The 71795-nt window shown below is 41.1% G+C and overlaps 2 protein-coding genes and 1 long non-coding RNA gene across 5 annotated transcripts in view; 1 reads left to right on the forward strand and 2 right to left on the reverse strand.

Annotated features, from left to right (window-relative positions):
* Window positions 1-1281: 1281 nt before the first annotated feature.
* LOC141370441 (uncharacterized) lies at window positions 1282-8069 on the reverse strand. Its single transcript, XR_012374470.1, has 4 exons — window positions 7939-8069; window positions 5031-5278; window positions 4014-4109; window positions 1282-1387 (listed from the first exon to the last, which is right to left on the reverse strand). It is a non-coding gene; the product is annotated as an uncharacterized lncRNA (long non-coding RNA).
* A 7991-nt stretch (window positions 8070-16060) lies between these two features.
* Window positions 16061-28450, forward strand: SSR3 (signal sequence receptor subunit 3). Its single transcript, XM_025879982.2, has 5 exons — window positions 16061-16276; window positions 17416-17542; window positions 22165-22263; window positions 27015-27146; window positions 28177-28450. Exons 1-5 carry the CDS (start codon window positions 16144-16146, stop codon window positions 28241-28243), a joined length of 558 nt encoding a protein of 185 aa, XP_025735767.1. The 5' UTR covers window positions 16061-16143; the 3' UTR covers window positions 28244-28450.
* A 5209-nt stretch (window positions 28451-33659) lies between these two features.
* Window positions 33660-71795, reverse strand: part of KCNAB1 (potassium voltage-gated channel subfamily A regulatory beta subunit 1) — a 394841-nt gene continuing 356705 nt past the window's right edge. For all 3 annotated transcript variants that reach the window (XM_025879955.2, XM_025879963.2, XM_025879970.2), the window contains exons 9-14: window positions 54358-54443; window positions 53562-53682; window positions 51826-51920; window positions 44090-44210; window positions 39035-39123; window positions 33660-33997 (exon numbers count right to left, since the gene is read on the reverse strand). In XM_025879955.2, the coding sequence (XP_025735740.1) occupies window positions 33908-33997; window positions 39035-39123; window positions 44090-44210; window positions 51826-51920; window positions 53562-53682; window positions 54358-54443 (602 nt within the window). In that variant the 3' untranslated portion in view covers window positions 33660-33907. The remainder of the gene's footprint in view (window positions 33998-39034; window positions 39124-44089; window positions 44211-51825; window positions 51921-53561; window positions 53683-54357; window positions 54444-71795) is intronic.

Below are 71795 nucleotides of genomic sequence, written 5' to 3' on the forward strand. Positions count from 1 at the left end.
TATTCTATTCTCCCCAAAGAATTCACTTGGAATCAACTCAGCAGACCTACTTATTTGTGAGGTGCTGGACTGCGATAAGGAGAATCCACCTCCTCCACAACATGTCAGCTTGTCCCCTCAAGTCATCTATGAATAGTCATAACTCAAGCGGTCCTTATACAGAATATTGAGAGCCTTCCACATACCCATGCATTTTTCTGTTTCTATGGCAATGATCAATAGTCTTCCTTGGAAAAACTGAGGCGTCAGATGGCAGAGAGGGCGTAGAGGGTGCAGGGGCCAGATGACGCTGCTAGAGGCATGAATGAGGGGGTCAGAGAAAGGAGGTAGCAAGTCAAATTCGACAGTGAATGAGGACAGATGGGGGTAGCGGGAGGGATCGTTAAGTTAGACCAGTGTTTCTCAATCCTGCTTGCACAATGGAATCACCTGGCGAGCTCTAAAAACATTCTGACACCTGGGCCCCACCCCTGCCACTTCTGACTTGTTACGAGGTGCAGCCTGGGCACCGTAAAGTTTTTACAGCTCCCCAGGTGATTCTAATGAATTGCCAGTACTGAGAACAATTGGGATAGAGAAATAATGTCTTTTAAAGATGGCAGCAAGTTAAACACCTATACATGCTGAAGAATGGCTCCATAGAAGAGAAGCCACTGACGCCACATAAGGAGGCAGAGATGATGATAATTGACGTCCTGGGAGGGAGGTGAGGATGGAGTCAGCAAGGTGGAAGATGAGCTTAGAAATAAGAAGTACTTCTTTCATTATGGCAGGAGAAAGGGAGAAGCAGAGGGTTGTGGGTGGAGTCAGGGTTGAGGTTCTGCTGGCAGGATGGCAAGGGGGCAGGCTTCTCATAAGCCTGTGTTCTCTGTGAATCAGACGAAAGAGTGGGGGTGGTGAGCTTGGCATTTGGAGGAGAATGGAACGGACTCGGCAATGCTGGGTGCCTAGTTTATTGGAGGAGCTGAACTTACAGTGTCAGCGATATGTCAGGCTGATGGTTCTTAGGAGAACATTAAGAAACGTGGGGCGCCTGGGTGGCTCAGTTATTAAGCGTCTGCCTTCGGCTCGGGTCATGATCCCAGGGTCCTGGGATCGAGCCCCACATCGGGCTCTCTGCTTAGCAGGAAGCCTGCTTCTCCCTCTCCCACTCCCCCTGCTTGTGTTCCCTCTCTCGCTGTGTCTCTCTCTGTCAAATAAATGAATACAATCTTTAAAAAAAAAAAAAAGAACATTAAGAAACATGAAGAGAGTACTTGCCTCAGCATGAGGTTTACATTCTTCATACCATGTTGTTAAAAGGATTCAAAGTTGAGCAGCTCTGGGAAGCACTGGGTGGGGGGCATAGTTGCAAATCAACCAATGAAATCCCTTGTAAAGACATCCTCTAAATCCAAAACAAATCAAACAAAAACTTCCATTGCTATAAAAACAAATCAAACAAAAACTTCCATTGCTATAAAAACATTAACACTAAAGAGACTATTAAATGCATTCTACATATTTTATACATAAATTCTCTATACTTTTATCACTGTTTACTTCCTAAAAATGTTGCAGGATCGCCCTCCCCGTATTTGCAGTGAGATCTTTACAGATGTGTTCCACAGCCTGAGATTCTCCCCATTTCCCACAGTCGTCTAGTCCCACACTCACTGCCTTTCTGGTTTTATAATCGACTGACTCTGTATTTGTGAAGGCGCAATCTGAACATTCTGGGAAGTTGTGAGAAAAAGTTGCAAGGAACGGAGGGATTTCCCAGGAAGTGGGAATGTTAGTGCTAAAACCTGCGTTCCCAGGCAATCGGGAAGGGCTGGTCACTCTGCTGCTCTCTCCCTCACAACAATCCCTGACCCCTTTATTGGTGACAAGTGCTTGCTCTCACATGGCCTGAGAGACTAGCAGAGTGCCAGGCTCAAGGTGGGAAGCCAATATGGTGGAAGGAGACACCAGGACTCATTTGATGACCACAGATTCTTCTGTTAGCTTCCTTCTGCTCCATCTGGCTTCTTACTACGGTGGAGTAGAGCACCCTCAAAGGGTTAACTCCTAAGACTCCTGTCCCTTTTTTCTTTGATACCATTGTTCTTTTGATATATATGTTCTTGACTTCTTTTTTTTTGTCTTGGGGCTAGTGGCCTGAGAAGACTTCCTCCCTTCCCAAACCATATTTTTCTCCTTTCATCTTCAGATAAGATAAACTAAATTAAATACATAACCTTAAATTATCAGGCCAAAGCACTTTTTTGATTAAAGAATTTTAAACAGGACCGCCTGGGTGGCTCAGCCTGTTAAGTGTCTACATTTGGCTCAGGGCATGATCCCAGGATCCTGAGATCGAGTCCCACATCGGGTTCCTTGCTCAGTGGGGAGCCTGCTTCTCCCTCTTCCTGCCATCGCCCCTGCTTGTGCTCTCTCTCTCTCTCTCCCTTTCTGACAAATAAATAAAATCTAAAAAAAAAAAAAAAGAATTTTAAACATCTCAATACAAAAAGGGTGCTTTGCTCTTTAGAAATGGAGACCATCACCTGACCTCTTCTGCCCTTTGACAATAGAAGCCAGGTTTTATCAGGAAGAAACTCTCCTCTTTCTTCTTTATTCTACATTGTACTTTGCTTAGAAGCAATTTTAAAATGATCTTCAGATGAAAAGTCACATTCTTAAGGGAGAACAGAAAACACTTTGTACAACAGGCTGAAGAAATGCGTTTTTCTTTGTAGTAAACCATCCATGTTTGTTGATTTGATGAATAAATGAAGACAAAGGAGACTTTTTAATGATTGAAAGGTTTATCTTTGCAACCCCATTATTTTTTCTACCTTCACTGAAATTTGGCAAGTATGTATATTTTATCACTAGGTGTAAAGCTCTGATCAAGACTATGGAGTGTACCAGGACAAGTAAAGCAAGGCCTTGGCCATAATAATCAGCTATACTCAATTAGGAGAATGTGGTAAGGTGACGAAAGAAAATTACAGAGCAGAGAGAAGATCACAACTTACTCCAGAATACCTTTTCCACAACAACGTGGCGAGTCAATCCAATTATAAAATAGAGAGGTATTAAACATTTGTGTGAAGGCTCAGAGAGGGAAAAAAAAAATGGAGTGAATAAATTCTGCAGATCTTGTAGATTCTCCTGTAGGATCTACAAATTCCTTCCTCTGGAAAATATGGTGACTCATATTTTGGTTGCTTTTGAAAGTTTTTCCTAGGTTTCATGTGGCCCATCCTCTGCGCAGAGTCACATGCAAAAGAAACATGAGTCTGTCTCGGGAAGCCTTGAAGATTCATGCATATCTCTGATGCTGGTGTTTTTAGAGCCAGACCAAATACATGGCACCTTACAGAAAGCATCCCTGAATCCTCCTTGGCCATAGTTCTTTTTTTCTAGAGCTCTGTATTCATGACAGCCCCTAAAAATCTCTGCTACTCACTCTGCTCCGCAGTGGTCCCTCTCCAATGCCTCCTTCCCCGTCTTGCTCTTTCCCAGCTGTACAAACCTGTCAGGACTCCTGCTCCTAATTGCGAGGTCTGCCAGGTTGCTCTATGATGCTGGAGAACTCCATTTATTCTCATTTCTGTAGAGTCCTCTGGGAAGTGTTGTTCACTCTCTCTGACTGATATGGGGAAAAAGACTACGGAACATTTCTGGCCAACAAAATTCTCTACTTTGTTCTACTTGCATTCCTTGGTAGCGAAAATTCTCTCCGGGACAGTTTAGGCAGCTGGGGGCAGATGGGGCTCAAGCCAGAGTGGAAGTGAAATGGAGGTAAGGGGTGAAGGGAGGTTTGTTTTCCCATCAGTCCATCCACTAGTGACAGCTGTGTAAGTCAAAATGTGAACCCCCACATCATCTATGTTAAGATTTGATCTTGCTGACTGGCTACCTAAACAAATCTTGTCTTTGCCCCATGAGGCCAGTGTTACTCATATTCAAATTAGTTCTTGGCTTCCCACCATCCCCATTCTGATGGTGTTGGGCCTTACAGAATGTTGTCATCTCCCCCTCACCTTAAACCTTGATATAGTTGACCCTGGGGCAGTTTGTGTGACTGTACTCATAAGCGTGTGCACATGCTTTGGCCCAGTATCTCCACTTCCAGGACTCTGCCAGAAGAAATAATCAGAGATGCAGATGATTATTTATACCTAATATAGATTTACTTATAATAGTGAAAAAATAGGTACAACCTAAATGCCTACAAATCAAGAAATGGGTAAAATTTTTTGATAAGTTATGTGATGAAATATGTCTCTATCAGGATGTTAATACCGAAGGATATTTAACAACATAAATTGTTTCTAATTTAGCTTTAACTAAAAATCATGAATGAGGGGCTCCTGGGTGGCTCAGTCGGTCAAGTGTCGCCTTCGGCTCAGGTCATGATCCCAGGACCTAGATCGAGCCCGGCATCAGGTTCCCTGCTCAGCGGGAGGTCTGCTTCTCCCTCTCCCACTTCCCCTGCTTGTGTTCCCTCTCTCGCTGTGTCTCTCTCTGTCAAATAAATAAATAAAAATCTTTAAAAAAAAATCATGAATGAAAATTCTACTTGAAATACGATATCAGTTTTGTATGTGCATATATATGTATATATGTGCATGTGTGTTTCTATACAACACACAAATACAACCACCACACACACAATTTGGTTGTCTCTGGGTAGTAGAAATACAGGTATTTATTTATTTATCTTTCTGCATTTTTTTCATGAACGTATATTTATTTTACATCATAAGGGAATAAATACTATTGTAAAATAAATGAAAAACTAAAGTGGTTCTTAGCATAGCAACTGATGAAAAAGGAAGCTGGAAGAATGTAAATGGTTAACAATATGGGAATGGTTAAATAAATGAAGGTATATTCATAGGTCTGGCCCCAGGCTCCACTGATGGCCACACCTCCATCCAGCTCCTGGCTCCTGAATATGTAGGAATGTACCTCAGGCCCCAAAGCACTCCCAGACTGCTCCTCTCTGCCCTCTCCTGATCCGGCTGCCTGTGATGATGTGACCATTGACCTCTTACCTGCTTGGACGTGACTGCTGGCATTTCTTCTTTGTTTGGAGAACCCTACTTCTCCTGCCCTGCATTTCAGCGGAACCGGCCCTCCCGCACTCCATCAGGTGTGGTCCTCAGATACCAACTTTGCCAATCAGTGACTCTATCCCCCGGGGCCGCGGCGGCTGGTTCAGCGGAGACAACCAGAATCCCTGCTGATCATGTTCTTCAGAAGCCACCAGGAAAACTGCTATCTCCTCCTTTGGGATCAAGATCTGTAAAGATAAGCCAGAGAGTCTTATGACCAGCTTTCTTTCAAGAAAATCCCCAGATTGTCACTATTGGAAAGAATGATACCAACACATGAATAGAGAGGAGAGATAACTAATAAATTAAGTCCTAAGTACATTGTTTGAGCCTCTGGATGCAGCAGTGACGGAAATTGTTTTTGTTTTTCTCAGCTAATAAATTTCTCCCTTTCCTCCCTCCCTTCCTACTTCCCTGCTTATCTCTCTTTAAAAACAAATTTTTTTTTCTGTTGTTCATTTTTTTTTTCTTGAACTTGTTTGAGAAAGGGCTCTGTCACTTGTGACTGAAGAGTTCTGACTCAGTTACCCTACCTTGGATTTGACGACTGGCTTTTGGAAGCAACCACTTGCCTTTTGGATGCCAAGCAAGTTGGGACTCTTTCTAGAGAAACTCTTAGATGGCCTGGCTTTACATAGAACTTTCCTCTCTATTTCTGGATATTTTCTGTCCTTAGTGGCTGGAAATTTCTTTCCTCCCTACCAGTAAGAGAGTGAGATCAGATATATATCATTTAATATTTTAAAAGCACTAAAAATTGTTTTGAAAGCATTGTTAATGGCATGGAAAGATTCTTGTAATATATGACTTCAATTATTTCAAGTATGTAATAGCTAGTCACAGAAAAATACTGGAAGGAAATGTATCAAAATATTAACTCAGTGATTATATCGGAGCAGTAAGATTATAGGTGATTTATACATTATATTTTCTAATTTTATAAATGGATATGCAATTTATTTTGAGATTAGAAAATAACAGGAGTGATTAAAATAAATACATAAATTATAATATATTCATCCAAAGGACTATTTTGTAGTCATTAGAAAGAATATTTTGAAAACATTTCAGTGACATTGAAAAATGCTCATAATAGAACAGTTAGAAAGGTGGACAAAACTGTATATAGCCCTGATCTCAACAATTTTAATTATAGTAAATTAAATTATTTTGATTATAATTAATTATTAATCATTAATTTAATTATATTAAATTTTATATTATAATTATATTAAAAGATTTTATGAATTCTAAAAATTTTTTTTACATTTTAAAAGATTTTTATTTTCAAATAATCTCGACAACTAATGTGGCGCTCAGATTTACAACCCTGAGTTCAAGAGTCGAATGATCAGACTGATCCAGTCAGGTGCCCTTCAACTATTTCAATTCTAGATGTGTAAATAGATGCATAGGAAATGACTGAAGAAATCGCTTCAACATATTAATAGTTGTTATCTCTGAGTTTTGAAATCATGGTTTTTGGTTTCTTCTCTGACTTTTAGAATCAGAATTCTTTTATAATTATACTAAAATAGGGATGCCTGGCTGGCTCAGTCAGGAGAGCATGCAGCTCTTGATATTCAGGGTCATGAGTGCAAGCCCCATGTTGGGTGTAGAGATTACTAAAAAAAAAAAAAAAAATTAAAAATAAAAACTTTAAAAAATTCCAATAAAACAGTAGAAGTTTACTCTGGTGGAGAAGAGGTTTGAGAAGTCACCTAACTCTTCCTCACTCCTGCCCCTTTGATATTGGAAGCTCTAGACCTTTCCTCCTTTTCCCAGATCAAGAGCTGAAGTCCCCCGTCTTTGCTGAAGGAAGTAGTGAATGGGAGTCAATTTCTTTTCTGGGCAGAAACTGAGGCCCTGTAAACTTCACGGAGATGATTCTGTCTACATACAGCCAAGTTTCCCCTGCTTTATCTCCCAATTTAGCTATAAAACAAACACACACACACACACACACACACACACACACACACACACGTTTATTTACCAGCAATTAAAGCAGAATTTCTCAGAAAGGAAGGAGCTAAATCTGGGCATGTAGCAAAAGAAAAAATAATATTTACATAACGTATCTCAAATGCAAACCACGTTTTACATTGTGCTAAGTACTTTTTGTACATTTTCTCATTTAATCTTTTCAAAATCCCTGTGGAAAAAAAAATACCATCACTTCCCCCTGATTAATAGATCAACCAAACAGAATCTTAGAGAACTTTGAAATAACTTTACCAGTTCACACAGTCAAGAAGTGGTAGAAGTAGAATTTGAAGCAAGGCAATCGTCCTCTAGGGCCTATGCTGTTAACCAATATATATATGGCAAATTGTGGTAATATACACCATGATTTTTGTATTAACTCTAATGCTTGCTTAGTTGAGAATTGGTGAAGCCCTTGCAAAGGGTGGTTAGGGAGAAGTTTCCGTTCTTTTTCTGTGTTCATTATTAGCTGATTCTGTACCATTTCTCGATGTTCATCTGTGGAAGATTCATAGCTGATATACAGCAGAATGAAGATTCCTTTGGATCCAGGATTTTAAAAATAATTATAGGAAAAACTCAACTCATCTGTAATTGATTAGCACTGAGACTTTAAATACAGTGTTAAGCAGTTATGTGTGTAGTTTTAGATATTTCTGCTCCTCCCAGCTACTGTATAGATTTGTGTAGGCAAAGAAGACAAGAAAGAATATTCTTTACTGTGCTCTCTGTAGAGCTCTAGACACATTTTCTAGTCTCCCCTCACTTTGTTCTGTGTTGCTGGGATATGGAGCAGTTTAAGGATCACCTCAAGTTTTTTGTTTGTTTTTGGTTGGGGAGCAACATTTAATTTAAGACTTACCTGAATAAGTGATCTCCCTTTTGCCAAAATTGTTGCTAGTGTGGTGCTATATTTGAGGGCTCTGATTGGCATTACCATGGTTCTACCTTTGACTTTTTCATATCCATATAAGTGGGAAACCTCTTCCAAGAAGCAGGAAGAAGCAGTGGAGTCAGTGCAGAGCCAAAGAAGCAGCTGTCAGAGAAGTTGGGGAAACAGGGGTCGGGGGAGAAGCAGGGACTCCTCCAGTTGCCTGGAGACTAGAGAAGGGGAATGTTCTAGAGGTTCTAGATGTATCCAATGGTGCTAAATGTTGAAGGCAGGTTAGTTGGTTAAAAACTAAGGAGGGGAGCCTGGGTGGCTCAGTCGCTAAGCATCCAACTCTTGGTTTCAGCTCAGGTCGTGATTTCAGGGTGGTGAGATCGAGCCCCGAGTTGGGCACCATGCTGGGTGTGGAGCCAGCTTAAGATTCTCGCTCTTCCTCTCCCTCTGCCCCTCCCCCTGCTCACATGCATGTTCTCTCATTCTCTCAAATAAATAAAATCTAAAAAACAAACAAAACAACAACAACAACAACTTAAGGAGGGGTGCCTAGATGGCTCAGTAGGTTAAGCGTCTGCCTTCAGCTCAGGTCATGATCCCAGGGTCCTGGGATCGAGCCCCACATCGGGCTCCTTGCTCAGTGGGGAGTCTGCTTCTCCCTCTCTCTCTGCTCCTCCCCCCAGTCATGTGCTCGCTCTCTCTCTCTCTCTCTCTCCCTCTCTCTCAAATAAATAAAATCTTAAAAAAAAAACACAACTAAGGAAAGAATGTTGGCTTGGGCAATAGAGTAGGCCGTTTCTGGAGAAAATTCAGAAGAGATGTGGAAGTAGAATTCAGGCTGCAATGTGGCTAGGAATGAGTGGGAAGTAAGGACCTGAATGACTCCAAGCAGACTTCTTCTTTGGCAGTGAAGGGCAGGTGGGAAGTTTAAGAATGTAATGGAGTTGAGGCAAAGTGTGCATGCACATGTGTGTGCAGGAAAGGAGACAGTTGGGCAGGTTTATAAGTTGAGCAGGAAGCAACACAACGAGAGAAGAGAGGAGGGAAGAATAACTATCCTTATTGAGAGCTGGCTCTGTTCCAGGCACAGTGCTAGGTGATGGGACCTATGAATGTGCCTTCATATTATTTGTTTCATTTAATACACACAGCAACATTGGGAGGAAAGTGAGTTTCAGAGAAAGTGAGTAATTTGCCCAAGATCACACAGCTATTATTTTGGCAGATGAAACAGACAGATCTTTCTGACTCAAAAGACACATAAGTTCTATTCATGAAAGAGGGAAAAGAGGAAAGGATATTTAGTGCAGAGAGGTCATAGAAGAGGTAGCTGGAGTTGGAATAAAAAACATGGGTTAGTAAGACAGAGGGTTACATTTACCCCAGAGGCAAAGGAAGATGGAATCACAAAATACTGTAAAAGGAATGAGAACTTAATTTCATTTTATTTCCTGGGTAAAAATAGCTTAGGTAGCTGGCATATGTATTCAGCTAGGTTCCTAGGACATCATTGATGATTCCCTTAAGCTTATAGTGACAGAGGCATATCTCCTTTTTCATGCCCTTATTGTGTCTGGTTTTGGTCATCCCACAAATGATCTCAAATAGTATCCTGTGCCCTTGCATGACTGAATACTCCTATAGCTCTTTCTTTACCTGGAATTCCCTTCTTTATCTATTTATGAGTATGGAAATGGACACTACTACTTAATTGGCAAACCATATGAAATAAATACTGAGATTGAATGAATTCCAGTCGAGGATTTGGTCTTTCAATTTTTATCTACTAGATTGTTGTTAGATTACATTGGCTGGGGCCTGTGAAATACAAGAATTTTTAAATAAAGACTCCTAAAAGATGAGCAACAAATTACAGCTGAGCTTTTATTTCATCTAAACCATTCTAGTTGAAATTCGTGACCTACTTTATCTCATGTTCTGTTGTCATAGTGCTTAGGTTAAATGTGTAACTAAAGAAAATTGATTTCCAGTGCAAATCTTAATTTTTATTGTGCCCTGCAGTGCTGTATGGATGATGTATGTATGAGAAGTCTCACATTTAGAAGATTCCAGGGGGAGTTTTGAGAGTCAAAGTATTATGGCCTCTATCTGTGGATATTAAGATAATATATTTTCTGTAGATGTGTATCATTTAAAAAAAATAAGTGACTCTATGAATATCCTTAGGCACAAAAGAAACAGGATTTTCTGCTTCAGAAGCAGTCTCCAATTTACATGGGTCAATCAGTATTTGCTAAAAAGGAAAACAGTATTTGTCTTGGAAATTATAAACCTCAAGCTCAAAGACAAATGAGACAAAAACATTTTCCCTCAAATGTTTTAATGCCTCGTTTGATTTAAAAATCTATTCTACAGTAAAGTGAGCATTTAGAGTTCTCAGGACCTTATCTTTGTTGAAAAAAATAATAATAACCCAGCTGGCAAACGTCTGTCAATGGCAGGGTATGTATTTGGTGGGTGGGAGAAGAGGCCTGGCCAAGCCTATGGGGCCAACATTCCCTAGCACTCTCTGTAAATTGGCACATTTCTTTCTGAATGGTGAGGCTTTTTTCATTACACCTGTGATACCAGAATTTCCTAAGTGTTGAGAGCAATAAAAGTGTCTTTTGTTATGTTAATGACTTTTGGAAAGCTGCTAGGTAAACCAAGAATGGGGGCTGCTTGCCAGGGGAACCAATCATGATTAGAGGGTTAGACCTTTTAGTCCCACCCCCGTGACCTCCGAGAGGGGAGAGGGGCTGGAAGTTGAATCAATCACCAGTGGCCAATGATTTAATCAATCAAGCTTCTGTAATGGAGCCTGCATAAAAATCCAAAAGGAGGGGGTTTGAAAAGCTTCCAAGTTGGTGAACCGGAACACTTCCGTGTGCCAGCCCCAAAGTCCATGGGGACTGAAGCTCCTGTGTTCAGGATCTTGCCCTAGGTATCTCTTCATCGCTTTCCTTTGTATCCTTTACTATCCTTTGTAATAAACCCGTAATCTAGTGAGTATACTGGTTTCCTGAGTTCTGTGAGCTGCTCTGGCAAATTAATCAAACCTGAGGAGGGAGTCAGGAAAGCCTCCAATTTATAGCTGGTTTGGCATCTGAAGTGGGAGCAGTCTCGTGGGGCTGAGCCCTTAACCTGGGGGATCTGACACACTAGCTCCAGGTAGGTAGTGTCAGAACTGAGTTCAGGTTGTGGAACACCTTGGGCAGGGTCGGAGGAAAACTGAGTTAATTGCTTGGTGGTGTGGAAAAACACACACTGCAACACCTTGAACATTTTTTCCTATATTGAATACATTCAAGTCTCCATAAATCTGGGAATTTATGGGGCAGATTAAACCCCATATTGTGTTTGGCTTACATAATTCACTTATTGCAGTTCTAAAAGGAAAAGCAAAACTATTTCCTTCTACTCTCAACACTTCCGACACCAACGTGTGGGTTTTCCACCCTAAGCTATTCTCTAATTTTCAGTGGACACCAACGGGGTGTCCCAGAGTTTCACTCAATGCTTAGACCTCACAGGTTCAGGGTTCAGTCCCACAAGACTAAAGCCCACATCAGATGCTAATCTCTAATCCCAAATTGTCATCGGTGCTTCTGACGAACTGGCTAAAATCGAGGTTTTCCACAACCCCCTCCTCTGGTTTGATAATTTGTGGGAACAGCTCCCAGAATCAGGAAAGTGCTTTACTTAAGACTAGCCACTGGTGATTCAGTCTCCAGCCCCTCTCTACTCTCTTCTCCCCAGAGGTGGTGGTGGAGTGGGGTTGAAGTTCCAACCCTCTCTAATCCTGAGGTTGGTTCCTAGTGGAACAAGCCCCCCATCCTCCAAGAGCCAGATCATTAACATAAACTCAGGTGTGCTTGACAGGGGCTTATAAAAAAAAAAAAAGATTCTCCTCTCATTCCTATCACTCAGGCAATTCCAAGGATTTTAGGAGTTCTGTGTCAGGAAGCTGGGCAGAGACCGAGTATGTATTTTTTATTATGTCACAGGTTACTTGTCTGGATCATGTATGCATTTGATTTTGTTCCTTTTGCCTTAAACATTTTGGGGGCAAGAGGTGATAAATTGCTAAGTTATGTTGAACACAATTATTCATCTTTTTCATTTGTATGTAAAATGTTTATATTTATTTCCCTCTATTTCTAACTTGTTTTGTTTTCATTTTTGAAGTGTTTTTGCTTCATTGCAGGTGTTGTTCAGGCTTAGAGGGAAATGAGAAAGCCTTGAGGCCCTTTGAGCATCTAATTTCCCTTTAATTTATGGCTGCTGGTGAGTTATGGTTTATGGTTTCCACCTCTTAGTTGGCTGTTTCTGTGCACCTCCAACAACTGTTTCTTTCTGACATCTTATTTTCACACTCTTTGAGACAGACTCCACTGTGAGAGCCCAGGCTTGCTCACTGAGGTTTGCCTATGGGTTTGGTGCAGGATCCTAGCTGTGCAAGGTTGTGCCCGCCAGAGCTGCAGTGTGGCAACTGGCACACAAGAAACTACCCTCGGCTGTTTGCTCAAAATAGGGCTTCCGGGGCAGGCACTTAGATCTTGAGACTCTGCTGGTACAGAGGGGACCAGAACCCATGTGCAGTTAAGAGCTCACATCCTAGAGTCCGATTGCCTAGGTTCATAACTTGACTCCTCCAATTACTGGTTGTGGGATTGTAGGTGAGCTGCTTTACTAATCTGTGCCTCTGTTTCTTCATCTGAGAAATAGGGATAATAACACATATCTCATAGTGTTGCTGTAAGAATTAAATTAGATGATATATCAAGAGCCTAGCATAGACCTGGATGTATAACAAAGACTCAATAAACTTTGGTTATTATAATCATAATTATGATTGTTATTTGGATATTTCCAAGGCTCTAGCACAGTACCTTTCACATAGTAGCTTCTCAATAAATCTCAGCCGAATGAAGAGATGAACCAATGAATTAATCACATACCAGTGCCTGAAATATGTAGTTTGGCTGAGAAAATCATCTCTCAGATGGGACTTTAAAATATTATACCTAGAAACTAATAGAAGTGTTTAATCTCTTTCAAAAATCATTTCCATAGTGAGATTTGCATTTCAAATGGACTTTGTATAACGAAGAGCTTTTCCTCTCCCCTGCTACCCAAGAGTAGTCCATGATGATTCATTTGTTATTTTTCTTTTCTTTACTTTTTAAAGATTTTATTTATTTGAGAGAGAGAGACCAAGCACAAGCTGGGGGAGGGGCAGAGGGAGAGGGAAGAGCAGACTCCCAGCTGAGCAGGGAGCTCATTGGGGGACTCCATCCCAGGACCCTGGGATCATAACCTGCGCTGAAGGCAGACACTTATCCGGCTAAGCCACCCAGATGCCCTCATCTGTTATTTTTCATAGGGTCCCAGTAAAAAGCTGTGTTTGTCTTTACTGGCTAGGCAATTTGCAGTGTGTGTCACAAGAAAGGTGTATTAATTTTTAACCTGTTGGATTTTCTTCCACAAAGCCATCAGCAGTGGATGAGAGAAATTTGTTATCCTTGTCCCTGCCAGTAATAAATATTATTTCTTTAAATCTCCCCTCCCCCCTTTTTTTCCCCAATCTAGGTATGAAGTGATGGAAATGTTAAGCCTTAAATTCACAGATCAGAATCAAGCTGGGATGGACTCAAGTCCATCTGGTTCCTTCACAGAGTTGAACTATATTGAAATAGCCAAAATATATTGCAGTCTTTGCATAGAATCTATTGCCTACCCTTCCTTCTGTTTTCTCAGCACACCTTTTACCCTGCTTGTCTAATGTTCCGTGGCCACATATGCCACATATAGATGATCCTTAGATTCTGTGATTCTTCAAAAGGAACTAGATTGCATTTGGTATAAGAAAACACTGTTCTAGTATTTCTGGTGTGCTATCTTCATGTCTTCATTGTTACCATCACCAAAAAACCTCTGTTGTTAACATCATTGGTTACATATTTCTTTATCTTACCCTATAAAAAATTAAATTCCTACTATTTTAGATTCTCTTCTGTTTATCTTTAATGTCTTTTTTTTTTTAAGATTTTATTTATTTGACAGAGAGAGACAGACACAGCGAGAGAGGGGACACAAGCAGGGGGAGTGGGAGAGGGAGAAGCAGGCTTCCCGCTGACGAGGGAGCTCCATGCAGGGCTCCATGCAGGGCTCCATCCCAGGACCCTGGGATCATGACCTGAGCCGAAGGCAGACGCTTAACGACTGAACCACCCAAGTGCCCCTACCTTTATTTTTAGTTTTTATTCTTGGTTTGCAAAGCTACCTCCTTTGATCATTTCGATTTTAATGTTTTTATAATCTACACTCAACATTTCAAACTTTTATCTTTGCTATTTTGTTTAAACACTTTTCTCAGGTATAATTCTTTCATCATTGTTCCTTATTTTTAACTATCTCGATTTTTGTCCCTTTTGATCTTACAGTTTTCTGATTTTATCTTTTTATATCCTTGGTTTGTAAAGAGTAAACAAGAAATCTAGGTATAAAGACAGATCCAAAAGGTTTTGCTGATGAATTGGTCACAGATGGAGAGGGAAAGAAAGGCATTAGTGTTGACAACTAGCATTGTGGTCTGAACAAATGGGTAAAAAATGGTGTGATCTACCATAGAAAAAACTGAGAGGGGAGTATGTTGGAAGAGAAAGTAAGAGTTTCTTCTCTCTCACCACCATTGCATAATAAAAGAGCATTGTACCATTTTAAAAGGACGTATTGCAGATATTTTTAAATGAATACTTAAGTTTCTGGAAAAGAATCACTAGTCTATTCTTTCTCATTTTGCTGTTATTGATAAAGACTTCTGGCATTTATATGAAAGACATATTTCAGGAACACTATATAGAGAATAGACTGAAAAGTTGTGGACAGAAAGCTCCATTAGAATGGAAACACTGGAAGTCAATTGCAATTTGGATGAAAATTTTTTTAAGATTTTATTTATTTATTTGAGAGAGAGAGAGCACATGAGAGGGGATAGGGTCAGAGGGAGAAGCAGACTCCCTGCCGAGCAGGGAGCCCCATGCAGTACTCGATCCTGGGACTCCAGGATCATGACCTAAGTCGAAGGCAGTCGCTTAACCAACTGAGCCACCCAGGCGCCCTGCAATTTGGATGAAATTAAGATGAAAACTCTACTAATCTGTTGATAGGGAAGCTGAAGTTTGGAGAAGTTTGCCTGATGCCAGTAATGTAGATGAAAGAAGTTTTTGTTATGAATGAAGTGGTTGAGTATTTTTTTTTTTAAGAAAAAGTGATAATGCAATGAGTTAAGAATTATATATACTTGTTTTAATAGGCATATTGAATTTTCTGAGCTTCTGAGGGCTGTCTAGCCCACATGTTCTTTTTACTTAGTATTATGCTTTTTTAGCATGGCTGTGGAGTCCACATTACTCTAAAGATTGAGTTGAAATAAAGTAATTGTGATTTGTAAATGTATTAGACTCATGTTAAATATTCATCAATTAGACCAGAGCTCCTTAAAAGCCAAAGTGCCTTCGTTTTCTTGAAAAGGTAGACTGTTATTTTGTTGAAAACAGTCAACGCCCTGTACACTAGCACGGCTGGGCTCTCGCCCTCAGGGTTTTCATCTACAAAATGGGGACAACGATGCACATCTCAAAGGATTTCGAGGATATTTAATGCGATAATGGATGTGTAAAGAAGAAAGGACTTTACACGGGCTTGTTTAGCTACACTTTTCTTCACTTCCTCCTCAGATGCCCCAGTGCTGGGTACACGCAGAGGATATTAATCGTACTCTCGTTGAATGACCGACTGAATGACTCGAGCCCAGAACAGCTTCCTATTTTGGAATGCCAACGACTTGGAAAGCGTGATGGCACCTGTGAAGTGGAATGTCAATAAAGTTTTCTTTATTAAAAAAAAAAAAAGCATCCACGAAAGTACAAATCCCCGCCTTCTTGAAGCCCACTAGCCAAGGGGCTGGCCAGGAACCCGGAAGTGTGGCCGGTTTGCCGAATCACGCCGGGAAACGTACATAGCGGGGGCCAATCCTGGGCAAGCTTGCTCCCGCGCCGCGCCGAGTCCCGCCTCCGCGCGTAGAGCTGACGGGTCATTACTGGATACGGCGGCCGCGGGGGTAGTACCAGCGGCGTTTAGCTAGCTCGGCCTTGTCCAGGCTCGAGGCTCCGCTCCATCATGGCTCCCAAAGGCGGCTCCAAGCAGCAGTCCGAAGAGGATTTGCTTCTGCAGGATTTCAGCCGCAACCTCTCGGCCAAGTCCTCCGCGCTCTTCTTCGGGAATGCCTTCATCGTGTCCGCCATCCCCATCTGTGAGCGCCGGGAGCAGGCTGGCCGCGGAGGACGCCGGCGGGCCGAGCTGGGCGGGGACGTGGCAGGGCCCGGCCGACTGGCGGGAGTTAGCGCTGGGGCCGTCGGCCCGCGGCTGTCCCCAACTCGTTCTGAGCACGGGGATAGCACCTCGCTTCTGTGGGCTTCATTGTGCTCAACGGGAATAGTGGTGGGCGGCATCACGGGAAACTCACTTGTGGCCCCACTCCGAGAGATTGTGATTTCCTAGTTCTGGGATGGCGGCTCCTAATCTGCAAACAATCGGGTTAAGATTTTGTGCTAACACTCATGCATATGTAATCTGCTGGGTTTTTACCCACAATTGTTTGCCATTACCAGCTTTAAAACTTTATCGTTTACTTATTTTGGAAAAACTAATGAATTAGGCCAGAGTCCAATTCCCATTAACCCTCGAACTGAATTAGAAGTGTAGCTTTAGGTGAAGCACTTCACACTGCTGAACATTGTTTTCCTAATTTGATGAGAGAGGTTGCACCGGTGCCAAGAGCCGGCGCTCTCACTTGTTTAAACTCTTCAATGATATTAGGATAATTCTAGAATTCTCATTTGGATGGAGGAACTTTGCAGACTTGAGCAAAGTTGTTATAGCTCAGGTTTCCTGAATTTGAATCTCCTGCCTCACACTGCTGGCACGTTTGTTGGGCAGTTAAGTCGAGATTCATTTTCTTTTGGCCTTTTAAAACCTCACTGGCCGTTGATTTCAGATAGCCACGTCAGCATGTAAACTATGGCTTGGGACTGCACATGGCTGTGCAACAGCCTGTACTTAGCTTACTAGTACCCTGATGAATGAAACTTGAAGTCTGAACTGATTTTTTTGGCGGGGTGGGGGGATTCAGAGTTTATTGTCATTTTAGAAGAAGCAGAAATCTTATCTGGACTAGTAATGGGAAGTTTCTGTTTTTCAAGTTTTCTGAGCTGGGGAAGTTTGAGACTGTAACTTTATCACTTCTGAAGATCCTCTTATAATGTGTTAGATTTTCTAACCTGGACTGTATTTTATAGGCTTAGCTACAATTAATTGATCATGCCTTTGTAACTGGGTGGTAATGTTTTGTTCCTTTTGGTATCCTCCTCTCCCCCTTCTATCTTAATTCAGGGTTATATTGGCGAATATGGCATATGGATCTTATTCAGTCTGCTGTTCTCTACAGTGTGATGACCCTAGTAAGCACTTACTTGGTAGCCTTTGCATACAAAAATGTGAAATTTGTTCTCAAACACAAGTAAGTATATTTCTCAAGCAAAGTATGTATTACATGTTACACTTTTATATAGAAGGATGTCTTAAAGACCATTTGTGTGTCTTGTTTTCAATAAGTATCAGTTTGATCTGTATACGTATATAGGCGTATTAATGCTATAAAGAATTATTAACTAAGTGAAGCAGAGACAGTGCTTCTGACACTTATAGAAGTAGGTTTTGAGGGTGAAATTAGAACAGTTGAGCACTAGCCTTTATCATGGGGTTTATCAGAAAAACAAACCACCAAGTAAATTAACATAGCTGAAGCCAAATGAAATTCTTCCTGGAAAGAACAGTTCTGGTTCTCCATGTACTATTCTCGGACATGAAATAAGTAGTCTTTTTTTTTTTTTAACTGACATTTTTAATGCTAATTACATTTTTTTATAAGTGTGTAAAAATGTAAAAGATTTTTGTATTTCCTCTAAGGTTACAGATTATATAAATCCTTTCTAAGTTTGTTGTTTCTGTGTTAGGCTCTGTGTGGTGACAGGGAATAGAAACATGTTGAGATGAAGGGCACCTGGGTGGTGCAGTTGGTTAGGTGGCCAACTCTGGGTTTTGGCTCAGGTCACAGTCTCAGGATCCTGTGAGCCCGTGTCAGGCTCCACATTCAGTTGGAGTCCACTGGGGTATTTTCTCCCTTTGTCCCTTCCCCCGCTCGCATGTGCTCGCTCTCTCTCAAATACATAGATCTTTAAAAGAAGAAACATGGTGAGATGATCTTAGCTAACAGGGATTTATTGAAGACCAGAAATGGCCTCAGTGGCTGAAAGTGGCCTCAGCATCTTCTCTGCTGTTGTCTTGGACTCTTCAGAGCTCAGGTTTGTGTGGACTGCCTTTCTGCTAGACCAGCAGAATGATCTTTATCGTCTTTCTGCTTGGCAGCCCTCTTCACCAACTGCCATTCCGGTTTCGGCCTGTCTTGGACTTTCCTGTTCTGGGCTAGCTTTCTTGTGAGGTGTGGCCACCTGTGGATAGTGAAGACCTCAGATGTGGGCACCTTGTACGACCCATCCTTTGTGATATCCTCGGAACTCACTCCCTTTGAGACTTGGACGTTTTTTGACTTTTCTGCATATTATTTTTCGTTAACCTTTTTGGAATTAAAATTACGGTTTTTTACCTTCTCATTTCTACTCTAGGCTTCTTGAGGGCCACTGCCATGTCTTTTGTCCCTCACAACAGTTAACGGTACATTTAGTTATTTCAGTTACTTACTGACTTGATTTAATAGGTTCTCTCAGAGTGGAATTGTTTTTTTTTAAATCTTAGTTTTGATTTAATATTAAATACTGCCACTCATCGAAGCTTCTACATATTTACAAGGTGTGTTAAAGCTCAAAGACTCAGGAAGATGCAAGAGTATGGGTAGGTGTTCATAGAGGGAAGTTGGCTTATGTGGTGACAGTCTGGATTCCAGTCCCAGCTCTGCTTTGCTTAAATATATAGCTTTGGGCACACGTTTCATCTTTTTAGACGTCACATTTCTGAGCTGTAAAGTGGGGATACTAATGGTACCTCATAGATGGTGAGGATTAAATAAGATAATATGGGTGACATGTTAAGCATAGTGTCTGGCACATAATGTTTATGTGCAGTGTTGGAGACACTGGGGGTGAGAGAACCCGTAAGAATTTTTTTAAGGTTGCACGACTTTTAAAAAATGTTTTTCTTTAAGAAATTAAATAGATGGGGGTGCCTGGATGGCTCACTTTGTTAAGTAACTGCCTTCAGCTCAGGTCATGGTCCCAGAGTCCTGGGATCAGTCCAGCAACGGGCTCCCGGTTCAGCGGGGAACGTGCTTCTCCCTCTGACCCTCTCCCCTCTCATGGTGTTTCTCTCTCTCTCAAATAAATAACTACAATCTTAAAAAGAGAGAGAAATTAAATAGATGGTATTTTTCTTTTTTCTGGAAAGTTTCTGAAAAACGTTAAAAAAATAATAGAAGATAAACAGCTGATTTTGTGGGTTATCTTATTTGGCTGAGTGCTGGGCCACTGGAGTAACCTTTGTCTTGTTTTAGAGCATTCAGCACTGAGACTTACTTAAGAGCCCTAAGAGGGTAGGACTTGTTAAGTTGTAATAAACCTGACAGGTTGTTATGGGTCTGTTAGGTGAAGATAGAATTTTAGATCTAGAAGAGAAATTAACTAGTTAATCTGGTTTGGTCTCTTCAGGAAGATTTGTCCTGTGAACAGATGATTGACTATTTGTCTTAAAGATACTTGGAGATAGCCAACTCTTTTAAAAATAGTTTGTTCCTCTGTCCTACCATTCTGACGGGCTGTGGGGGTGTGTGTATATATGTATATTTTTTCCCCTCTGTTCAGCTCAGAAATGTTTCTGCTATAAACCACATTCTTTTCTTATCAGCTGGCCTTTCTTAGAAAAAAGTGGTCTTATACTAAGTTCAAGAAACCTTTGAGTGCCTGGTCTGCTAGAGAGGTTCAGAAATAAGAGTCTCTGCCCTTAAGAACAGAACTTTTACATAATAAAATGAATCAAAGTTGGATCTTTGGGAATTTGTGTTTAATTTGCATCCCAGAAGCTCTTGTGGTTAAAGAAAGGTTGAAAACTACTGACTTGAATGATCTTGGGCTTTCTTTTCAGGAATCTATCCTGATTTCTCCACACCTTTCCTTGGTACGCTGACCAAAACTAAATACAGCATAGTAATGAGGGATTAATTAATTGAACATAGAGTGAACAGATTTCCACGTTCCATATTTTGTTGCTTTTAATATATCTCAACATTGTGTTGAACATTTTCATAGTGGGACTGTGTAGATAATTGCTAGATTTTGCTTATATCTGTTATTTTTCTTCTATAATGGCTAACCAGTCTCTTCTCCTATATTATGAAAAATACACCATGTTGAATTTAAATGTCATGAACTTTGGGAGGCTTTTTATATTTTGTCGTAGGTTAAATTTTATCCTCTCTTTCACTAGCAATCTCATCTGATAAAATTCACCTTATAGATTTTCTGATGAATATACATTTTTTTTTTTTTTTTATTTGATCACTGAAGATTCTGATCTGGTATCTTGAATAACACTTTTAGTTTTTCTGGCTGATTCCATACAGTGGTTCATTTAGTTAAAAGTGGTACGGTTGATCCCTGACCTGTGGTATTATTTATTTTTAGTGAAATTGTTCTTTGAGTGGGGTTAAAGTATTACTTTAATATGTTACAGCTGTTAATTCCCTTTTTATTTTTATTTTATTTTTTTGATTCTGCTTTAATTTTTTTTAAACATTTTATTTAAATTCAATTAACATATAGTGTATTATTGGTTTCAGAGGTACAGGCCTGTGATTCATCAGTCTTATACCCAGTGCTCATTACATCACATGCCCTCCCCAATGTCTATCACCCAGCCACCCCATCCCTTGTCCCCCTCCCCTCCAGCAGCCCTCAGTTTGTTTCCTGTGATTAAGAGTCTTATGGTTTGTCTCCCTCAATGGTTTCGTCTTACTTTATTTTTTTCTCTCTTCCCGTATGATTCTGTTTTGTTTCTTAAATTCCACATATCAGTGAGATCATATGAAACTTGTCTTTCTCTGATTGACTTATTTCATTTAGCATAATACCCTCTAGTTCCATCTACGTCATTGCAAATGGCAAGATTTCATTTTTTTTTTTTTTTGATGGCTGCGTAACATTCCATTGTGTATATATAGACACACCACACCTTTATCCATTTATCTGTTGATGGACATCTGGGCTCTTTCCATAGTTTGGCTGTTGTGGACATTGCTGCTGTAAACATTGGGGGGTGCTCCCCTTAGGATCACTACATTTGTTTCTATGGGGTAAATACCCAGTAGTGCAATTGCTGGGTTGTAGGGTAGCTCTGTTTTCAACTTTTTGAGGAACCTCCATACTGTTTTCCAGAGTGGCTGCACCAGCTTGCATTCCCACCAACAGTGTAGGAGGGTTCCCCTTTCTCCGCATCCTTGCCAACAATTCCCTTTTTTTAAAATAAAGATTTATTTACCAGAGAGAGCGTGTGCACGCGTGTGCAAGCAGGGGGAGCGGCAGGCAGAGGGAGAAGCAGGCTGCCCACTGAGGAAGGAGCCTGATGCGGGACTCGATCCCAGAACCCTGGGATCATAACCTGAGCCGAAGGCAGATGCTTAACCGACTGAGCCAACCAGGTGTCCCTCCCCTTTTGTTTTTTAAGTCTAGTTTACTTTTATTTACTGGAATTGAGATCCTATATCATTTGCCAATGCCTTATCAAATTTATTTATAGAAACAACTAGGCTAAAACAAAATGGAGTTAAAATGATTTATAACTAAGCTGTGCTAAAAGCATTTGACTTTTTTCCATATTAAATACCTAAAACTTTGGAAGATTACCCCTTTTAAGCAGAAGTCAAAGCTTATAACTAATAAACTCCATCTTGGAAGTTCTTGAACTCTCTTTTGGCTATTACAGTATAATAAACTTGGAATTTTCTGTCAAGATTATTTCTTGAAATGTAAAGTATCATATAGTTGCCAATACAAAATATGAGTACAGAGTGTTTCAGATAGTGTGATATTCATTCATGGAGCATGTGGAAACTTTTTTTTTCTTTTTTTTCCCCAGAGTAGCACAGAAGAGGGAGGATGCTGTTTCCAAAGAAGTGACTCGAAAACTTTCTGAAGCTGATAACAGAAAGATGTCTCGAAAGGAAAAGGATGAAAGGTTGGACTTCTAAAGTGTTAGTGATAATCAAAAAACGCAATACTTTGTAGAAAATTAAGTTTTTGGTTTCTGCCTGGAGAATGTGAATAATGGAATTGCCTGAGGTTAAATGTTGATATTGTAGAAGACATAGTAATGGGAATAACAGTCACACTGGCATTTTGAGTTTTTACCACCACCAGATGCTTTTCTTTGTGTTACACACAGTTCATTTATTTGTTTCTTTAAAGAGCTCTCTGAGGTAGGGCTAATATTTCCAGTTTACATCTGAAGAAACTGAGGTACAGAAAGCTTGGGTAACTTGCCCAAGGGCATCGATTCCTGGGCGTTGGTCAATCCACAATAAGAACTCGGGCAGTATGGCTCGAGAACTTGTCCTCCTTAAATGCTGTCCTGGAGTTAGGAGTCTGCAGAACTTTATCCAGTGCTGGCTCTGCCACTTGATAGCTGTGCAGCCTTGAGCATATCACCTCACCCCTCTGCGTCTGAAGAGTTTATATTGTGTTGGTGTTAGCATTTTTAGGTGGTGGTATTTCCATTCCGGAGCTTCCCTAAGGACAGCCAGTTCTTGGTTATCTGTGTCGGTTGGGAAAAAGAAAACAACTTGGTTTCTCTCCTGTTGCCCAAATCTGTACCACATTTGTTAGCCCTTACCCCTCAATTTTTCCTGCCAGATGCTCTTAGAAGGCTTAATAGTCTAATATCTGAGTAGCAGAAGTCTCTGAATGATTGAATAAACCCGTGCCTTAGAGTTGTTATGTGGGTTTAATACAGTCACGAGTTGAGGTTGTTTTCATAGATCTTAAGTTTTAGTATCTACAAAGTGCTTTGTGAAATGGAATTTTTAACCCACTTTGCCTCCAGAAAGACTTTGTGGAGACTTGCCATATTAAAGTGCATATGAAATAAAGCAGTACAATTTTGAAAGATCAGAAACCTTTAAAAGTAAGAAAAGCTGGGTGAACAAGAACTCAGAGTTAGTTACAGCAGTTGAGCATTGAACTTAACTGAGCTTCCAAGTGTCAGGGGAAGCATCTGAGGTCACACACTTTCATTGTCTGATGAGAAGCAGCATGTAAGTCCTTCTGAAAAGAAACTTTCCTGGCACTGAATCTTGGAAGGACTTTATCAAGTGGATCCTTATTTAAGGGACACTGAGTAACTTAATAAACAATGTCTTCTGCAGTGGTTTTGAAAAGGCACTAAAACATTATAGAAATGGTGATCTCCTGTGGATCCTTTATAAAAACTGAAGGATACAATATTTTTTTAAGATTTTATTTTTTTAAGTAATCTCTGCACCTAGTGTGGGGCTTGAACTCACCACCCAGAGATCAAGAGTTGCATGCTCTACCGACTGAGCCAGCCAGGTGTTTCCTGAAGGGTACAATATTAAAATAGTGACAGTGAAGGCAGCTTTAATGAGGTCTGGTTGCATAGCTTCCTGATTGTAAATTTTTGCATGGTGATAGAGATAGGGAATCTAGGACATTTTTTTAAAAAAATCTTTTTACTGGGCGCCTGGGTAGCTCAGTCGTTAAGCATCTGCCTTCGGCTCAGGTCATGATCCCAGGGGCCTGGGATCGAGCCTCGCATCGGGCTCCCCACTCTGCGGGAAGCCTGCTTCTCCCTCTTCCACTCCCCCTGCTTGTGTCTCTCTCTGTCAAATAAAATCTTAAAAAAAAAAAAATCTTTTTACTAAATTATAGTATTTATTAGAAAAGTGGTTCTTAAATTGGAGTGTACATCACAGTTACACAGTTTCAAAATGCTTGTTACAGCTCTGTAGGTTTTAGGTGATGAATTGTAGCAGAGATGGCAAATGGGTCTCCTCTGCCCACTGCAGACTTGCCTGATTTGGTCTGGCACATGTTCTTGATTCTGGGATATGTCTCAGGATTTTTCTCAGCATGGTATTCAGGTAGTCGCTACTACTGGATCAGAGTTGGAATTGGAAATGAAATGTCTTTGCCATTGGCTGAATCAGTATTTCAAAGGAGAATGAAGTGTAGGTTTTGTGAATACATAAAATGTAGAGTGTCAGAAGATGATAAAATTTCTCTTCTTGTCATCAGAAGTTTGTGCTGTTAATATTTCACAAAAACCACACTGGATAAAGTTGTATCCGGGTGTATACTCATGATCGACTCAACTGGGATTAAGACTCTCATTAAGATCTAGTGTTTACAAAAAAAAAAAAATCTAGTATTTTTCTCCCTCAAAAGAGTTGCTTCAAGAGATTTAAGAAAAGGCTTATCAACACCTCTTTGCCTAGATACATATGTCTCAAAGCTCCCACCTACAATCATTTGGAATATGTGCCCCATGCGACTTTGAAACTGCTTTGCCCTCCATTCAGGGTTGGAAATTAGCTGAGGAAAATCAGAGAGTCATTAATATTTATCCCAGGGTGTGAGTGTTATTTCTTCTTGACTTACCAATGGTCTGTCATTTAGTATTAATGTGATTATAACAGTTCTTGAGTTTGGTCTCAGTCTTTACCCTGTAGGAAATGCTCCTTGGAAAAATGACTCCTTGGGCGTGCTCTCCCAAACTAGATTTCTTACCAGTGAAGCTTTGGCAGAACTATTGCTGATGAGGGCATTTGGGGATCTTCATTTTTTTCTAAATGAACCAGGATATGGTTGGGCTAGAGAAAATTCTGAAAGCTGTCCAAGATAGTCCTGTGTATACATTGATGTAACACTTGGTCATATTGGGAGCTGGGGTCACCTAAAGGATTGAGCCACTTTTTTCATCACAACTGTTTTGAGTTAGGGAGAAGTGCTCCTATGGAGGTGGGATAATCTAAGCAACCATAATGGAGGCATGCTAATAGCCTGTTTAAGGAACCTGTCTCCACTGGATCTTGTACCAGTGTCTTAAAAACAGAGACACTTAGTTCTGAATGTTTTCTAGCATTGAACCATGTTGGGGCTATGCATCTTTTTTGAGATGGTGTTTTCTTTGATCAGTGTTAAACTGGTATAATGTATTTTTTTCATTTCCTCCAATTCCAAGTCACATGTTTTCTAAATTTACATTTAAACTTCTCTTACATCAGGAGCTGTTTTATAGTTGATGGCTGCATTTAATATAGTATCTTTTACTTCTCCCAAACTTACAGTAAATAGAAGTTTTATTAAGTTGATGGTATCCATAGAATCAAGGACCTATGGCATTTATATTAGAGAACACAAACTTCTTTTTTTTTTTTTTAAAGATTTTTTTTTTTTTTTTTTTTATTTATTTGAGAGAGAGAGAATGAGAGATAGAGAGCACGAGAGGGAAGAGGGTCAGAGGGAGAAGCAGACTCCCCGCTGAGCAGGGAGCCTGATGCGGGACTCGATCCCAGGACTCCAGGATCATGACCTGAGCTGAAGGCAGTCGCTTAACCAACTGAGCCACCCAGGCGCCCAAGAGAACACAAACTTCTTGTGATGAAGTTAAGTTCATTTCATTTAGCTCCTTTACAGTCAAGCTTGTTGACTTTGGATTAAAACATGTGGTGAATAAAATGTAGCAGTTGCCAATGACATTAGCCATAGTGCTGTCCTTAGGATTGGTGGAGGGGATCATCTGGCCTCAGGGTAGTGTATCTTTGGGGAGGACAAAGCATCAGTGGTTATGGCTTTCAACCTTTTTGATAATCTACAGTAAAGTACTTCACCTTTCGACCAAATACACTCAAACATGCACACATGCAAATGTTTCCCAAAACAATAATTATCCTGCTGTGGGTGATACACTTGATATTTTTCTTTTCTTTTTTTAAGATTTTGTTTGTTTGTCAGAGAGAGCGCAAGCGCGTAAGCAGGGGGAGCGCCAGGCAGAGGAAGAAGCAGACTCCCCACCGAGCCAGCCGGGAGCCCAATGTGGGGCTCGATCCTAGGACCCTGGGATCACGACCTGAGCCACCCAGGCATCCTCAATATTTTTCTATTTAAAAAAAATGCTGGTCTCATTCCACTCAGTTACTTTCCCTGAGTGTTGAATCTACCCAATTGATTTCACGTCCCGCTAGTGGGTCACAACCTACTCTTTTAAAAACTGCCTTACGAAGTTAATTAATCAAATGGAATAAAAAAGGCTACCTTATTCACAGGCACCCTGGAACTTCCTGCTGCCCGTGTGAAGAGGTAAAAGGCTGATAAAGTTTTAGTTAATAAAACATAATGAGTAAAATGGATTAAATAAAAAGTAAATGGGTTTTACAGAAGTTAAAAAATCCTCCTAATGTTGAAGCACATTTTTTGTTTGAATTATGTAAAGGTGGCTAAAGATAGTTGCAGACAAGTCTGCTTCTGTGAGCCACGGCTAGGTTTTGTTTTTGGGATTGTCTTCAGGTGTAATATTGAAGGCTGAGATCTGGAGGCTGTTGAGAGCCTCAAGCCAGCAAACAGCCAGGAAAGCTTCATGTGAATACTGATCATGGAGTTTGTTTTAGGTGAGGGCCTAGAGAACGATGTCTCTTTAGGCTGCTGATGAAGCCAAGCCAATTGCAATTAATCTGTCCCTTCCTCCAAAGCCCTGACTGCCTGGGAAAAAAGGTAATATACTGAGCAGCTATTTTTATCAATAGAGTAAAATATCTTTTTCAGCAGGAAAAAAGGGCACAGTGCTGATTAAATTTAATGTTAAAAACACATTCTGTCCAGAATACATAAGGAAAAACCTTATAGTGGACTAGAGCCATGTGGTATTTAAAATATTTTAATACATATTTATAAACTTGATCAATTTGTCTACAGAATCTTGTGGAAGAAGAACGAAGTTGCTGATTATGAAGCTACAACATTTTCCATCTTCTATAACAACACCCTATTCCTGGTCTTGGTCATTGTTGCTTCCTTCTTTATATTGAAGAACTTCAACCCTACAGTGTATCCTTTTAAAGGTTGATTAGCATTTTTCAAAGTCTAGAATCAAGAGTTTGTTTTGGTTTTTGATTTATCCCAGGTATTTTACTGTGAAGAAAACTGCCCGGGGAATCAGTTCACTAAATAGCACTGTGACCTCAGGCAAGTTTCTGGACATTTTAAATAAGGGCTTTGGGTTTGACTTAACGTTCTTTGAAGTTTATAAATTATAACTTCATGATAAATAACAAGTATTACAAAGCACTCTTACATATATGATCCTGTATATCTTCCTATTTAAAAATAAGTTCTGAGGATCAAAAGCAGCTTGCCTTCTTTGATAGCTCCTGGCATAAGCCCATGTGTCTGCTTTGGAATTGGGTGGATAGCCAGTGTAGTTAAATAGGCACATTTCATAATGTCTTAACAGTGTTTCAAGCTGCTCTTAAATTGAGCTTTTGGGCAAGAATCAGTCTTCTCTTTTTAGGTAATTTTAATTAAAGGTGTTAGGGATGTGCAGCCATACATTTAAGTGGAGATTTTATGTAATAAAATAGCAGACTCCTCCAACTTGTGTCTTCTGGGAATACTAGAGTGGTTTGTCCAAAACAGTCCCATTCTGAGGCTGAGAGTAGCTGTGAACTTTCAGAGCCTCCTTTTACAGGCCAACTGTAGCCAAAACACTGATGGACAGGGGAGACTTACTTTTCCTTTGCTCTTGGCTGGAGGCAGGGAAGCTAAGTTTCTTCTTCCTGTTCATAATCTTGATTAGCTCTTCTCTTTTAGGTTAAATGGAATTCAGATGTCTTCTTTATGATCATGTGTTCTAGGTTTCTGTCTCAAGTGTTTTTAAAATTGGAACACATTTCCTGTGAATGCTCTTCATTCTTCATAGCCTTCTGTCTTGTTAATTGCATTTGCAGACGATGGGACTGCACATCATTGTCATTTTACAGTGTCAGACAGGAAACTGCATTCCAAAGAGATGGGCTCTTTTTATTTTGTTGAACTACTTTTGGGCTTTTAATTTTTCCTTAACATTAAATTTTTACAGGAACTATATTTTATCCATAAGTGCTTCATCAGGCCTCATTGCCCTCCTGTCTACTGGCTCCAAGTAGACCGTGCCGGCTTTGCCCCCTGGCTTTGTATCTACGGGTGGCCTGTGGTATATGGAAACGCAGCAGGGTGGTCAGGGTGAGAGACACACAAGATGTTTTTATAGTCTTCAGTTGGAGGGTTTGAAAAACCCAACAAAATGTAATTCAGTATTTGTTTATTGGCTCTTTTTTGACAGATTGTTGAAATTAAATGAATTGAAAGGGAAACTCAGAGTGCCAGGACATTTTTTAAAAGGTAAAAAGTGTCTTGCAATGTGCTTAAATCACAAGAGGAGAAAATAACTTGTTTCCTTGATCTGTCAGAGGTCACAGTAACCTGGACTGAGCTGTTATTGTTAAAATAGTAGCAAGAAGTTAATAGGTGGTTCTTTGTGTTCTAACCACAATATTACAACTTCTGTGAACCATAAATATCAGAATGAAGAATCCTTTTCCCCCTGGGGATTGAACAGAAGCCTCATGTTTACAAATCTCTGAATTTGTGATTTGAAATAACTCAGAGTTAAAAACAAGGTCTCCAATTTGGGGCAGAGAAACTTGTGGAAAATTTTTTTTTTGTTTTCTTTTCTTTTCTTTTTTTTTTTTTTAACAGAAGAGAGGCAGCCAGGGTAATAACCTAAAATTAGTGGCCAGGCATCTGAGAGTTGTCCCGTGGGGTTAAAGCACATACTGTTCAGCTATATAGCCCTGCCTTGGGCGGCCAGGGAGGTCAGCTCAACCCTACCATGTTGGTTTGACCTGACTTGGAGACTGGAATCATTGTTTTCCTTGCCTAGGGTCTCACATCACTAGAGGAATATTCAGGAGAGAACCTCCTTCCTGAATATTGATGTGTAAGAGATCAGAGTAATGTTTATGATCTTAGTTCCAGAATTCTAAGAACTCGCCGAGGAATTGCAGTGGTTTTAGTGCTTGTACAGCATTTAGTGCAGCCTTTTTTCATCAGGACTTTCATAAATTTTGACCTTTTTTTTTTTTTTTAAGATTTTATTTGTTTGAGAGAGCACAGGTGGAAGGGGCAGAGGGAGAGAGAATTTCACACAGACTTGGCGCTCAGTGCAGGGCCTGACGTGGGACTCGATCCCAGGACCCTGAAATCATGACCTTCGCTGAAGGCAGATGCTTAAGCTCCTGAGCCACCCAGGCGCCCCAAATTTGACCCATAAGTTCCCATTGATTGTGAACAAAATTTCTTCATATTAACCTCTTCAGCCCCTAGGGTTCAGCCAAGAACATTGTCTTGCATTTCTTAATCAATGTGTGCAGAGATAATTATCATTTTTTGGTGCATGCCGTGATTTGAAAAAGTTTGGGAAGCTTTTTAGCTTGTATTATTTAAAGGGTTATGGAATAATAGATGATACAGGCTCATATTCCTATTAGCTTTTGACCACATCCAGTAATTTTCTACAAAGAGTACTTCAAAAGAAATATCCTATTCCTAATTCCTAATCTTAACTTTAGTTTCCACTTCCAAATTTAATGTGAATGTTGTAAATAATATTTGCTGTTTTGTTTATAACGTTGTAGAAAGGTGTTCATCAGGAGTTTATCTTCTATGGGCATGCCCAAGAACTTGGAAACCGGGGCAAGAGCACATTTGCATAGTGGTTTAGTGTCTTCAATTTAGGATTGTATTTACTCATTGTTTCTGGAGTTTGCAATTTACTTTTCTTTGGTGCATTATTGTCCATGTGCTATCATTGGATAATAATGAATGAGGAAGTCACAAGAAGAGTCACTGCAAAATATGTAATACGTAAGAGGTTTTTCTTACTGTGTTAACTTTTTTTTGTAGATAAATAACTAGTCATTAGTTTGGTGGCATGGAGTTTGTGTACCAAATGCATTTACTTATTTGACAAACCATCAGGATTTGTTTGTTGCCAGAGCTGGGCCCCGTGTTTTCTGTTTTTTGGGGTTTTTTTTTAATTGTTGGTGGAAAAAAAAAAAAAAAAAAGGCCACTAGATGGCAGTGCCTGTGTTGAAGGGGGTGGGGCAGTTGCCACCGTTCTTAACAATACACGTACCTGCGATGGAGTGGTGAAAAAGGGGCATCAGCTTAATATTCTTCATAGAATGTGCCTTGAATTCATAAACTGAATAATTTGTAGAAAAGCAAATAAGCAAAATTTTGATTTTGGTCCTGAATTTTACCTAGAGCACTTTTTGGTTCTGATAATGGTTTCTAACTTTCTATACTGTCGAATTTCTGTGCATAAGTTTGTAAGGCATATACTCAGTTTTCATACTCAATTTACTATACCAGTACTTGGGAATTACAGAACTTTTCCCCCAGAACTCTCCCCATCATCGAAAATGGCTATGTGGCACATGGAATTATGATGTGCTGCATCTGGTTTAGTTAGTAAAAACCTGTTGCAGAATTTATATCTTAAAAAGACCCCATATCCAACACCAGTAAAATAAAAAGGGGATCTTTAAAAGTGATTAAATACCCCCCCCCGTGGTAAGTAGAGGCTTAAAGTGTTGGCTCATTTCACATTTTCCTGTTTTTAGTTTCTCATTTACAACTTCATAAAAATCTTAGATTGAAATTATTCTTAGTAAAAATCTATTGGTTGTCCTATTTGGTAAATTATTCTAACTTGGAAAGAATAACTTACAACAAGGTTTGAAGTTCACTGAAATATGGAGGTTGGATTCCTACTCAAAAATCTTGTGAAAGGTCTTATTAAGTATGATTAAACTTTGTTTTTTAAAATTTATATTTTTCCTAGATATCTTTATGAGAGCCATGTGAATAAGCACATCATCTTTATTACAGTATTTGCCATTACCATTTAAATTTCCCACGCATGTAAATGCACATTTTTGTAGTTACCGATCAGATGTCTGTAGCAGTGATGGGCGTAATATGGTTATGTGACAGAGCAGCGTGTCAGGCCTCTTTGCCAACATGTGCCTGCTCTGCTGTCCGGCCCACCCAACTTCTGGGTTTTCAGTATGTGTGCCAGTCACGGCTGTTTCTGCAGCCATAAAGGATACAGAGACATAGCACTGATCTACAGATCCATCTGTTTGGGCTCTAGGGGATTAGATCCCACCTCTTTGGACTCCCAGGTAGGGTAATGAATTGAAGATTAGGAGGATTTTTTGAGTGGTTGGTTTAGATTTTCATGGATGTGGTTAGAGACTCACTTCTCATTGGCTTTCATGAGTTTTCAGGACATCTCTTTTCTGACCTTCACCTCTTAACCAATTCTGAATTTGAATTCTTAACCCAAGCTTTTTTAACTTAAAAATTTACCTACAGAATTCATAAAATGCATCCTTAAAACACTGGTCTGGAACACTGAATACTTGGGTTTTAGGCCTGGTCTCCTCACTTGCCGAGGAATGGTGGCCCTGGCTAAGGTGAAGCTGTGACGTCTGCTGACAAATGGTATACTATTGATGATGAGTTCTTCAAGTGGGAAGCCAGGCACACAGCATCTAGTTTGCATTTCCACTGGCCGAGATTACAGTATGTGGATGACTGCTAACCAGGTTACCCTTCGGAATGGTATGCTCTCTGCTATGAAATTCTTTCCAGAAAAGAATATGGGAGTACGTGGAAATTTTTCTAAAGGATATAACTGACATTTCTAATCTAATATGTTTACCGTGGCAGATGATCTGTTAAAAAAGTAGTTCCCATGGGTAAGCAATAATGTTTTTCATTTGGTTTTAATTTGCAGGTGTTTTTAAATGAGTTTGAGAAGCTTTAGCCTTAGTGCATGCAGGGTATTTCTAAAACCCAATGAGAGAGATCTTTAGTAGTTAATCATTTTCTTCATTAATAAGAGAAAAAAGTTTGGATTGTTACTGAAATCTTTTGATACTGTGTTTCTGTTGGGTATCATTCAGTGCTGCTTACTTGCCAACATAATTTTTATTCAGATGATTCTTACTGCCTATTTTATGGAGGTGGATATATATATATATTCCCTTATAATGAAAGATCAGATAAAAACCTTTAATTGAGATTAAATGCACAAAATGCTTTTATTACTCTAAGCAAATAAGTTAAATCGCAGTTCCAATTAGACAACTTCAGCTCATTTACGCATACAGTAGTTCACTGGTTTAATACACAATGAACAACTGAAGGATGATCCATCATTAACCTGTTACCCCTGGGCAAAAAAACCCAAACTGTTTCCTTATTAGAATACAGGTAGTAGTAACAAAAAAGAAAATTTATTGGTATTTCACACTAACAATTTAAGATTTAGAATTTAGTCATGAAATACGTATTTGGAAATGGTGGCAGAAAATAGCATTTTAAGCTGATGGTCTATTCTTTAAATCTCAAAGTGATTTTGGTATTTTGTACATGCTCAGGTATCCAAATAGAGAAATAGGACCCCCCCCGCCACCAAGTTTTCCCTCCTTACAGGTACACACAATATATTGTTAAAAGTTTTTTTCAAGTGGAATATTCATGAGGGTAGGTAACCAGTCAGTAGTGGCAAGGTTAGCCCTCAGCTTCTGTGTGCAACAGGGCTAGGTCCCTTTGATCCATGCAGAGAGCTCTCATGCATTTAGTTTAGTGCATATAATGTGGTTATAGAATCAGGAAATTTTTTAACATTTGCTTTTTACTAGGCAAGTTAATTCACCCAGCATAAGCTGAACAGTGACAGCATTTTTCACAAAGTCCATGATTCACTTTCATGTTAACTCCTCAAAAACAAGCATCCTATTGTAAAGTCCCAGTGTTAATTAAACAGTAAACATTTGCCTTTATGGGTATTTTACAGGTTGACTTACAAAACTGAGCATGTGTATATTTATTTTTAAAGCTCAAATATTTAAACTTGCAGAAGCTGTGCCTACAAGCAGTCAAAAGTATAAAGCAGGTTTTAATAAAATGAAGTCAAAAATGAACACTTCAATTGTAGCTATATTACATTTTATTCAAGGCCTAAGCTTCCATAGCAGTGTAATCCCCCCTTTCATAAATTAGGCATAATGTTTCAAGTTAACGATTGGGTGTTCATCCTTTCACCATCTCAATGTGTGAATGGACATAGTGTTAATAGAATCCTAATAGATACCTCAGGTAAATTATAATACAGGCCATTCTTGGGGCCAAGCAACAGTGAATATTTTTAAAAGGTAATGAAAGCAAATACCTTGGAATTTTAGTTTTGTTGAATGACCAGTGAAACAACTCTAGCTAACCTCAATGTGGAAATAGAAACAAACAATGTGAAGTTGTTTCTGCTTATTCTCCCACGACTTCTGAGTGACCGTAGCCTACTCTTTCTGATGCAATCCACATTGCATCTGTGGATTTTATGCATTTTGGGAAAAATACATCTGTACAGCCTTCTTTAAGTTACTAAATGCCTGAAGGTAATTGTCCTCCCCTCATACACTTCCTGTGGCATAAGCATGAGGTGTACAGAGCAATGCAAGAATAGTTGACTCCAGTCCAAGATAAGAAAATAGAATGGATTTCCTTGGTTGTGAGTTTTCAGATGTGCTTGTAATTCAGGTGCACAGTGGTAGCGACAGCAGATACCTCAGAATCCGGGAATACTAGAGGTTGAGCAGCAGGCTGCTAAGTGACTCAAAAGACTGGCTAGTGACGCCATTCTGTACCAGTAGAGACCGCAGTTTGAACCGTGCACGTCCCGTGGCTCATGCACTGCCTTATGATCGGTAGTCCTTTTTGCTGTAGGGCTTGTTTCGCAATATGTTATCAATCTCATTTACCACATGTGATGTCATCTTTGGGAGAACCTGATGAGCAGAAGTACAGAGGGTATGGTTAGTACTTGATCATTTGTTCATTGTATAATATTAAGCAGAGTCGTCTAGACTTGTATACATTTATAAACCACAACTAGATGTAAGCCCCCACCTAGACTATAAGCTCCTTGAGGTCAGGGACCTTGTTTTTTTCACCACTGCATCTACTGTGATAAGAGTGCTTGGCTCATAGTTGGTGCTTAGAAATATTGCTGAACTGAATAAAGGCATAATGTATAAATGAAGGCTCATAGAAATACAGTGAGTCACATAATTTCAGATTTTCTAATGGCCACATAAAAGTGAAAAGAAACATGAAAGTAATGTTTTTACTCCATTTATCTAAAACATTTCAACATGTCAGTGTAGAAAATTAAAATGCCCTACATATTTTAAGTACTAAGTCTTTCAAATCCAGTACATTTAACACTTAGAGCACATCTCCATTCTGATAACCTGGTTTCATGCACCAAAAGGCCATTTGTGGCTAGAGGCTAGGGTTGTGGACAGCATAGGTCTAGAGACTAAGGAGAGATTCTCTGCCCCTGGTGGTCACAACCCTGGCAAAGGATGGCCAGGGGTTAACAGGCATCCCTCGTAGCTGGACTGGCTTGGAAAACTGAGCAGTCTGAGATGGAGGGAAGAAAGTATAGAGGGTGGTGATGGTAGGAATTAGGGGGAAAGGGAAGTTGGGGTCATCAGCATGGAAGGCCTCGAATGCCACTCTTTGGAGTTGGGACTTGATTCTTGGCAGCGGGGAACCTCTCAGGACTTCTGAGCTAGGAGCAACCCCGTCAGACACCTGGAGGTAGCTTGGAGGAGATGGAAAGGGAACCCAGATGTTAGACATTTCTTGCTGCTGGAGCCAGAGATGATAAAAGCAGTAACTAGTTAGTGGCAGTGGAGTAGAAAAGGAGAGTGGATGGGAGAGAGAGAGAGACTTTGGAGGCTGAGGAGGATTTCAAGACTGAAGGACTGGAAGGATGGAGATGTTGATCGTTGAGCCTGGAACCACAGGAGTGTGGAGTACGAGAGGTTTTTGAAGTAGGTGTTGAGATGAAGGTCCCTGGGGGATATCCGTGTCGGCACGGCCTGTAGGGAGCCGGGTGGAGCTGTGGATTGGTGCCGGCAGGAGGGCTGGAGTGGAGGGTTTGTGAATTGCTTGCCACAGACATGCCTGCCCAGTGAAGCCTTGGGAGAGGACGAGCTCACCCAAGGCTAGAATTTATCCTGAGAAGGGACCACATTACACCATAAGGCAAGGGACAAAGGCAGGCTTCTTCCCAGGAATAGACTGACCCTGTGTGGAGCCTGTGGCAAAAGACAACGATGGTGGCCGGTTTTGAGGTTTCAGGCTTGCCCTTCCTCTGCTGCTGTCATGTTGGCCCGGGTGACCTAGTCTCCACTCAAATGCTAGTCTCAAAAGCCTGAGGGTTTGGCAGAATAGTAGAGCTATTCTGCCTGAGAAACTAGTTCTGGGTAACGGTTTCCTATCCGGAGCTAAAGGGGGGAGTTTAATTTCCCACCAGCTTAGGAGTCTCAGAATTGAAATATGTTCTTTAAAATGAGACTGCAACAAAGAGACCCAAATCTAGAAAGTAGATTTGTGGGAAGTTTTGTCTAAAATATAGTGGGTTAGCCGTGTGAGGAGAAAAAATTCTTCATTCATTACGCCAGAGTAAATTTCAGATAGATTTAAACATTAAAAAAAGAAACCATAAAACTACTTGAATAAAACATGAAAAATGTATATATAGTGTTGTAAGACTTAAATTTTTAAGAAGCCATACATCCAGAATTTTATGTGAAGTCGCCCAATTTTTTAATGCTGGCAACTGTTGTAAAACATTTTCATCCGCTACAGATTACACAAACATCCCACAGGCTACCAGTTTGGCAACCCTGCTGTTATACTGACTGGAATAATTGGTGGACTGAGGACACCAGGGAAGGAGTGGTAAGGGAAGATGAGCCCTGGATGTGAGAAGGGCCTGACTACTGAGAAGCCTGGATTTCTCTGAGCAGGTGATGGGGAGCCTCAGGAGCGGGAGAGAATTGCTTCGGTCTACTTTTTAGGTTTTTTAGGGTGGGGACCTGTTCAGGTGATGGCAGGCTGCCTGCAGCTGTGGTTTCTCCTCTCCAGTCTCTCCCACTTAACTGAGGCTCTGATTTCTATGTCCCTCCAATTTATGCATGTCTTAGGCATGTTCCATCCGTTGGAGCAGCTGACCCTTTGAAATTTCCTTTCTTTGACAACTGTTGGCACTGCACACTTTATCCTGCATCCAATCCCACCACTGCTGGGTGCCCCTGGCTGCCTAGTCACAACTTGCCTAGGGTGGAATTTTCAGTGCTGGGCTGGCCGGAGGTAGGAGTGGAAAGGGGGAGGGGATGATAAAGCCTCCAAGGTAGCAGCCTCCCAGCTTGGGTAATGGTCCCTTTTCCCTTGACTGTTGGAGCATCTCTTCCCCCCCTCCTGCTATCAGCCTGAGTCTTGCTAGGGGGCAAATGCTTTAGGAAGATGACAGACTCAGAGTTTTCCTCTGAAATATATCTTTTTTTTTTTTTAATTTTTAAAAAATTTTTAGTTTAATTATTTTAAATCTTTTGCTACCTGGAATACTCCCCCAGCCATGGAATTACTTTTTTTTTTTTTTAAACCATTCCCAGGTAGTAGTAACTCCTCCTGGGCTGGCAGTGGTCACTCTGTTAGCATGATAGGAATCCCAGTTTCTCCCTCTTGGCTAAGCCACCAGCAAGTCATGGTGTCTGTGTCCAAAGCCTGTGGAATCCATCCACTTCACCACCACAGCTACCATCCTCGCTAGCCCCAGCCATCTCCTGTCACTTGGGCAACTGCCTTTGCCTTTCTTCATTCCACTTTCTACCCAGCAGCCAGCACCATCTTTAAAAGTTCAAATAACAGCATGTCCCTCTTAAAATGCTCCCAAGGATTTGTGGCATGTACAAGACTGACCTGTTCAGCATCCTGTGAAATCTGTCTCCTGCCTGCATCCACTTCCATGCACCCACTACCCCTTGTGGTCACGACACGTTGGCCACATTAGCCTTGGGCTGGTGGTTTCTGGAAAAAGCCAAGTTCCTTCCCCTCTCCAGGCCTCTGCACTGTTCCCCACTGTGCCTGGAATGCTCATGCTTGGGTGTTGCACATTTCTCCTCTTCCCTGAGCTTTACAATATGCATATCCCAGAGAGGCCTGGGGGCAAAAACATCACCTAAAGTAGGCCCACCCCCTTCTCAATTAGTCTCTACCACAGAACCTTCTTCAGTTCCTTAATAGTCCTCACATTTTGAAATTATTTCATGTTTATTATGTGCCTCTCCCACTGGAATGTAAACTCCTTGAAGCTCGGACAGTATCGTTCTTGTTTTCCTATGGTGTCTCCAGTGCCTCGTATGTAGTAGGCTCTCAAAGATGTGAATGAACTAAGAGACAGATTTCTGAATTCACTCTCAGCCAGCCTGTGAGCTCGTGAGGGCAGAGGCCTGTTTTTTTCTCAGTACTCTGCCTAGCGTGGTGCCAAACGTCTAATACATAAGAACTATGAATGGAATTGAAATCATTGGATATTCCATTGTGTACAGACTGTATGTACCTCTGTTTCCTCCATGGTCATTCCTCCTTGTCTTTTCCCAGAGCATAAGTGAAAATAAGGTAGGGGTGGTTTTCATAAGAGGGAGCATTCCCCATGCAGGGATGGAAGCCCACAGAATCCAGGAGGAGTTGGGGGCCTGCAAGGGGTTCTTTGTGGCAGGGGCAGAGGTGATTACCCTGCTGCAGAGCCCTAAGAAAGTGATGGTGGGAGGGAGGGAGGGAGGTTGGCACCATTTATATCCCAGCATATCCTGGGCTATTTGCCAAAAGGGTTTTAAACATTTTAAAAAGTTTAATGACGTTTGTTCCCACGTCCATGTGTTTCCTTTTGGGAGGGTTCACAGGGCTTGCTTCAGGGACAGATGGGCGGGGGAGACGTTCTATTCCCCAGGGAGCAATAGGAAAATACACATTCATACCGGTTTTGGTAGGTGGTGGCTGTGGCAAGAGTAGTGGGCAGGCTCCTTCTCAGGACCCTCAGGCTGAGAGTGGGACAGGCTCAGGACTGAGGTGTGGCCGTCGGGGGTAGGGGATGGTCACAGTAGCTGCCAGCCCCCACCCTCTCCACAGATGGAACTCCCAGGAACATCTCAATCCCACTTCCCCTCTCACTGCCCTTACGGGCTCCCCGGAGTACAGCTGCAGGCTCCTACCAGTTCCTGTCCGTGCGGAGGAAAGAGTGGGTGGTTAGTCCTGAATTGGCAGCTAGGGAAGATGTGATCCTGGAAGTCCAAAATAGAATTTTGAGCCTAGTTCTTCTTTCAAATGCGGGAAACATTCATTCCACAGGTATTTGATGGCTGACTAAGGGATATGTAGTATGCTGGGGACTGGAAAAGCAGTGGAGATGTGAGAAAGACACAGGTCTCTGACCTCAGGGAGCTTCCTGTCCAGCAGGGGAGACGGGTAATTCTACCACACGATCATAAATGCTGTGATGGAAGGGGAGGAAGACAGGATGCTGTGGGAGCAGAAGAGCGGTTGGCACGATGTAGGTTGGCAAATATTCGGGGAAAGAACTAATGAATAAATGATGTACATATATTGTCCTGTGGTTATTACATTTCAAGCAGGTTTTTATGGTAAGGCCTGGGAACCCCGTTGCCCAGTGTCACATTGCTTGGGTCTTGGAATGCACTGTCCTACAACCCATCCTGAAGAATGAGCTTTGAGAATATTGCCTCTTCAGAAGAGGACACCCCTGGATCCATGTACACTAAAGGTTCTGTTCCTTCTTGTGCCTTTGCCCCCTGCACCCCCGTCCTCTCCACCCCCCATCTAGGAACAGGTAGTCTTTGGGAAACTGTGACACAGTGAAGGACAGAGGTGGAGAGAGATGGGACGTTCCCTGGGGACATCTTCTGAGGACCATGATACCCCTGGAGTTTGGTGGGAACGGCTGTAGTACTTGCCTGAATGGCACCGAGGTTTTCAATGAGTTGTTCGGGAGTAGAGGACCCCAGGAGCACGGAACTCACACCCTCATTTCTCAGGCACCATGCTGGGAAGAAAGAACACATGTTCAGGATGTCAAAACAATTCTGCTTATTGAGTAGCTCCTGAACACCACCTGTAACCACCACTGTTGCAACCGAAACTTAGTAACTTTTGGCGGGGAGGATAAACAATGCTTCCTAGACCTCAGCCTCAACCCCTATCCTGCAGAGGGTTTAGTAGAATCTATGCATTTGAGTTGAGAGGGCTTAGGGCTCACACGCTTTCTGCATGAGGACTTGCCTCAACAGCTGGGGTATCCAGTCGAGCTGTCCACCCCAGGACCTCATTCTTGCTCCTGAAAACACCTGACCCTGCTCCCTGGCAGACGTCTGCATTCCTGTTTCCATCTTGGCCCACAGTCTCCTGTCTTTCTCCATCTTATTCATGCTCTTTTTCCTCATCTGTTACATAGAGTCCTGTAGACCCTGGGTATCTTGTTCTTTGATTCTATCCACCTGTCAAACTCAGGATTTCCCTTTCTTCCTAGTCTAAGATTGAACCTGCCAGCCTTCAACCCTTTACTCCTTTCCTTCTGCCTCTCTAGCAACCTCCACCCTTAAACCCTCTATCCAGCCCGTCCCCTCACTCTTGGCAGATGACCTGGCTTCCTACCGTCTGTAGAAAATTAAGTCCATCAGGTGGTATATTACTCAATAACCCATAAGCACACATCCACACCCTCCAGTTTCAGAAGATGATGTGTCTGGTTTCTGTTCAAGGGCAAAGTCTGCCCTGGATTGAATTCCTGTTGCCTTTTCTTGGACTTGATTGATCATTGTTTCTCACTTTCTCTCCTGAATTTTAAATTTCTTACCACCTCCTTTATCAAATTTGTCCCATTCTAAAATTAGCTTAGCTAACTTCTAAACTTCTAAAAGGCTAGTTTAGACCCCTTTGCCCTCTAGTCCCCTTCTTACCGTGCCAGAAGCCAAGTTCCTTAGGAACCTCCTTGTGATTACAGTAGATGTCTGCAACTAGAGGTTTCTGTAGACACCCAGATGCAGTGTCTGCTGGACACCCTGCTAGGTGTCCCACGGGCACTGCACACGGCTTGCTGCTTACTACTAAGCCTGTCTTTCTTGTGTTCCTAGTCTCATTTTGGGGCCATCACCCAGCAACTTGGCCTTCTAATCCCCAAACCAGGTTGTTAGCCTTAGGAACTGTCCTTTTTCTGAGCCTGCATTCCCTTTTAATTGCCACATCTAGTTGATTATTCCTCCTAAATATTTCTGTGATCCAGCATGCATCAGAATCACCTGGAGGGCTCGAGAAACGATGACAGGGTGCCACCCCTGAGTTTCTCACTGAGAAGGGCTAGAGCGGGGCCTGGGGGATCTGCATGTCAAGCAAGTGTCCAGGTGCTGCTAATGCTGCTGATCCAGGGACCATGCTTTTTCTGAAAACAACTTTGTTGGGGTAAAATTTCCCCATTTAATCATTCAGTGATTTTTCATAAGTTATCAAATGTGCATCCATCACCATTTACAGTTAATCCCATTTCTAACCCCCAGTCCCAGGAAACCACTCATCTACTTTGTACCCCTATAAATTTTACTACTTCTGGACATTGAATTTAAATGGAATCCTATAACCTGGATCCTTTGTGTCTGACTTCTTTCATTCAGCATGATGTTGGTAAGGTTCACCCATGTTAATAGCATTTATTAGTAGATATTTCTGTTATTGCTGGATAGCATTCTGTCATGTGGATGTGGCCCACACTTGGAGAATCACTGCTCTGGTTCCACTTGCCCACTGTCCTCATTCAGGACCTCACTGTCTTTCTCCTGCAAAGCTGGTTTTCCCACCTCTTGACTGGATTTCCCCTTCTCCCCCATAATCTGTCACAGGAGTGAGAAGAACAGCACTTCTCCCAGGTACAAATCTGATCATGTCATGCCTGGTTAAAAGTTCTTCCAACATGTATCTCACATAATCATTGTCTTATAAGATGAAGCTCTCATTTCTCATCCTGGCAAACTTACTAGAAAGCCTGCCTCTCCAACTTCGTGTCTTCTCCCTGCCTTGAACTTTGGGCTTCAGCAGCACTGAACTGTTGGTAAATCCTTTCCATCCCCAAACATCATGCTGTTTTTCTCCTCAAGTCCTATGTTCAAGTGTACCCTTGGCCTGGAATGTCCCTCTGCCTCAGTAATCCCTCCTCGGTCATTTGAGACGACTCATGGATACTGCTTTCTCCCAAAGCCCTTCTCTGAATCCCAGGCTGAGTTGGGAGCCTCTACACTTCACTTAACTTCCATAATCCTCTGTGTCCTCCTCAGTTATTTTATTACAACACTGTATTAAAGTTATCTATTTTATTTTCTTGGCTTGCCCACCAGGCTGTGAGATAGGAGTTATTTGCACTTGGATGCTCAGCACCCAGCCCAGTACCTGCACATAGTAGGTGCTTATTACATGTTTGTTGGATAAACACAGGTGTGAATGATTGATGGGTGTCCCCAAGTATTCCTTCTGCCCCGTTTGCTCAGGCCCTGCAACAGATCCTCTTAAGCTGTTACCATGCTCTGGCCTTTTGAGGCAATCACTAAATCTTTCCACATGGGCAAAATAATACTCCATATAGGCAAAACGCCAACTGACCCAGGACTTTTTTTTTTTTTTTTCCTGGCTGCATTGTTTCCTGCTTTGCACTTAGAGAACTCTTTTGGCTCTGGTGTTAAGTATTGAGGTCAAAGCGGGACACTGGGAAAATTATTGCCCATAAACTACCTGATGTCAGCAACAGCCAGTTTTCTCCATGGGCTGTAGGGCATAGGAGAACCCACTGGGCAGAACTGGCCAGCGTGATAACACAGGCAGATGATTCTAGCTTCTAAGCAAGTGTCAGCAACAGCCCTGTCCAGAAAGCCTAGAAGCAAAGTGTGAAGGCTGGCTTTCACACACAGTGCAGGTGTGTGACATGGGAGTCAGCCCACACTTGGGTTCAAGCCGTTTGTTTCCTGCCGAAGGATCCTCCCTCCCCCTACTTCCTTCTAGCAGATCAAAGGTAATATGCCTGGAAATAATTTCCCTCTTGGTTTGAGAGTTCTGCGCTTAAAAGCGAAACTACTTGTTCATAAAGAAAAAAATGACAGGCAAGCAAGACGTTTGGGGGCACAGAGGGAGGAAAGGGAGAATCAAAGCATGTTTTAACTTAGACTGTAACGAGTCTTTCATGTATATCTAACATCCAGTGAAAGTTTAAATCTGGTCAGGATTTTCTCTTGAGAAGGACACTTCTTCTCTTTCAGAGCTAAATTCAAAACTCACTGTCATGTTACCACCTAAAACCGTATTTAGAACCAACCGTATTTCAAGAAGAGATGTTTCCCTGCCTGTCACGCTGACCACACACCATGGCTAGGAATGGATGGAGTTGTAGGTCTGAGGTGTCTCATTCTTGCAAACAGCTTACTGAACTTACTGAACACTTACTCTTTGTTTTTATATATATATATATATATATATATATATATATATATATATATATATATATAGTTTCCCTTTACTCAACAAATTTATAAGATCTGTGTTATATACTTTATAGATGAGAAAATCGGTAGGTTAAATAACTTGCTTATGGTCAAATGGCCAATACTTTTTACTGTGCTTGTTAATAACAAGCTATAGGGATGCTAATAGTCACATTTTTCTTTGACTTTTTTTTTGGGGGGGGAAGGACTAAAACAAGTCCTGGATATATGTATCTGGGTAGATAATATTCCTCACCCTCTCCCCAACTACCTCCCGTTTCTGTCTCCAGCTGCAGCCATTCCCTGCCTTCCAACCACAGAAGGGTCTGGCATCTAACAATTATTTGTCACATTGTTTTGTTTTCATAGAACTTGAGTTTTTTATCTCATTTCACTGTATTGAATTAGCCCCAATTCCTGCTGTTTCTTAACCCTTGGGATTTTTTTCTAGAATCTACACCCATTTTACTCTTTTCTCATAGCTACCCCATGCATTTTTTTTTTTTTTGTAACTTTCAGTTTCTTCATTTGTGAGGTGGAGATAATGATCACAAATACTCCCTTAACATCTGTAAGGTAGGGCGAGTGATAGCATACAGCTCAAGGGATTGTTCTGATGCTTAAGGAAACGAGACCGTGAGCGTAAAGTGCTACTGTGGAGCAAGGGAGCCGAAAGTCTACAGGCTTTTCTGTTAGGTACCTAGCCTCTAAGCTATCTGTGACTTCTGGAGATGTGAATTGAGATGTACTGTAGGTATAAAATACATTCTGGATTTTGAAGACTTAATACGAAAAAAATGTAAAATATCTCAATAACTTTTTATAGTCATTATGTGTTAAAATGATAATGTTTGGGCCATTACTGGGTTAAATAAAATCCGTCATTAAAATTGAGTTCACCTATTTTCTTTTTTTTAGTATGGCCACTAGAAAATTTAAATATGTGGTTCACATTCTGTTTCTATTGGACAGCACTGGTACATGTGGTTTTTAGCCATACGAGTGACCATGATGGTTCCTCAACTCCACAGTGTTAGAAGAGCACTTTTCATGGCCCCTCAGGAAGTTGCAGAGTGAAGCTGCTCCTCTAGGATAGGCTTCCATGGGGTAGTAGCCTTGGGCCCCTGGTGCCCCCAGCCCTGCATCTGGCCTCTCACCAGCCCCACCTTAGCTTCCACAGGGAGGGAAAATTAAGCCAGAAGAAATGGATGTCACTACACAATTGAGGGCCGCTCACCCCTGACACCATGAGGATGTGTGTGTTTTCACTTACCCTCATTTAAACGGTGTTCTAAGGGATAGAGGAAGGAAATAAATGTTTTAACATGTAGAAAATTCTAGGGAACTTTGAAAACTTTGTTTTAGATAATATTAACCAGGAGCTTATGCTTCAAAGATCAGTCTGCCCTTACACTAGATACTTTATCATGATAGGCACGTGAAAACTATTTTCTGTGATCTAGCAAAGCCTCCCCTCGCTGGTAATTTTCTTACCAACAGCTAGCTGAGGTAGTGTGCATCCCAGACGCTCAGCAATTGGGGAAAGGTCTTTTAGTTTGTTTTGCTGTTTTCGGCCTTCTTCACTTACAATTCTTTCCTTCAGCCACTGGTAGCACTAGGGAGAAGAAGAGCATTTAAATGTTAATGGTAAGGGGTAAGGGTTTGAGGCAAAGATTGTTAAATCAGTAAAATAGGCCCTCGTGGTGAATTCCTGCATCTTCTTCCCTAACCCTTATGTTTTGTGGTGACCAGATGCCTGTGCTTTTAGGCAAAGAAGTGTTCCCCATGGTCTCACTCCTTGTTTATTGGTTCAAGACAGATTGATTTTGACTAATAGTCACCATTCAAATCCATCAACATGTATGAAAGTTATTAAAATCCTGACATACAGTCAATTATATATAGTCTGCTAAGTGGAGGAAATGACGTTTCTTATTGCAATAGCCCAATTTTAGACTGTAGCAAAAAAAATTTTTTTGACATTTCACCAAGGTCTGTTACGTTTCCTTTTTGTCAAGAAAGCTGGGTGCCAAGCTTTCTGTTCAAAGAAAGCCATTATCTTAACATTCTTTTATAATTATCTTTCTCCCTCTTGCCTTCTATTTACTGCTAGTCTCCTATATTTTTTTTTTTTTTTTTAAGATTTTATTAGAGGATGCACGAGCTGGGTGAGGGGCAGGGGGAGAAACAGACTCCTTGCCGAGCAGGGAGCCCAATGTGGGGCTCAATCCCAGGACCCTGGGATCATGACCTGAGCCAAAGGCAGCCGCTTAACCAATTGAGCCACCCAGGTGTCCCGCCAGTCTCCTATTCTTACAGCACGGTTTTCTTTTTAAGGTTTTATTTATTTGATAGAGAACGAGCACAAGTAGGCAGAGCGACAGGCAGAGGGAGAGGGAGAAGCAGGCTCCCTGCAGAGCAGGGAGCCCGCTGCGATCCCAGGGCTCTGGGATCATGACCTGAGCCGAAGGCAGATGCTTAACCCACTGAGCCACCCAGGCGCCCCACAGCAGGGCTTTCTTATGGGCTCTCTCAGCTCCTTAAAGCAGATAAGCATAACTAATAGGTACACAAGTACATTTTTAAAATTTTAAAGTTGATAAAGACTATCCCAAAAGTGTATTTTTTGTATAGCGATTGAAACTTTAAAAGGTAAGGAAACTCAGAATGGGAAACTTGTGTAAAACCTCTAAGAGACTGATTGGTAGCCTATAAAGTGAGCTAACTTCCTAAATAGAAGGAGACAAATCTTTTAGAACTTCACAATGCCTTGCTTCCCCGAAGGTTCTGCTCTTACTAAGAAATGAGGGACGGTAGGATGTTCTCTACAAAACACTAAGCAGCAACATCCAAAAGTAACAAATATTCTAAGAATGTGTTTTAGTGAAAATAATAGAAACCATCCTCCCGTGTGGCAATGTGGACTTTATCCGTTGTGTTTGCGAAGTAATTGTCACCACAGACTACCTTCCCAAAGGCAGCAATCATCACAGACACCCCACCCACATGATTTCAATAAGGCTGCTTTTGTTTTTTAAGTACTTTTTTCTTCATTCTAAGACAGTATTTCCAAAGAAAAAGGGTAACCACATTACATTTTATTATGATTTTTGAAATGATTTTGCAGATGTGAAAAAGAGGGCAAGCTGCCCCGGTTCTGTTTGCTGTCTAGATCTCAAAGGCTTATGGTCTGGTTCCTCACTTGAGAGTTTGCTTAGGGAGATGGCCAAGAGTCTTCCCAGCCTCAGCTCTGGGAAACCTCAGCTTCTTCCACGAGGAGAGGTACCCTGGAGCACCTTTCCAGAGACGACAGCTGGTTAGCTAGAGGTGGTGAGTTGGGCCTTGTGACAATAAACACTGCCATCAGGGCCCAGGAGCCTTCCCTGACCAGACCTGTGTGCTGGGTCAGAGAGCCCCTGAACTTACTTCCCCTGTCCTCAGTGGAGAAACATTACCAGCCCTCACTTTAGTTTCATAACACCTTTCAGGAGACCAGTAGCCCTGAGTGTTCTTCAAAGGAAAAAATAAAAGGGTTAAAAACCAATCACCGAATGATTGCTTTTTATTGTAACTAGGAGCGTTCCTGAAGTTTCAATATATACTACACACATAAGGAATGGTTGTTTTATCACTTATAGAACTCCATTTTTGAAACCTTATGTGGAGTGCATTTGTACTCTTAGGGTCGAGTTACAAATTTGTGTGTATGTGTGTGCACATTTACACACACGTACACACACAACAAACAGACTTCTAAAAGTAACAAACATCAAACATTCATTTATTGAGTCACTCTCCCTGCACTCAACACTATAAATCTTGTTGCTTTAATCATTGGAAAACAAGCAGGCTAGGATTTATAAAAAGTAGACACATAGTAGTTATACTGCTTTTCCTCATACAAAAGGAAACAAAAGTGTTTTTGGAAATAAATAGCTTTAACTGCTTTGCAAGTGGGAAAATGTTAACATAGAGAGGAGATGAGGCTTAATTAAAATATAAATATGGAAGCGAACCAGTGTTTTTTGTGTAAGATGATTGGTGGTGGGTGTGGTTGTGTGCGACAATACACCCAGCTTGTTGACTGGGCAGTCCTCCACGAGTCAGCTGATCTTTTTTCCTTCCAACCCGATTATACTGCTTACCCCATTGCTGCAGTGATTTGGTCACGTGTTGATCTAACTAAATGGAGGAGGGCAGGGACGGGCTTCTTGTTCATCTCAACATCTCCGGTCCTGACACAGTGCTTGCCACAGAGGAGGGGCTCCACCAGTATGACCGTGAGGGAGGAATCTGAGCAACCAGGGCTCCACAGGATAAAAGATAGATCTTTTCAATGTTTCCGATGAGCAAAGACACCCCCTCTTTATTCCAGTACAACTTTGTGGATAGTCCTGTGTGACTCCTCAGTGCTTGTGGTTTCCACACTGTTTCCTAATTCACCCCTTCACATGTCTAACAAGTCCCCCAAGTTACCCCTTGAAGGTGGGGACTGTCGCCTTCTTCCCTGGATCCTCAGCACTCAACACAGAGCCCAGCACTGACTAGATACTCAATAAGTATTTGCCAAAGAAAAGAGCTTTTCTGCACAGATTAGGGAGCTATTGTTTTTATACAGAAGTCACAAAATTCTCTAAATTTTCCTAAAGCCTATTTATTTGCCATCTCCCAATGCTATAACCATTGTACAGGTAATGCTGGGGATAGGAGCGGTCTGCAGGACTGGCCCTGAAGCCTCCAGTTGGCTGTTTGCTGCTAATGGATTGAAACTCAGGCAGCACCTATAAAGCCATGGACAGAATAAGTCACATTTCATCTCTGGACTTTGTCTTGGACTGCTTTAGCATCCAAGATCACTATTATAATTTAAACGTCAACATCTTTGGCTCAAAAGAGCAGCACAGTCTTTTGATATTGAGGTTGAGATCTTTAAACTGTTGAAGCTAAAAAATTTCCTTCTGAAACTACACTGTGATGTGCTGTACTTTTAGTTGCTTAATGTGAACACCTGGAGTACTCGAACTGCCACTCTTCCCCCACCTTGATTCACCTAAGTTTGCATTGTCCTGTTTTCATTTGACAGAGGGGGTACATATTTTTATGATTTTTCTATAAGGCATTTTACTAGCAACAGGAAAGAGCTGCCCGTAAATTTTATTGCACTTTTCATTTCTATTTAAAAGGTCTATTTAAAAGCCACACACCTGGTCCGTTGATCAGACTTTGTTGATCTTCCCTTATGGCTCATTTCACCCATTCAACAAACATTTATTGAGTACCTGTCATGTGCCAGGCTCTGTGATGAGCTACCTGAGTTTCAGTGTCCGAGACATTCACAAATCACTGGTAGCTTGAGGAGTGTTTTGTAGTTGGGGTGCCTCCCTCAATGACTGCCTCAGAAGCCGTGTTTGTACCTTATGGAAAATGCCTCTCCTGGTGGTGCATGACAGGAGCTGGTCATAGCACTTTACTGTTTGAGTCACTGTCATTGGTCTTACAAGTTGGCACATGACCCAAGTTTGGCCAGTGTTCCCTGGACTGAAGTCATAAGGAAAGACAGCTCTCTATTCTCTCACATTACATGTCTGTAAGGATGTAAACCTGAAAAGCAGTTTTCCCACTCCTGACCTCATGGAGAGGACCGGTTTGCAGTAGAAGACAACGTCCACATTGAGAGAGAAATAGAGGAGATGGAGAGAGTCCTGACAATGTACAAGCCTATGGTTGGAGTCAACCCTGAGACCATCTCCATTCCATCCTTTCCAGCGAGTATTTATATGTTCCCCTTCTTTGATTAAATTAGTTGAATTAAATTCTTTCACTTGCAACGGGAGAATTCTAAGACTCTGTAAGAAGTGTTAATGGAATAATAGAGGAAGATGCAAATAATCCAGTTTTATAAAGTGAGGACAGGCTTCATAGAGGTGAAGATAGCCAAGCTTTGTCTTTAGTGATGAGGAGGGCTTCCATCACAAGATGAAAAGGGCATTTCTGGGAGGCAAAGGAAAGTACAGTGCTTTTAGATGAACAATACAGTGACATGGGGAAAGACAAGAATGGAAAAGTGGGCACAACTTATATCCCAAGGGTATTTCCTTGAATGCTTTTCTGTGGGTTTTGGGTTTTGTCCTATAAGCAATGACTGGGAAGTGAATAACAGATTTTAAGCAGGGTTATGATATGGTCAGATTAGTCTTTCAGAAAGATAATTCGCAGTGATGGGTAGTTGACAAAAGGGGAAAAAAATTAGGGAATGCAGACAGGAGGTTACTTGCAGCAAAACAGGGAAGAAATGATGATGGTCTGAACTGAACAAGGGCTGTGCAGGGATGGGCCACAGAGAGTCAGGAAGTGGCCTGGAGGAGTGGGGGCCCCACTAGACAAGAGTGAGGGAGGAGAGGAGGCAGTCTGACATAACCCTTGGCTTCTGACTGGGATGGCCAGATGGAGGGTGGAGGAACGGTTAACCAAGAAGGAACGGTAAGTTCTGGGGGGTGATGATAGATTCCACTAGGCATGACTAATGCCCACGGGAGATGTCTAATAGACACGTGAAGTAGTACTGTACAGCTGAGCAGTGAAGAGGTGGTGACAAAAGATTTTAGAAGTCACTGTTAGAGCAGCAGACCAGATGCAGCCTTCCAGAAAACCCCCAGGTTGTGTTACTTTCTAAAAGACCTCCACCCAGATAGGTATTTTTCACACTGCCTTGTCTTTCAAATACAAGTTCAGTACTTACAACAGCCTGAAATGTCAGTGTCTATTTTATTGGTATAACTTAGAATAGCTAATGTGAAACACCAGCCATTTATTCTGTTTGGGGTGGGGGGAGGTAAAAGCTGCTAACTTATTTATCTTCTTGCTTAGCTTTCAATCTTTAATTTTTTTTTTTTTTTTGCTTCACTCTATTCAAGTTTCCCCCTTTTTTTAAAAGCAATTTTATTTTTCATTTTAAGTTGACTCCATGCCCAATATGGGGCTCGAACTCACGACTTCTGAGACCAAGAGCTGCATCCTCTACTAACTGAGCCAGCCAGGTGCCCCATAAGTGGCATTTCTAAGTACACATATATTAGAATGGAAAAGACTCAGGCTAATGATTTAGGAAGGCTTGAGAGTCTGTGGAGCTGTAAAGAAGCTGCTTTGTGATCAGAAAGAGGCCTTTAACCTGTTGAGAGCCCTTCATGTTTATTGTTAAGGATGTTTCAATAGATGTTGACTTTATCAAAGTCAACAATAGAAATATTTTTCTGAGTTGCTTTTGGACTTAGCCACCTTCAAGTATTTTGTATCTCCTTGTTTTATTATTATTATTTACTTTCTCTCTTTGTTAATGCATTTGTGAAGTTTTTTTTTTTTTTAGCCGTTTGTAAGCTTTTTCCAAATAGTGATGGAGGTCAGCTAATCTTACACTCCAAATACAGTACAGCTACTTCTTCCTCCATTAGAAACCTGGGTGTGCAAGGAGACAAAAATGTCTTGGGGGAGATAAACAGAGCCAGGAAACCTGAGTTCTAGTATAAACTCTATTATGAGTTTATGCTCTTGGATTATTATCTGACCTCTTTGTGCTCAGTTTCTACATCTGGAAAGGTTTACCCTCTTATAAGGGTAGTCAGTACTCAGCATATGTGGAAGTACTTTGAGTTTTTTTAAAAACATCTCTGAACGGGCGCCTGGGTGGCTCAGTTAAGTGTCTGCCTTCAGCTCAGGTCATGATCCTGGGGTCCTAGGATTGAGCCCTGCATGAGGCTCCCTCCTCAGCGGGGACTCTGCTTCTCCCTCTTCCGCGGTGTGCTTGTGCTTGCATGCGCATGCGCACTCTCTCCCCGGCTCAAAATCTTAAAAATAGTCTCTGAAAGAATGTAAGGCAACATGCTTAGCTACACCTGATTAAGAGTCATCTGTATGCATTTATCTTTGTGTGGATTAAAGGAGATGAATAAAAATGCTTAGCAATGCTTGGCACATAGTAGATGCTCAGTAAAATCGCAGTTTTTAGTGCTTCCCTTTCTTCTTCATTCTCTTTTTGCCTTTCTCCGTTCATACCTTCTTCCCTAAGATGCTTTTAGTTTTTCCTTTCTAACTTATTTAAACTTGGTTCAGAACAATGCACAGTTTTCAGAAGCAAGACCACAATTAATATTCTAGGATACTTATATTTTGTGATAATGCCAAGCTAGAAATAGGCATGTCACCATGCTTTAGGAGATATTTATATTATTTTAGAGAACAAACTAATAGGTCAACTGTAACAAACAGAAAGAGTGGGAGACCTAGAGCCTCGAGAAGGTTCTGATTAGTGAAGCACACAGTTGTCCCAGCAAGTTGATTACAGGGTTGGTGGTTTGGGCCTAACTTGGGTTGTCCTCCCGCTAACTTTGTGCTGATGTGATAGAAGCAAGAGGCTGTGTCAAACTTCTACTTCTTAGGGGTGTCTGCCATGTCTGAATTTTAAAAATGCCAATATTCTCTCTCCCTTGACATTACCATTTGTGATTCTAATGTTATTACACATTGTCTCAAGTTTTTAAAAACAGGTTGTTAATGAGGGTTGTTTGGAGTACTCTCCAATAAATTAATCATCAAGATGTTCTGAATGGAAGTTATTTTATGTCAGTGTTGTCAAATATCTTTATGCTTCAGAGAAGAATTTAAACTGTAAGACTACGTGGCCAGTTGATCTCTGTGAAAAACACCAGCCTTGAGCCGGAGTGCAGGCTTGCCTGGCTATGTATCTTGCTTCCTGAACCCTCCCTCTTACCCAACACCCCCACACAGTAAACAACATCAATCCACCTTGAGCCCTACTCAGCTACAGTTGGTTTGCCCCAATTGTTTTGTCAAGAAAAGTAAAAATAGATCCTCTTATAAAGAAAAGGGATTTTACATTTCATCAATTTCCAAGGAGGGATGAAATGCCTTCTTTAACATAAGAATAAATAACAGTAGGGATTTGAGCCCTATAAAACTAACCAGGGCACTGGGCATTTCCCCCCATTCCCCAGAGGAGGAGAATTTTCTGTGTTGACATTATGGATGCCTGACTGACTGCTCCGGCCTGGACCAGAGGTCTCCTGGTGGCTTAGGGGAGCCTGCCTGAGGACACTGGCCAAGGCCGCGCTCTGCCTGAGCCAGGAAGCACAGGCTGCTTCGGAGCTGTCCTGTTCAGTCTTCTTCCGTCCCTCTCTCCCATCCCCAGATGCTTTTCTAGAAGTGAGGGAAAATACCTTCAGTGAGGCCCTAGAACTCTCAGGCACTCCATTTCCATATTTTCCTGAGATGATTCCACAGGCAAGTGGAGACCATGTCATTGCTCCAACTCCTACAGAAGAAAAAAACAGAGTAAGTTGCTTGTGCAAAGGGAGAGCAAAAGTGTGGGAGTGTTTAAAACAGGACTTGGTTAGTTACAGGAAAAGTTAGTCAGATAAGTAAGTTAATACCAGCAGATGTCTCTCCATTAATATTTATTTATTTAATTAAAAAAAAACTATTTGAGAGAGAGAGATCACTAGTGGTGGGGAAGGGCAGAGGGAGAAGCAAGCTCCCCGCTAGCAGGGACCCTGCTCCATCCCAGGACCCTGAGATCATGACCCCAGCCGAAGACAGACGCTTAACCGACTAAGCCACCCAGATGCCCCTAAAATTGAGTTATTTATAGGTTGTGCTTCATTTTTATAAATCAGTTGAACAGGTACTGTCAGTTATACGGAGCGGGCCTTGTTTTCAAGCCAAACAAGCCTAAAAACGTGGCTCATTCTTAATTTGCTGATGTCCAAAATGGATGTTTCTTTTTATACTCAGAGACAAACACTGACTTGCACAGGCGAATGCTTCAGTGTTTCACTTGTCCCCTGAGTGCCTATATAGAGCCTGGTCCATAGCGGCACTATGCCTTCCGCAGAGTAAACACATAGCTAGTGCCAGCAATTATGAGGGTTATTGCTGTTGACTTTTGTAATCTTTTTTCTCCTTACCCAGCATTTTCCTGCTCTATTTCTTAGGAACCTCGGTTTTTTAGGAAGAAAGTTATCTCTGGACACTGTTGTGATACATGAGGCTGAAAATGTGGCTTATTCATTTTTTTTTTTTAAAGTATACAATGTTTTCTTTCTTTTTTTTTTTTTTTTAGAATTTATTTATTTATTAGAGAGAGAGAGAGAATGAGAGATAGAGAGCACGAGAGGGAAGAGGGTCAGAGGGAGAAGCAGACTCCCCACTGAGCAGGGAGCCCGATGCGGGACTCGATCCCGGGACTCCAGGATCATGACCTGAGCCGAAGGCAGTTGCTTAACCAACTGAGCCACCCAGGCGCCCCTATTCGTGTTTTTTGTATGTCCAAAATTCTTATGTATATGTTATATACATAAGAATATATATATACACACACACATACATATATATATACACACACATGCATATACACACACACATACATATATATACACACACACACATATATATACATATATTCATTTCTTTCCTTTCTTTGAAATTATTACATCTACCTACATAGACATGTAGTGCTAGGCTTGTCAGGCAGTCTTGAACTCCCCATGTCTAACTTAGTTCCAGGCACAGAGTAGAAGATATAGATGTATAGATGCATAATTGTTTTTGGAAAGGCAGTTATAATCTACTTGAAGACGCATGCTTTGGTTAGAGAAGCATCCTATGGAAAAAATGAGTTTATTCATTGTTTCTGCCCTTCCTTCTACATGCATTTTTTGAACACCTCCTGAGTACAGCTTGTACACCACAGTTTACAACTGCTTGGATTTCATCAGTAATACCCTATAGACTACCCTGTAGGCACATCTGATTATTCTGTAGTCAGAAATGGGTAGTTCTCACAATCTCTATGTTAATTAGGAACATTAAGGAAAGCATCTTGGTAACACTTTTTTCCGGATCACTGATACTCCTATTGTTAAAAATAATCAGTAAATTTGATTGTGAAGATTACCTATTTTATGGTAGAGCTCTGGTAGCTGAACCTCCACTTTCTCTCTCTGAAAAAGATGGTACTCAGCTTGTTCACAGACCGGTGGGATCATATTGAACTGCCTTGCTACAGAATAGGCTTCCTAGGGAGAAATAAGATTGTAACTGAATTTATACTCATGAGAAATAAGGCTGCTCTATGATTTATATGCATGAGAAAACTTCATTTCAATGAAATCAGTACAAACCAAGAAACATGTAGGATGCCAAATAATAAGCAAAGTTGTGACCATCAATCTCACTAAGAGCGATATCAAATGAGGGAAATCCTTATTATTCTTTGGAAGGGTCTGGATTGAGTAAAGTCCAGGGCAAATTAGTCAACATGAGAACCATAACAGCCCATGACAATATCCATAATTTTGGTTCCTAAAGAAATAAAACTCAGACTAACATAGACAAATGATGTGTCATTAGCGTGTTATAAACAGTATAGTTATTTAATACAGTTTTTAAAAAAGGAAGCCAGACTATTTTGTTCATGTATCTCATTAGCTGGGAAATTCATTGTATCCTCTTGTCACCGAAGAACATGCTAGAATATGATTCCTGCTAGAGACCTGCACCTTCCCTGTTGTATTCTGAGCTGATGAGATCCAGCCCCCATATCTATCTCTGGAATGACAGAATTGATTGTAGCATTCTAGTGCCGTGGTGATTATTAGGAAAGTTTGCAAAAGGTCTTGTAATTTACACATAGTATCTGAAAAACAATAATAAAGTATTTACTGGCCATTTGAAAACAAAAATGAAATTACCATGATCTCCATAGCACTCCACCGCGAGGTCCCCCAATACATCGCCATTCCTTGGTTTATCACATGTGTCATGGCTCGAACAATTTCTATAGAAGGCCAAACAGCATTTCATTAGTTTCTTTACTTTTCAGAGTTATGTGATCTTTTTTTTTTCCCTGACCAAAGCTTAGAAGTTTAATGCAATTATTTGTCTTATTAATATAATTACTTTGACATTGGTGACTAAATAATAGTCTAACATGAAATATTGATAGTTTGGAGGCTGCTGGTACTTTTGGGTAAACTGACTTTCCATTTTCAGTTTGCAATACTACTACTAAATGATATTAAAACATAATGACCACTTTAAGTTCTTCCTTTACTTTTATTACTTCATGGTTGCTGCCCTGTAAAAGAACATATGATTAACCTTTCTTAAAGCCTGGGTACCTTACTAAAGTGAGAAGTAAGAGGAAGCACTGATTTTGACTTTGCAGAATGTAAGGTCACTGAGGATAGAAGGCCTCTCTTTGTGTGTTGGATTTGCAGAGCTGGGCCTCACACAGGGTGTCTGTGTAATAGAGATGACTCAACAACAATATGTTTAGCAGAAAGATAAACATATTAAATGCTGCACAAACAGCTGAGCCACAGTGGCTCCCAGCCCACAATGGTACACCCTGTCCTTGACCACTTCGAACTAAATTTTATTCTGAGACATCCATGTAATGCACTTCACCAGGGCCTGCTTTATGGCCCCATGGAGTTTGCTCATCAGCTTCTTTCAGCTTGACATCACATTGCCTAAACAGGAGAATGAATCCTTTCCAGAGAGAGCTGGAGTCGAGCTAATCCTCTTGGCACCAGCTAGATGTGATACAAAACCAGAAAGCATGGAGAGCCTCAAGTTCAGTGGCATGAAAAGTCAAAGGCATGGCTGGATTTCTTCCACAAATCAGGTCAAACACCCACGATGCCAGGTCATTTGACATTTTCAAAGGGTTGCAGGCCTCAGACTTCTCTGTGTCCTACTAATACCTGTAGGGTACAAGTCCTTCAGAAAAATCAAATCCTTGTCTCAAAGTTGAGTTGAGGTGGATGTATTCTCATTTCATTTCTCACGAGCAGGTACTATCTAAATTGGTAGGTGACAGGATATAGAACGAGACAGCCAGGGTTAGGGACTTGGCTTCCTTGCTTGTTTGGCTTTTAAATTGCCCTTGGTTTCTTTGTTTGGAAGATGAGAATGCTTTTCCTCACCATTGTCTACTCAACAGAGGTAGAATTTGGCTTATAAGAAAAATATTTTTCTTTCTTGGAGAAAGACTCCCAAATATCAGGCTATTAGCAACTAAAACTACAAGTTCCTTTTCCCTTTATAAAGCGAATGAGATACAAAAAAGTTCTATGAAACATTTTCCTGTTATCATACAACTGGAAGTGAGTGCCTATGGAAGTAGAACATTTCTGGAAGTAGAGAGCCATTATTTAAACCTCTTCCCAGAAGCACTCACTCTGTTTGGACCCCTCCATGGTCACACCAGCCCCCTTCCCTTCACACCCTGTTTCATTTAGAGCTGAGGAGTCCATTCCATCAGCAGTATTTATTAAGCATCTGCTGCGCTAGGTGCTGGGGTTATTGTGGTCAATCAAACATGTTGGTAACCACTGGTGAGGTTAACAGAGAATAAATGGAATCCAAGCCCCCCACCCCGTCTCTATTCTGCAATCAGTAAGATGAGCACTGGACAGTTTCGTGGCTTGTCAGCACTGAGGCTTTGACAAGAGCAGTTAAGATGAAATGGCGGTTGTGGCTCTTTCTGTACCTTCATTCACTTATTCAACATGCACTTACTAAAAACCTAATATTTGCCAGGGACTATGCCAGTTGCTGGGTTCATCTGTGAGCAAAACAAATACGGAGCTCCTGGACTCAGGGAGTTGAAAGCGGGAGATGAGGATGTATGCAAGGAAGTAATTACAAAATGTGAAGTGTTGTGAAGAAAACAAACAGGGTATGAGATAAGGAATGAGGTCAAGGAAGATCTCCCCGAGGAGTAATGTTTAGGCATCAAGAATAAAGGAGGCAGCCGTGTGAAGAACAAGGAAAGAGCATTCATTCTAGGCAGATGGAACAGCACGTACAGGAGAGGGCTTAGTGAGGTCTGGCAATCAGAAGGCAGCCCATTGTGGAAGGAGATGAGTGAGGAAGGAGGACGGGGGTAGAAGATACAGTTGGCAGAGGGCAAACCATGTTGTTTGTATGTTATTCAAAGTTTAGTGGGAAGGCAACAAGAGGATGTAGTTTACATTTTATAACACTATTTCTGACTCGGCTAAGGGAATCAGTTGGGAGGGGGAGGGCTGGAGGGAGCAGGAAGATCTTTAGGAAGGAACTATAGTATTCCAGGCAGGAGATGAGAGTGGTGGTAGTAAAGACAGACAGATACAGATGGATTCAAAATATATTTTGGTAGAATCCACCAGGCTTGAGGATGGACTGAATGTAGCAAGTAAGGAAAAGGAAGGGATCAAGACGATCTCCCAGATATCTGGCCACTTACAGGGATGAGGAAGACTGAGGGAGCAACAGGTTTTGGGAGAAAAATCAAGGGTTCCTCTTTGGATGTGCGATGAATGGAGATACCTGCGAGATACTAAGGGGGAGATGTTGAGTAGAAATCAGTGGATGAATGACATGGTCAGCAACCCAGGCTGGAGATGACATATTTATCACCTATCAGTCTATTAGTTGTCTTGAAATTCACAGCAGCAGATGAGACTATATAAAGAGAGTCTGCCGAGGACACAGAAAAGGTTCTACAAGCCAGCCCAGGAGTCAGAGAGAGCACATGGCAAGGTTCTGGTTCATCCGTGGCCAGAGGAGCAGGAAGGAAGCCAGGTCATGGGATGTTGCAGAATCAAAGAACAGAGTGCTTGGAGAAGGAACAGTGCCCACAGAATGGAACACTCTGAGCATTCAGATCAGAGGGTACAACACAGTGTCCACTGGCTTTGGCACACGCCAGGGAGGTCCTTGCAGGCCATGAGAAGAGCCGTTTCAGTGTCTGGTGCCATGGGACCACAGCCAGGTGGGAGCAGATGGGAAAAAGGGGTGGGGGTGGGGGAGACGGGCTTTAGACACAACCTGAGTAGACTCTTCCCAAGTTTGGAAGTGAATGAAGCAGAGAAATGGCGCAGTAGCTGAAGGGGTACTTAGGACCAAAGGAGAGTTTTATTTTAAAGATGGGAGACATAAAAATAAGCCTGTGTGCCATTGGGAGTGATTTAAAAAGAGGGAGTTGGTGATGATCTTGGCTGGAGGCTGGGGCCAGAGGGAGAGGGAGACTCGATCAAGTGAGATGGAGGGGGGGCAGGTACCTGTGAGGTGCAGAGGACTGCATCCAGATGGCAGAACTCTGAAAGGTGTGTTGAACTCATCGTGGGAAGACATGGGAGCTCCCGTGTGATGAATTCTATTCTTTTTTTTTAAATTTTTAAAATTAACACATAATGTATTATTTGTTTCAGGGGTACAGGTCTGTGATTCATCAGTCTTACATAATTCACAGCGCTCACCACAACACATACCCTCCCTGATGTCCATCACCCAGCCCCCCCATCCCTCCCACCCCCCACCACTCCAGCAACCCTCAGTTTGTTTCCTGAGATTAAGAGTCTCTTATGGTTTGTCTCCCTCTCTGGTTTCGTCTTGTTTAATAAGCTATCAATCAAGTGAAGAAGAGGTGGGTGTGGTGAGAACGAATGATTCTGAGTATGGACGAGCGTATGCGAGACTCTCCAATGCCCCAAATACTTTAGTTGGTGGTAATTTCTTGCTCCCTGATTGGTTGTGCTTCTGGCTCTGCAGAGAAGGGTTTGGCAGAATGAAGAAAAAAAATCAAGTAGTTCTTATCCTTGGAGGAGGCTGAAGCACTGAATGCAGGGAAAAAAGGTGGGAGAAGCAAGGGGCCGCCGTTGGAGATTCATGTTGCCACAGATTAAAAATTAAGCTTAATGGATGTTAAAATTTGTTGTTGGTTTTTTTTCTTAACATCAAAGAAAAATCCCCCAAGTTGTTTAGCTCTGTAGCAGGAAGTGAAATGGGCTTTTACACAATTCTATTTAAGGACACAAGAGGGCAGCATTGTTGAAAGAAAAAAAAATCAACGGAGTCTAGCTGGTTTTACTCCTGTCTCATGGAAATGCATTTAAAAAGCATCCTCATCAGAGCATCAGAGCATCAATTCCGGGTGGGAAAAGGATGTCTTTGCCCTTTGGGCAAAAGACATGCAAACAAACATGATTAAATCAGGTAACCCAGGACTGAATGTGACTCCCTCTGCTTTTCCAGGAAGCCTTAGGATCCGTGGTTCTCAACTGGGACTGCACATTAAAACACCTGGGAGCTTTAAAAACTACGCTATCTGACCTCCACTGAAATTCTATTATAGCAGAATCTCTAGGGCTGAGTCCCCATCATCTGTACTTTAAAAACTCATTCCAGACTTTTCTAGAGTGCAGCCAGGGTTTAGAACTACTGTGCTTGTCTATACCAATCGTCCTCAAGTATGGCCCCTGGGCCAGCAGCATCAGCAGCACCTGGCAACTTGTTAGAAATGCAAATTCTAGGGTCTTACTCTACACCTACTGAATTACAAATTGGTGGGGAGTGGTGTGGGCAGCCTTCCAAGAATTTCTGGTGTGTTTTGAGAACCACTGCTTTATACCATTCCCAAGTAAGCCATTTCAGGCTGTATAAACTTCCTCCTACATTTCCTCTTCTACTCTTTCATCTAAATGCTTCATGCTGTAATTTAACCTTTAATTATTTGCTTTAGTACATATGCAAACAGTCACTATGCGTACATGGGTACATGCACGCACACACACATATATATACACACACTTTGGTATGAATTGAAATCACCTGAGGAATTTGATGAAAGGCAGAGGTCCAGATCCTAGCCTACTCCAATGAGCCTAGGCCTTTGTGTTATTTTCATTGGCTCTAAAATCCCAACATTTGAGAAACACTATCTGAACTATTGAAAAACTTCATTAAATCTTCCCTGTGCATGCCTTTCTAGGTTGAAATAATCATTATTCTGTGACCCTCAGGCCACAGAAGCTCTCTCTCATTCCCTGTATCCTTAGCACAAAGCCAGCCCTCTATAAATGCTTCAGGTCAATTTCGTTCCTGTGAGTATTCCATTTCCTCATTTGTAAAGTGAGGACGATATTGATCCTGTGGAATTCTTCAAAGCTTGACATGAGATAATGTGTGTAGATCAATTTATGAATCTAAAATTGTAACACAAACTGAGTAAGAAGCAAGCAGGATGTGGCCCTGGTTGTTTCTTCTCAAATAGGCTGTTTTTAACATTTTAGTTACAAAAAAGAAAAGAAGTTGACATTCTTCTTTCAGTAATGTAGGTCATCTTTGTTTTCAAATATGCATTTTATGCTAAAGTACTTCATAAAACATTATTTTGAGTGCAAAAGGTGTTGATAAACATGTTTTTTTTTAATTGACCCTCATACAAAAAAGATAGTTGCTAACATTAAACTGTTTTTCATGGGAAATGTTCCTTTGAGCTTTGAAAGTTGTGAGCAAATAGTTACACTGCATGAACAATAAACCATAAGAACTTCAGATAAAAGTATGCAGAAATTAGTGTTTTGATCAAAGAAAATGGGCTCAATCCGGCCATAGTGACACAGAATGATAAAAACAAAAGAAACCTTAGAGATAATGCAGTGTAGGTTCCTCTTCATTGTTTTAAGGTATAATTAAAAGCCTCAATATTATTAACAATTCTAAATATTTCAAATATGTTTATAAAATGCTAAGAGTGAAATACACAAAATAATAATTGTACTATATGGTGGAACTGCATGTAATTTTGTCCTCTTGTTTTCCAAGTTTCCTGGAAATTCCTGTAAATGTGTTATCATACTTTTATAATAACAAAAAAAGGAAAAAAAGAAAGAAAATTCCCTGTCAAGCAAAGGTGCCACTTTAAAACACGAACATTTACAGATTAATTCACAAATATTTTTAACCAAGTGAAATTGCCATTTTTAGAGTTTAGAAATGGTTGACTATTGACAATGTCATTCACATGTTTCAACCTAACTGCTAGTGGATCCTTTCTTTTTTCAGAGGAGAGGACCATGTGGAGGCTGAGGCACTGGTAAAATGTGGGGACTTGGTTTCCTCCAAGGAGTTACAGACACTAAGAAAAAATAGGTCTAAACCTGGACACAGTTTTCCCTCCAAACCAGCTGTTTGTTTAACTTCCATCATTTATTTGCTTATTTAACTTCAGGAACTTGGGTTTATAATGGGGCCTCTTTGTGGCTTAGCAGTTTCTCCTTGCTTTATCCATCCTTTATCCTGGCTGTGGAGAATCCTCTCTCAGCGCTCAGCTGAGTGTCTGGAGACCGAGAACTATCCTTTTTCACGGGACTGGAAACTCCTACCTATAAAAGGAGTATGTCACATTTAGCCTTAAGGCTTTGCTGAGCATCCGAGGAAAGCCTGACTTCCTTTGCCTCACAGAGCACACACCAGGATTCGGGAGGCCTTGGTTTTTGTCCCATCACTGTCACTCCTTTGGGAGCATCCCTCGACCTTGCTGGATCTCAGCTTCTTCAACACGAGTGAGCAGATTGATATTAATTGAGCATATAGGTAATCTTTCTAAAAACTGTTTTGGTGGATAATATTTTAACCCCCATTTCAGGGGTGAAGAAGCTGAGGCTCGGAGTCACTTGGGCAAGTTCTCAGCAGATAGCCTATAAGGCCACCTCTGGCTTTGAAGTTCTAGAAGGCTTTGTATATTGTGCACTGTGGGAGAAAATGGGTTGGGGACAGAAAAATAACAGGGCATTTACTTAGTCCCACTGTGCATTTGTGAACATGAAATGACTTGTGTGTGGTTATATCCATCCGTCTGCATTTAATACATGATGACTATAGCTGATGATGTATGTGAATGACAGGAAATGTAAGCTATCTTTTTGCTTCCTTGAAGAAAGACTTCAAATTTGATGACTCTTTGAAAAAAAGAGCCCAAAAAAGGATTGTGTCTGCATCTGACCTGTTGAAGCTCAGAGAAAAAGTGGTCTTCACAAGATAGTTTACAAAGAATAAGCTTTCTGGATTAGGACATAGGCCAAAATGATCAGAACAGACTAGATTCAAGAGACTAGGAAGCAATACATGGAATGAGCCAAGTCAGTAAAACCTTTCAAGTGAAACCTTGTTCAAACCTCTGACCCCAGAATGGAGCTGTAGGTCTCCAAGGACAGTGCATTGTCTTCACCCTATAGCTCAACCTCTCTGCTTTGGTCCTCAAACTCTGTGCTTTGCCATGCACTGAATATTCTGGACCCTAGACACTTTGAACTGAGCCTCTGAGATTGCCCAGATGTGATTTCTGAACCTGATTCTGAAATGTGGAATACGTTTTTGAAAGGGAACACTTTCAGTCTCTCTTTGACCTGAAGTCCAAAGGCCCTAAACAAAAACAGTAGTTGGTAAGTACCCCTAAGTTCCAAAGTAAGTCATTGGACCACCTCTGTAGGACTGGTAAAAAGGTTTGGCCATCTTTAGCTTCACCCTCACCTTGAAAGAATAAATGGGTGGAGGTGGAGGTTGAGAGATAATTTAATTGGGTTTGAGTTCTGTGGCATTTCCCTACCTCCCTCTGTGATGCCTGCCTCCCCCTCTACCTTTCACCTCATCTCAAACTGAATAAAACTCCAGAACCAAAAAATCTCGTTTGCAGAACGTGCAAATAAGAGCAGCTCCCCGAAGTAAGAGCCTGATATTCCTGTGACTTTTCCTGAACAGACAGACACTGCTGTTCTGGGGACTCTGCTCATTCCTTATCAGCTCCCCCTACAGAGGGGGGAGGCTATGTGATGCTGTATACTTTTAATTTTATTTCTTCCTCCACCAGACATATGCTCTTTAACCCTAGCAAAAGAGCAACTGTTCATTTTACACCTGGGTAAGAATGGCCAAGCGACTTGCCCAAGGCAATGACACAGCTTTCTTTCCTTTCAATACAGCCCTCTCCTCATTATCTCCCTGTAACTGCCTTTTACCGCCACCCCCAATCTTTCCACATTGCCTGCTGATACTCTCCAGGAAATAATTATGTAGGCTATGGATCATAAAATCACACCTCTTCCTTAAATAGAATCTAAATGTGGCCCCACTATTTCCTACTAAATAAAACTAGGTGATTCCAAACTATCAGCTTGTAATATCTATATTTAGTTAATACTCTATGGTAGTAAAGAGATGATCTCTGTCCTGATGAAAAAGGCAGCATCTATGATGAGTATAGAGTATAATGCTGTTCTTCTTTTGAAAGGTTTTTTAATTTTTTATTATTTTATTTTTTTAAGATTTTATTTACTGGGTGGGGGGGGCGGCCGGAGAGGGAGAGAGAATCTCAAGCAGACTCCGCACTGAGCGAAGAGCCCAATTCGGGGCCCAGTCCCACCACCTGAGATCATGACTCAGCCAAAATCAGGAGTTGAACGCCTAACTGACTGAGCCACCTGGGTGCCCCATGATTGTTCTTACGTATGTCAAATTCTGTAGGATTTGTGAACAGTGGAATGAATTCTGATTCACTTAAAAAAATATTAAAAATGAGAGTAAATAAACCCAGTGCCTTAAATTTTGTTTGGAGCAAGGCAACAAATAAACAGACTTAAACAAATAAATCTAACTACACTGAAATTCCAGGGTTGTGCAAATTTCCTAGATACCTAATTTATTTATCTTCATCTGTGAAACTAAAAGGTACACCATCAGTGGATTGTAGGAAACTGGTCCTGTAAGGTAGCATCCTGGGGTTTCCTTTAACAATGTTACTAGTCAGTCCTTAAAAAAGTTTTTATAGTTTGAACATGGGTCTTCTCCCAATATGGGATATCTCCCTGATACCAATGAAGACATTAAAATTAGAAAAAAGATTTTCTTCCTTCTGCCAAAACTTTTAAAGTTTTGCTCTTGTCAATTAAGCCCCACCAATTTTATCATAGAACATGGCTGTCTTATTCTGTTCAGGTTGTTATAACAAAAATACCATAAACATATAAAAAACATATCATAGGGGGCTTAAACAACATTCATTTCTCACAGTCTGAGACTGGGAAGGACAGGATCAAGGCTCTGGCAGATTCAGTGTCTGCTAAGATCTCACTTCCTGGTCTGTAGACAGACATCTTTTTGCTGTGTCCTCACATGTGTGTGGGAGATTGTTAGGGTCTCTTTTATCAGGGCACTAATCCCATTCGTGAGGATTTCACCCTCATGACCTAATTACCTACCAAAGGCCCTACCTCCTAATACCATCACACTAGGAATTCGGTTTCAACATATGACTTTTAGGGTGACACAACCTTAGTTTACAGCAAAGGCCAAGATAATTTTGGCTTAGAAAATTCTCAAAGCAAGTGTTACCAGCTTTTCATCGCTGCCATAGATGATATACCTATGAACCCTGATTTTGAATAAGCTGTGTTTTCTCCCCCAGTGAATATAACAGGATGAATGATTTACAAAATGTATGCAGAAGTAAATAAGGAAATTAACCTGCCATGTAGATTTATCTGATAGAACCACCTTACTCTAATTTTAAATAGCTAAGTGAAACCTTTCTTATATATCGGGAATAATTATGGTAGAAGGTAATTCTGGTGTATGACAATAAAACCAAATCAGCAACACATAGAAAGATAAGACAGATGTTATAGAGACTCCTCATTTAACCATAATATATAAAAGATCTAAAGAATGACTATCTTTGTATTTGTAATCCTTTTGAGCTTTAGGTTGCAGTTTTTCTTACTGAAATATGAGGATGCAAATAGCTTCTTGGTCTATGAGTTATAGGTTTTGGGTTTTTGTGGGTTTTTTTTTATGAAGTTATTAAAAACTCAATGGAAAGTTCTTAAATTGTAAAAGAGATTTATCGGCTCTAATCACTGGAAGTGTAGAGGTCATATATCTTCAGAGTTGATTGTTCCAGCAAGTCACTGCGGACCAACTTTTTCCTAACTCTGCAATCCCCATGCTGGCTTCCTCTGTAGCATTAAGGTGCATCTATGGCAATGTACTTCCTTGTCCATGCTCAGCAGGACCCTTTTGCCTCAGTGTTCTGACTCCCAGGACACTGTGGTTAGGCTGCTTTGGTCACATGAACCAGGGATTCTAGCCAAGGGTAAAAAAGGGACTGATCAGTTTAACATGACCCAGAGCCCACATTGGAAGTGAGGGCCAGCAAGGGGAGAGGAAGTGGCTTTCCTATGGGTCACTTGGTGGTGTGGCGGCAGGGTCATCGCCCACATGAAAACCTGGGTATCTGAGAAGAGGGAGATGACTGCTCAGCAGACAACCCACAATTTCCACTGTGCTCAGACCGGGTCTGGTTGGGCACAACAACAGAGGGACAGGAAGAAAACTAACTACTGAGTACATGCTATGCACTGGGCTCTGTCCGGGGTGTGTTACCAGCATTACTGCATTTAAGTTCTCCTGCAGCCCTATGAGGCGGTATTACTACATTTCTATTTTATAGTTGAAGAAATTGAGAAAATGATGAAAAACTTGGTGCAGCCAGGTTTGCACTTTTTCTCCAGAGCCACTTTCACCCACTGATCCTCATACTCAAACAAAACAAAGTGAAATATCTCCTTCCCTTTGTCCTCCTCCATATTTATGTATTTCATGTCTGTCCTTTTGGTTTTTCTATTTGAAACGCATAGAGGGTTAATAACTGTATCAACTGAGCAAATGTATTATCAAAACACTAAGGAATAGTTTTCCAAATGTTCATTGAGACACTAAAAAGTAAATGTAACTAAACCCTACCCATCCTACACGGCGCCTAATATTTCTATATTCATTATTAGTGGAATAGTTATTTTTATACCAGGGAGCATCTGCCATTGCACTGTAGATATCTGACTCAAGCCTTGAATTTCTGATCTTTTCAACTGTGGAATGTCATCCTCACTGGCCATACAGACAGACATGGAATCCTGACATGTAGCTTCTTATTCTATTATCCTGTCTGGAGCTTTTTATTTATACAACTGCCTGTCTGTGTATCAGCTTCTTGGGACAGGCTTTTAACTTTATTTTTAGAGGAATTCTATCTTGTGGATATAAGACTAAAGCAAGCAACTTGGCAGGGGATTGATAAGAGTAAAAAAAATATTTATCCTAATGAGATTTTCTACTGGCAAATCCAGTTTTTTTTGCTGTAACAGGAAGCAATTTTTATTCCTTCTTTAAAAATGAAGAGCTGGCCTTATTTCCTGGTTCTGCGATGGGAGGCAGCTGAAAGAAGATGCTATCTTAATCTTAGTGATATTAAACCTGCTATTCCAACAGCAGATGCAGCTCACTGGCAGCTCCACATCCATGTTGGCTCTGCAAAGCTTATCTATATTTGTCAGGTACCTGGTAACTAACCAAAGGCAACTAACTAAAAGGCAACTTTTAAACTTGATATGGTGGAGTGGAATGGTTTTCTCAGCTTTTTAACAGTGAACTACCTGGTAAAGAAGGAATACTAACTCTGTTCATGTTTGAAATGAGGCACCTGTGGCTCTGTATGTTAAAATAAAAGGCAGGCCCAGTGGTGGCTGGGCCACTTTTGCTACTAGAACCCTTTAGAAGGAGGCTAGTCTTTCCCCCGGGTCTGCCCTGGGATGCTCACATTCTTTTCCTTGTACCTATTTCACTGCCCCAATGTTTTCTGCTTGTATCTGGAGCCCTTAATCTCTTTCTTTGGGACTTTTCCTTCCCATTTTTCACCTTCTTCCCCATTCCCCACCCAAAGATGGCAGTTTCCCCTTATTTTTTTTTTTATTAGAATCTTCTGCTAAGAAAGGATTTACCAAGGTTTTTCATGGAAAGACAATGCTGCTTTTTTTTTTTTAGAAAGACAATGCTTCTTAAACGTTTCTACCACATGAGCCACTAAAGTGTCCACAAAAGCAAATGTTATTTAGATAGATTTGGCTTTAGCATAAAAATTTATGCAAATGGCTATCCCACACCTCAATAAAGCATTTGCTTTAAAGCAATAGTAACATTTTTCTTTATGCATCTTTGAGTAAAACTGACACAGAAGGAAAATGTTTCATGTTTACTCTGTGGCTTGTCCAGCTCCCCTCACAGATCCCCCCTCCCCGCCCCCATATCCACATTTCCACACAGTGCACACTTCCTTGTGCTTCAGGGGAAAGGCGTGCCTAGTTGTAAGGCAAAGAGCAGCAAGAATGGGGTCAGTGACTGAAAAGGTATAATGAATTGTCCCTCTTGGGGTCTGGTCTTTAATTAGACACAAAACCCTAGTCTGACCTAATCCTTTTTGCCGTGAACTTTTGTATATTTCCATGCCACATTTTGTGAGGCTCCCTGACATAAATATAAGGGCCTTTGTCTTCTGAAGTATTAAGAATAACCATTAACAGCAATTTAGCACTTTTAATACACCTGGCCTTGTTCTAAACACTTTATATATATATATTAACTCACTTAATCACGAAAACAATCTCAGAGAAAAGGTCTATGATTGTTATTCTTATTTTGCACATGAGAAAATTGGGCCACAAGGAAGGTGAGTAAATTGCTCGAGGATACCCAGCTAGTAAGTGAAAGCAAGCACTCTGGTTCTAGTCTGCTCTTCAACACAGAGAACATTTCAGCATTTTAGAAATTGGCAGACTTGTACCAGCCAAGTGGACCAGGAAGTCCTGATAGAGTATGACAGGTTACACTAAAGGGATGAGGTGCTAACTGCAGAACTCCTTTGGGAGCCGACAGGAACCATTTTGTTCCCTGGGATCACTCACTTCCTCTGGGGGCCTGCCCAGTGTATATGTGTGAACGCAGGGTGCTTCTCTGTGACACAGCAACATGGACCATTTCTCTTCCCTACTTGGCCTTCATTGCTGGCAACTTTTACACGTGAACCTCCTTCAATATAAGAAGCTGACAGGATAGAGAATGATGGAGAAAGAGACCATGAGTTCCCGGGGTTGTTCTTCACTCATGAACTACCATCTCCAATATAAGGCAGGAAAAGGTAAGTGCAAAACAGAGGAAGTATCATGCTGTACACGTGAAAAAGGAGGGGTGTTCAATTCCAACTAAGGGGATCAAGATGTCTTCCTTGGGAATATTTCAGGCTAAGGAAACAATGAGCAGTGCTTTTTGAAACCAAAAGCAGTGATTTCAAAAATGTTTTTGCTTCCCAATCAGTTTAAAAAAAAAGTATATTGGTTAAAATAAGTACCTGTATCACAAAGCTAGTATGTTATAAAAAAAATATGTAATGGCATCCAGATCCTGGCTCAAAATGCTGTGCTCCATTAAAAGGACCAGGGCTCCTTGGGAGAAATGGCTGATTACAGGGCTGGGGAAAGCGCAGGTGAGCTTGGAACGTCTTGTGCTGGGAAAGCAAAAAAGTCCTCAAAAAAAAAAAGAGAAAAAAAAGAAAAGAAAAAAAAAGATGGAGACATGCCATGAGAACACAGAAGACATGTCAAAGATAGTTAAAATGGACATGTTGGGGATAGTTGTGGTAACAAAATAATGATAGTAATGATTTATAAATCATAGAATGAAATCAGAATCTATGAGATCATACTGATGTAAATAATTGAATAAATTAATTGAATAAAGAAATATAAGGGGAGGAGGGAAAGCTCTTCCTTACAGTAGAATGCCAACCAAAAACTGTAGTAGTTTTGATAGAAACAGAAAATCACCATTTGGCAAGCACCATAGTACTTGTTTCAGGTGAGAATCGTGGAATGCTAAAATTAAGTAGGCAAAAGTGTGATGAAAAACAGTTTCTAAATATTTCCCTCAAACATACTCATTGGTTATATACCATATATACTTAATGCCATATAATACAGGACATACTAAAGAAAAAGAGTAACTTTACAGAGGAGAAACCTAGTAGACATCACCTTAACCAAGTAACCAAAGTTAACATTATCAGTAACAGGAAAAATAAACATTGTGCACCCTTCCCCCCCAATAGGAAGCACTGAAGAGGACACAACATCATTTCTGTGGTATTCTTGCCCCAAATGCCTAACATGAATTTAACCACTGGCAAATATCTGAAGAGTGTCAATTGAGGGACATTCTACAAAAGAACTGGCTAATACTTTTCTAAACTGTCATGAACTATGAAAGACAAAGAAAGGCCAAGGAACTGAACCAGCTTAAAGGAGACCAAAGACACATGAAAATGAGCTGCAGTTTGTGATCTTAAAGTAGATATGGAGTAGAAGGGACTATCAGTGAGACAATCAGAGAAATACGAATACAGTCTATAGATTATACATTATTATTGTGTCAATGTTAATTTCTAGATTTTAATAATAGTACAATGGTTATGTAAGATGTTAACACGAGGGAATCTGGGTGAGGGTTTTATAAGAATTTTTGTACTATTTTTACTACTTTTTAATTTTTTAAAACTTTTACAAAGATTTTATCTATTTATTTGAGAGGGAGAGAGAGAGCATGAGTCGGTGGGGGGGGGGGAGAAGACGACTCCCCGCTGAGCAGGGAGCCCAACTGGGGGCTGGATCCTAGGGTCCTGGGATCACTATCTGAACTGAAGGCAGATGCCTGACTGAGCCACCCAGGCTCCCCTATTTTAACTTCTGTTTATGTTTGAAATTGTATCAGTGGAAGTTTAAAATAGAAAAATATATACAATAAATAGAAACTTGAAAAATCATAAAATGTAAGAGCAATGGAAATTATATTTTCTTCTCATCCTGCCGTGGATTATATAGCACACCCTGCCTTAGAGGACTCCACGGGAAGGAGTCTGGCTCAGCACAGCTCCTTTAGGTAGTGGCGGATAGGTCTCTGGTGCTGGCGTGTTTCTGGAGGGATGCAGTGAGACGGATTGGCTTCTGATCCTGGACTCTGGGGTAGGAAAACTTGATTGTGTATTTCTAAACCTCAAGGACTGTGCCTGGACTTCGACAGCCACGCGATCATAGTTAATACTGACAACTCAATACCACTAGCATTTTTATCTCATTTGTGTGTGTATGTGTGCAGTTATTGACTGAATCCTCAGTTTTCTCAAAGTAACACATGTGCATCACTTAAAGAGCCAATGCCTAAAGGCTTATAACCAAAAGCAGCAGACCTTCGACTCTTTGCCTCTTTACACCCCAGAAGTGACCACTTCCAATATATGTTGCTTATTCTAGTATTAATCTCTACGTTTCTCAATAATATTTCTGCACTACGCCCTTGATCCAGCCTTTTTAGACACTATCTGTTGACCTCCCTTGGAGGTCAGGATTTTAGCTCCCGCTCATACAGCCTTCTATCTTCGCCATCTTCCCAATCTGTTCACAACTCAGTTTAGGGTTAAGTTCCTATTCCGTGTCTTCATTCTAATGACTCCCTATTTAGTGTCCACTGCCGAGCAAAGTAGTTTACAGTGATCATCTTGCCTTCCTTCTATAACTTCTCGTTTCTCCTTCAGTTGACAGCTTCTTCATTAACAGTTTTATTTGGAGCTTTACTCAATCTTCCCATACGTTGTGCAACTGTCTCTCAGTACAGCTTTCCACATGGTCAAGCTGGTGAGAAACTCAGTTCCGTTTTTCTTTTTCCTGGCAGCGCCCCACCTGGATGCGGCCATCCTCAGGCTGCAGCCCGCACTGCGCATGCTCTGTGCCGCTGTCCAGCTGTCGGGCTGGCGCTTCCCTTCCCCTCACCCTGGAAATTCCCTTCTTCCTCTAAAGGAGTTGGATCCCGCGGCTTCCTCTTTGTGGCTTTATTCTCTCCGTTTGGTGGAGCATATTTCCCAGTAGGTTTTGAGGCGTTGTGTTTGGGAGATAGGAACGTCAAAAGGTTCTTGTTTACTCCGCCTTGGTTGGGAGGTTTGCCCACCGTCTTTTGGCCTCGAATTTTGAAGGCTGGCTCCCTGGCCTTCTAGTTCTCAATTTTGCTGTTGAAAACTCCGAGGCAATCCTTATTCTCAATCCTTCATATGTGTACTCTGTCAAGTCTCTGGAATATTTTAGTTATTTATTTTTTTAAGATTTCATTTATTTATTTGAGAGAGAGAACACAAACAGGGGGAGGAGTGTCAGGCAGAGGGAGAGGGAGAGGCAGGCTCCCCACCGAGCAGGGAGCCTGATGCGGGACTCGATCCCAGGACTCTGGGATCATGACCTGAGCCGAAGGCAGACACCTAACCTACTGAGCCACCCGGTGCCCCAAGTCCCTGGAATATTTTAGGATGTTTTCCTTTATCTTTTCAGTTGTGAAATTTCATTATGATCTTCCTTTGTGTGGGTCTTTATTCATTCATTGTCCTGGGTACTTGGTGGGCACTTTCAATCTGGAGTCTCATGTTCTTCAAATCTGAAAATTTTCCCGTATTATTTTTTTTTTTTTGATGACTACCTCTCCTGGATTTTATCTGTTCCCTCTAGTTGAATAGATGTTGGGCTTCCGGGACAAAACCTGAAATTTGTTATTTTTTCATTTGTATCGTCCATTCCCTGTTCCCTTCTTTCTGGAATATTTCCTCAACTCTAATGTCCAACATCTTTATTGACTTTTAAAATGTTAAAGTTTTTTAGCCATTATATCTTCCAATCTCTACATTTTTAAAATTTTAATTCTGTGTTGTTGTTGATCTTTCATTCTGTTCTTCTTCCAGTGATGCAATATCTTATCTTACCAAGTATGTTAACTATAGTTTCTTTGGAATTTTCTGTATCTTTGCATTACTCTCTTTGGCATTACTTTCTTCTATTTACTTGAGCTTTTTAAAAAAAAATCATATTTTGTTTTTCAGAGTCCATTGTCTCTCATGGTTCATCTCCCCCTCCAATTCCCCCCTTCATTCTTCCCCTCTTGCTATCTTCTTTTTTTTCCTTTCTTAACATATATTGCATTATTTGTTTCAGAAGTACAGATCTGTGATTCAACAGTCTTGCACAATTCATAGCACTCACCATAGCACCTACCCTCCCCAATGTCTATCACCCAGCAACCCATCCCTCCCACCCCCCAAAAAATAAAAAAAATAAAAAAATTCATATTAGGGGCTCTCTTTGAATGTCAGGTGATTCTTGAGTGTCTGTTCAGGGTTACAAATAAAGCACTAAAATTGTGTTCAGTTGGCACTTGTCAACTAGTGCGAGTCCCTGTGGGAACAATGAGGGGACTTGCCACTTTTTCCCACTGGGGTTTTCTCCCACAACAATGTCCATATCTGTTAAGAATTTTTCCTTGAAAAAATATTCTCCAGAGAAATATTCTCTTATATTCTACCTGGGGAAAGTGTAACCTGGCTGTAGTGACCTGGAAGTAAGTGAGAGGAGAGGTATGGGGTCTCATTGCATAATCTTTTTCC

Source organism: Callorhinus ursinus, unplaced genomic scaffold, assembly GCF_003265705.2.
Source record: "Callorhinus ursinus isolate GAN/ISIS: 27379988/994484 unplaced genomic scaffold, GSC_fseal_2.0 scaffold1, whole genome shotgun sequence".
Classification (NCBI taxonomy): domain Eukaryota; kingdom Metazoa; phylum Chordata; class Mammalia; order Carnivora; family Otariidae; genus Callorhinus; species Callorhinus ursinus.

Coding starts and splice junctions, on each gene's coding strand:
- SSR3 (XM_025879982.2), top strand. CDS start 16,144: ATGGCTCCCAAAGGCGGCTCCAAGCAGCAGTCCGAAGAGGATTTGCTT. Junction 17,543..22,164: donor AAATTTGTTCTCAAACACAA/GTAAGTATATTT, acceptor TTTTTTCCCCAG/AGTAGCACAGAAGAGGGAGG. Junction 27,147..28,176: donor AAGAACTTCAACCCTACAGT/GTATCCTTTTAA, acceptor AAATTTTTACAG/GAACTATATTTTATCCATAA.